The sequence below is a fragment of the Bidens hawaiensis genome, unplaced genomic scaffold (genome assembly GCF_021521415.1).
Source record: "Bidens hawaiensis isolate Kalapana, Puna unplaced genomic scaffold, B.hawaiensis_p1.1 tig00035977_1, whole genome shotgun sequence".
NCBI classification, from domain to species: domain Eukaryota; kingdom Viridiplantae; phylum Streptophyta; class Magnoliopsida; order Asterales; family Asteraceae; genus Bidens; species Bidens hawaiensis.
In genome coordinates this window covers 9,638-81,157 of record NW_027496276.1, presented here as the reverse complement: position 1 = coordinate 81,157, position 71,520 = coordinate 9,638, and the positions used below count along the sequence as shown (strand labels likewise).

At 35.2% G+C, this 71,520-nt stretch overlaps 6 protein-coding genes and 3 pseudogenes across 9 annotated transcripts; 5 read left to right on the top strand and 4 right to left on the bottom strand.

The window, feature by feature from the left end:
- The first annotated feature begins 12,216 nt into the window (after positions 1–12,216).
- On the top strand, positions 12,217–17,354 carry LOC143588085 (transcription factor MYB25-like; annotated as a pseudogene).
- A 3,899-nt stretch (positions 17,355–21,253) lies between these two features.
- Positions 21,254–24,127, top strand: LOC143588076 (uncharacterized). The gene is made up of 2 exons (XM_077069188.1): positions 21,254–21,918; positions 23,810–24,127. Exons 1-2 carry the CDS (start codon positions 21,599–21,601, stop codon positions 24,051–24,053), a joined length of 564 nt encoding a protein of 187 aa, XP_076925303.1. The 5' UTR covers positions 21,254–21,598; the 3' UTR covers positions 24,054–24,127.
- An 8,705-nt stretch (positions 24,128–32,832) lies between these two features.
- LOC143588075 (uncharacterized) lies at positions 32,833–35,078 on the top strand. The gene is made up of 3 exons (XM_077069187.1): positions 32,833–33,220; positions 33,668–34,045; positions 34,258–35,078. The coding sequence occupies exons 1-3, from the start codon at positions 32,903–32,905 to the stop codon at positions 34,879–34,881; spliced, it is 1,320 nt and encodes a 439-aa protein (XP_076925302.1). The 5' UTR covers positions 32,833–32,902; the 3' UTR covers positions 34,882–35,078.
- A 462-nt stretch (positions 35,079–35,540) lies between these two features.
- On the bottom strand, positions 35,541–39,876 carry LOC143588083 (DNA polymerase lambda-like; annotated as a pseudogene). The gene is made up of 13 exons (XR_013145020.1): positions 39,859–39,876; positions 39,564–39,793; positions 39,395–39,475; positions 39,180–39,310; positions 39,029–39,085; positions 38,768–38,951; positions 38,418–38,471; positions 36,886–36,974; positions 36,501–36,591; positions 36,297–36,377; positions 35,988–36,055; positions 35,809–35,893; positions 35,541–35,735 (listed from the first exon to the last, which is right to left on the bottom strand). The product of XR_013145020.1 is annotated as a DNA polymerase lambda-like (transcript).
- A 1,495-nt stretch (positions 39,877–41,371) lies between these two features.
- LOC143588074 (uncharacterized) lies at positions 41,372–43,088 on the bottom strand. Its single transcript, XM_077069186.1, has 2 exons — positions 42,377–43,088; positions 41,372–41,688 (listed from the first exon to the last, which is right to left on the bottom strand). The coding sequence occupies exons 1-2, from the start codon at positions 42,675–42,677 to the stop codon at positions 41,516–41,518; spliced, it is 474 nt and encodes a 157-aa protein (XP_076925301.1). The 5' UTR covers positions 42,678–43,088; the 3' UTR covers positions 41,372–41,515.
- Positions 43,089–51,635: 8,547 nt separating this feature from the next.
- LOC143588072 (guanylyl cyclase 1-like) lies at positions 51,636–54,954 on the bottom strand. Its single transcript, XM_077069185.1, has 9 exons — positions 54,754–54,954; positions 54,551–54,675; positions 53,043–53,154; positions 52,843–52,917; positions 52,658–52,746; positions 52,304–52,365; positions 52,149–52,221; positions 52,005–52,080; positions 51,636–51,926 (listed from the first exon to the last, which is right to left on the bottom strand). The coding sequence occupies exons 1-9, from the start codon at positions 54,922–54,924 to the stop codon at positions 51,900–51,902; spliced, it is 810 nt and encodes a 269-aa protein (XP_076925300.1). The 5' UTR covers positions 54,925–54,954; the 3' UTR covers positions 51,636–51,899.
- Positions 54,955–57,062: 2,108 nt separating this feature from the next.
- On the top strand, positions 57,063–57,604 carry LOC143588082 (uncharacterized; annotated as a pseudogene).
- Positions 57,605–58,440: 836 nt separating this feature from the next.
- On the top strand, positions 58,441–63,865 carry LOC143588071 (uncharacterized). Of its 3 annotated transcripts, none has more exons than XM_077069183.1 (2): positions 58,441–58,904; positions 63,589–63,635. In XM_077069183.1, the coding sequence occupies exons 1-2, from the start codon at positions 58,565–58,567 to the stop codon at positions 63,603–63,605; spliced, it is 357 nt and encodes a 118-aa protein (XP_076925298.1). In that variant the 5' UTR covers positions 58,441–58,564; the 3' UTR covers positions 63,606–63,635. The 3 variants fall into 3 exon arrangements, with proteins under 3 accessions (XP_076925298.1, XP_076925297.1, XP_076925299.1); XM_077069182.1 differs by lacking the exon at positions 63,589–63,635 and adding an exon at positions 58,991–59,130; XM_077069184.1 differs by lacking the exon at positions 58,441–58,904 and adding an exon at positions 63,165–63,507 and having other exon boundaries at positions 63,589–63,865.
- A 412-nt stretch (positions 63,866–64,277) lies between these two features.
- On the bottom strand, positions 64,278–66,163 carry LOC143588081 (uncharacterized). The gene is made up of 4 exons (XM_077069192.1): positions 65,319–66,163; positions 65,164–65,235; positions 64,395–64,453; positions 64,278–64,296 (listed from the first exon to the last, which is right to left on the bottom strand). Exons 1-4 carry the CDS (start codon positions 65,469–65,471, stop codon positions 64,278–64,280), a joined length of 303 nt encoding a protein of 100 aa, XP_076925307.1. The 5' UTR covers positions 65,472–66,163.
- Positions 66,164–71,520: the final 5,357 nt, after the last annotated feature.

Genomic DNA, 71,520 nt, shown 5'->3' with positions numbered 1-71,520 from the left:
ATGATGATATGGAGAAAGGGTTTGGGGATTTAGGATTTGGATTTGGATTTTGATGTTATGATTTGGGAATTTAGAGTTTATATGATATAAGTGTTTAAAAGAAAGGAAAAAAAACAAAGAAAATAACGAAATTACCAAATTATCCTTGACTTAACGGAAAATATAGACGAGATTAGAAAAAAAGTACTAAAAATGCAAGTTTTTTGAAACTGAGGTAGCCATTTGCACAAAATATAGAATGAGTACTAAAGTTGCGTAGTTGGTCAAACCACAGGTATTAAAATGACACTTAACTCTAATAATAATAATAATAATAATATCTTTTTAAGGTGAGAACCCATTACGAGTTAATTAACTGCGCCTTACGTATACCTTGCTAACCAATACCATATAGTAAAACGTAACTTGTGCCGGACATGTGTCCTTCAAGGGGGGTTTAAAGCAAATTGTGAATTGAAAATGGATTCTAACAAGACCTCTCTAATCTCCATAGGGACTAAGCCGCATACCGCTTTACCATCCCTTTAAGACTGCAATGTTTAATTCCACTGGAAAATGCTGTAAAATCATATTTTGTATTTTGTTCTTAAGCATAAGTTTTATGAGAAAATACAACTATTCTTATTTGAACAGGTAGTTTTGAAACGTATGAAAATCACAGGGATATTTATTAGTTAGGTGACAGCCAAAGTAATTTCTTTCAGTAGTGAATAAGCAAAGTTATCATATTAAAAAAGAGTTACTTTTGGTGAAAGAAAGGGACCCAAGTGATAAGGTGTTAAGGTCATTAAAGTTAGAAGACTGAAGTTACAATAACAGAATTGTTGATGGCCATGGGATCATAGTGGTACTGGTGGGGACCTTTAAGACATTTATGCCATTATTATTACAAATAACCACCTTCTTAATTCTCCAAATAAAAATATTCCATTTATTCTTCTCTGATCAAATTATACACAAACATATATACATAATCTACAATACATCAAGTTTTACATAGAGTACACTGAGGACTGCGAAAGCACTTATGCATAGGGTTAACCGGACAGTTGCATAGCGCCATATATGTTACGATTAGGATAATATGTACAAGTGTCTATGCGTGATATCGGTACAATGTGTATGCACACACTTGTGATGACATGTAAATATCAATAAACAATACAAATAACACACTTTGAGTGAAGTGCTTGACTTGCAATCTGAAGCAAGAATCTTTTTTAGACTTTAAGAAATGAAATCAACTTGGTTAGCTTTTTTACATCAAGATTTGTGATAAGAAGGAATATTCCAATGGAAAACAGTATGATCATACCACAATTTGTTCACATTTATAGATCTAACTGTACATAATTAAATTAAAAAAATGTGGCAGCTGCCCTGAAAATTATTCAATTTCAGAACAATTAATGGTTTCAGTGCAAATTACAGTAACATGGTTTTTTTATATATATAAAACATGGGAAAGAGAAACCAAAATAAGAGCCTATGATCAATAATCTTCAAACAGAGCCTGAGTTGGCCATTAACTTTGCCTCTGAACATTCTGATGGTCAGATCTGAGCTGTTAAACTCCTCTCATTTTGCAAAAGCCAAAAGATAAAAAAAAGTAAGATTACAAAATACTAGGTAAAAAGAACATGTTTTTCCATCTTTTTATAAAAAGATAACAATCTTAAAAACTGTTAAAAAGTATTAACTTTGTTTGGGAATGAAGAGATTTTGAGGAATTTTGGACCAAGCACATGGTCACCTAAGAAAATAAGATAGGTAAGAGATCAATGAAGATTATAATGCAATTAATTAATTACTAAATAACCAGTTATATAAGCAATATTAAATACTAGCAGTCTTGTAAATGAACCGCACATTCAGTGAACCGTGTGAGAGGAAGTTCGTTTATATTCGTTTTATTTAATTAGCAAACGAATATGAACGCATGTCACCTTAGTAAATGGTCGTTAACGTTCGCTTATGTTCATAGGTTTACGTTTGATTAAGTTCACTCATTTTCATTGTTAATATGAATTTAAAATTATTTTGGCCCATTACAATTTAGTCTAGTTTTAATAACGTTTTGTTTACACTAACTTTTAATTGGTTAGCTCATTTATGTTCTTTCATCCATGTTAGTTATGTGTGTTCGTTTACGTTCGTGAACCGTTCAGTTATATTGTTAACGAACGAACACAAGCATATCCGACCCATTAGCAAGGACTTCTAATATTCACAATCAATCCATTGCATCATCCAATTTCATTAAACTTTGATAACTAACTGATTTCATAAGAATAACCAACAAAAATATATAAAAAAACTGATTAACAAAGAGTAGGATAGCATCTAGAGAAACAATAATAATAATAATAATAATAATAATAATAATAATAATAATAATAATAATAATCGGAGGCAGTAGATTAGAGTTAGTTGACTTTGTCATTGTGAATGATGCTAGATTTTGTCCACAGCAGTGAAACATCAATGGACGACATAAACTATGCAGGCTTTCTATGGTGCTCTGTAGGCCCATTACTCAAAACAAACACACATATTTTCAAAGATGTGATAAAAATAAATATAAAGATGTATATAAAACATTCAATTTGGGTGGGGCACCAAAATGTGGTCTGGTTCTAGTGTCTAATGTAAAATGAAAGAAGACTTTGTTTTGTAAGGCTGAGGGGTGTGGGGGGCTCTAACGGGGCGCGAGTGGGAGCTCCAGCCAATAATATTGTGACGTGTGGCAGAGAGAGAAACTGGATAAGGTGGGTGTTGGAGCCCCCGCTGGAGCCCCCGCTGGAGCCCCTGGCCCTGGTGTGAAGGGGCTCCAGCAGGGGCTCCAGCGGATTTTTTTTTTATTTTTTTATAAATATATTCAAAAAACGTATTATTAAAAAAACTCATAAATTATTAAAAAAAACACACATTAAAAAAAAACACATTAATATCTAAAAATAAAATAAAATATTAAAGTACTAAAAAAAACATTATTCTTATTCTTCGGCTTGGTCTTCTTCGATCAACCTCTTTCGGATACATTCCTTTTGCTTTTCCATCAGCATTTGATCGACCGGATTTAGGTTACTGAAGTCTCTTGTAAGGAAGTCCAAATCTCTCATTCGACTTTTTTCCTTTTTGTCATTAGAGACCACCTCCATGGTTTTGTTGAATTTATTGAGGGATTCAACAAGATCGACGATGTTTACGGCTTCCCCCTCAGCCGGTTTTTTCCCCTTGGCGTCCCGTCCCAATGGCCGCCTCCTCGGCGGTGAAGACGTTTCCTCCCCCGCAATGTTTAGGTCGAATCCAACGCGGCAATCCGACCCGGCGGAAGTGCTATACGCTCCAGACGAACTAGTTTTAGTCCGTTTCGGCCCTACTTCCGCATCATGGTCCGGCGCCACAAGCTCAACCCACTTGGAACACCTTTTCAACCTCTCCCACAACTTTAAATCGTCCCACGTCTTCACCGTCCCATACCTCCGCAAACACTCCTGCCTCCACTCTTCGACAGTGAAATTGTAAGTTGCCAAATCATCACTGCCACTTGGTCTCATACGACCGGCGTTCCTGTTGAAAAGATTAGTAAACAAGCCGACAAATTTTCTGATTTCGGACCACCGACCCGAAATCATATCGGCGTTTCGCTCTGTACTCCCAACGAGCGTATAGAACGTCTCCCTAACATTTGTCCAAAAAACCTTGCTTTTTTGGTAGTCGGCTGCAAAATGAATAATTAAATTAGATTTCCAGTTAACTTTTTTATTAAAAATCATTTTTAAAAACGTTAAAACAATTACCGCAACGCCGATCCTCAGAAATGACTATCCAAGCCCGACACAAGGCTTCCTTCTCATCCGATGACCACGGAGTGGTTTTCCGTTTCGTCCTCGGAGTCAAAGCCGGTCCCGGCCCGTCCGTTGCAGGTTGTTTTTTCCGGTGGACGCGTCTTCTTGCTCCCGAAGCATCACCGTGTGATTCTTGTGTCTCTGGAACAACAAAGTTAGGAGACGGTTGTATGTTGGATGGTTGAAAGCCGGATGTTTCTTGCGGCCCCGAATAAAACATCGATTGGTCTGGTGACGACCATAAATCGTCGTAACTATAATCTGAATCTAGGTTTGGGTACCAATTTCCAGACATTTTTGGGTATTATATAGGAGTTTGGGATATTATATATGAGTTTGGAGATTGAAGTTGTGTTTTGATATGGTTGAAATGGGTTGATTTTGGGGTATTATATAGGAGTTTTTAAAGGTTTTTTTTAAAGAAAAACGGAGCTCAACGGCTCTTTTGGGCGGGCCACCAGCTTTTCCTCTCTCTTCTCCCGCGACCACACTCACGCCTGCCTGGGGGCTCGCGCTCGCGCCCCGCTCGCGCCCAGGTTCGCGCCCCGGTGGTGTGGGGTTAGCGCCTGGGGGCGCGAGCGGAGGGGCTCACGCGCCCAGGTTAGCGCCCAACACCCCTCAGCCTAATGGTTTTTAGGACCATGCCAAGGTACAATTGTCTTTACTTTATTGTACATGAATATTATTTCCACTCAGGTTCTGTTACCCATCAATTACAGCAATAATACTCTGCAACAAAACTACCCCTTTGGTCCTTCTTTTATTTAAATCACATACGATATACAATCGAGTAGGTTTCGCAAACTGTACGTGTGGACGGGTTCAAGTCACGGGTCAATATGAATTTTGAGCAAAATGAGTTAGGGGTTGTTTTATATAAAAATAACTTCAATTTGATTTCGTGTCAAAATGTGGAGTCAGGTTGAAATGAGTTGTTTTAAAAAAAATTAACAAAATAATTTAAACCCATTATCTTTTTTTGGTGATCGTTGTAGGGACGACTATGAGGTAGAGACGGTGTTGGAGGTGGCGATGGTGGAGTGGGGGAGCAATGACGACTGTGCTAGTAGAACGATGGAGGTTCCAGATATGGTGGCGTAGGTGGAGTGGCGACGATGTTGTCGGCTACAAAGCTGGTGGAGGCAAACAACGGTCATGGTTGATGGTTAACAATTTGGACGCTTTTAAGTTGACAAATTTGTATAATAGGTGCCCGTTTTGACTAGTTGACTAACTTAAGTGGAATGAAATTGACATGTTAGAAGGATTTGAGATGAACTAAATAAACCCATATACAACTTACTTATTCGCATATCAACCCATTCTTTCATACAACTGAGAAGTTATCAACTGGAGTCTAATAAACATATGGTAATAATTTTGTCCCATTTTTAAAATGACATACCATATTATTTTAATGATTTAAACAAAATAGGGGCATATATATAACATACAAAATACTAGATTTGTACAAAGACATTGATACAAAAAAATGGAATGGAACTGTAGCAAGAAACAAAAAGAGCCCACAAGTTGTTTTCTGTAATCTAACAGCTAGGAAATGGACTTTAAATGCCACATGTTTGAATTTAAAGAAATGACGAATCAATTAGTGGGAATGGCATGACACCCCACATTACTACTACTATTTGCAACTTGTTATTGGTATAAAAGTCCGTTCCTTTCAATCTGGCGTTTACAGTAATTGTCTGTCTCATTGAGTCATATCAAATACTTACTTATATTATATATATACAACCACCAACTAAACCTTTTTCATCCTTTTGCATGCTATAAACTTATCATGATTGAGACTCTGGTTGTACCATGAGCTGTAACTGTTGTACTCTTTTTGAACTTAATTAACTAATTGGGTTGATTGTGTTTACTCGTGGATTTCATTTTGCTAAAAGGCTAAACAGGACTCCTATGTGGATCTACATGACAAGTTTAGTTGTCTACACAGTTTAGTTTAGTCATGCAATAACGCTATATGTTATGGTTTAACTAGCAAAGCTAGTTAAAATGGCACATCAACGCCATGTCACTGCCATGTAGGCAGTGAGCTTTAACTAGCCAACATTTTAACAAGTGTAGTGTAATTTTTTAACTAACCTGTTTCAATCCAAACCCGTCCCAACCAGAACCAAAATGACTCTTTTTTCAATTGACCTGTTTTACCTGAACCCGTTCTGACCCGTAAGTCCGTAACCCGAACCCGCCCGAACCGTTTTCTAGGCGTAAATACAGATTACAAGCTTGAAAGTCATTAAATATTCAGATCAAAATTGGAACTCAGGAGTAAGTTAATATTTAGGTTTGTTAATGAACCGAACTAACACGAAAGGAGCGTGTTTGACTGTTTGTGTTCGTTCTTTTAACTTAACTGAACTACGATCGAACACAAACAACTAAACAAACGGGTTTTCTTGTTCGTGTTCATTCGTTAACAACATAAACAAATGGTTCACGAATGTAAGCAACAAACATAACTGAACATAGATGAACAAATATAAGCTAAAACTAGTTAAAAGGTAATGTGATAAACAATGTGTCTGGTCTAAAAAATTATAAAACCAAACTAAACTGGCTAATCTTCTTTATTCCGTCCCGCGCCAATAACTAGAATGGGAACGTCAACGCATCCAGAAAAAAACGATTAATCTCTCTTTCTCTCATTCAAAACCGTGCATGAGACTTTCTTCTCACCCAACTCCTAAGTGATAAAAGAAAGAACGTCTCCGCTTCTTTCCTTTTTGATTACCTTCCTCGTGTATGTCACCCATTTTTAGCGACAAACTGAACGATAGGAAGACAACGATTTTTAAATGAATATATTAACATGCAGAGGTAAAGAAACGGACTTAAAAAAATGTAAATAAACGAACATATACAAATTTAAATGAGCAAACATAAACACGAACCTTAGTGAACGAACGAGACATGTTCATGTTTACCGGGACCACATGCTTTTCCTGTAAGAATGGATTAATGGGAATAAAAGTATGCAGTTGAGAGAGCGAAAAGTGGGGATAAGAGTGATCAATTGAACTTATTGCGCACTTAACTTTGTCTATGTGTGGTCCTAGTATATTAGATTGCAAAAAATTTCAAATAAATGTCATTTCATTGAATTAAACAAGCTAAAAAAGCATGTTTCATCACTGTTTTGCCTTTGGTAGCCATACTCATATTCTTTTGCTTTTATACAAGATACATGCTCCCCATTTTGCAAGTTTATAGTGAGTCTTGAAAGTGAAATAAACCTTTTTTTCTCCATTTTGAACCAGAGATTTTGAGAGTTTTATAGTGGAGTTTCCATTTTTCAGTATCATTTAGAGTACAAACAATCAAATCCCATTTTATAGGCCCCATGATGAATTCATAACTCAATACCTAACAGTCTAACACAATGATGACTTATAAATAGATGAATGGTACTAAAGGGATTATGGTAATGAGACTGTATGTTCAAGGACCAGCTCCTCATTATTAATATATTGATGTTTTCTTTTCATGTTAGTAACTTAGTATTCTACTTCTTGATTCATTTTTGTTTTGTATTCTTATCATTATGATTATGCCCTATGGCCTATGGGCCATTGACAGCGTTATGTTTTATGATCGGGACATATCCGATTGACAGCGTTACAAATAATAGGTCATTAACTTGTGTTGTTTGTAGTGTTTATACACTATTGCTACACACTATTCGATTGCCGGATAAGAATATGCGAAATAATATTTGTAATGTTTATACACTATTGCTACACTCTAATGATCAAGTTTTTAAAACTTTGAAATTGCTCAAAGAAAAAGGAAGATATAAATTCAAAATATATGTGCATATTCATAATCCATCCCCACTTTCCTCTAGAAATTTTGGACTTGATTTAAAAGATAAAAAATGCTAAGAGACAGAAGAGTCACATTCCTGTTTTCTGGTTTCTAACTTTAATTTCATTCTCATATAAAATATCACATCCACCAAACATTAACCTTCCATTTTCAAATCTTCATAATATTTATCCATATATAACCAATCATAAACCTAATGTCATGCCATGTTTATCATGTTATTGTGTGACTGAACAAGGGGAATCACTTGATCAATAATCAACTTAGCATCATTCGATCTATCAATCAATCAATCAGTCACTAATTCATATGTCACTCTTTAGTCATCACATCTCAATTTGATTTTGATACATAACTAATTGGAGGTTTCATTGGAGATCTAAAAGGAATCAATGACTCAGAACAAATCGATAAAAAGCTCGAAAAGAGACGAGCCAAAATCTCAAATAAAAATCGCTTGGTTAGCCTGGGCTCCAACCTTATATGCGAAGATTGCTTATATGCCTAGTGTATAATTAAGTATCAACTACTTCTATGTATTAATTTCACACCACACAATCGAGCCTCAATCCAAGCTTTTGCTCATTAACAATTTTTTCTCAAAAACTATAGAAATAATTTGTAGGTCCCTAGACTGGATCTTGACGAGATCAATTCGTACTATCAAGGGTGCATAATCCCTTTGGTCAACACTAGCAAGCAATAAACGAGTAACAAACCTTCGAGCACATCTTCTATTGATTAAAACGATTACAACCAATTCAATACTTCAAACACGAGCATAGACTCGTTCTCCAACACATAGAAACGGTTGAATTGTTAACTAAAAACCCTAAACGACACTTGTCTTATATAACCAGACAAGTCCGCCCAGGCCTAGTCAAGCGAACTTGTCAAGTTCGCTTGACAGGTCCGTTAGCCAAACAAACCCGTTAGAACACAAACTTAAACAACACAAAGCATAAAAATAAAATGTAACGATTACAAGACACGCTTACAAACCACTATCTGTAAGTTGTTGCCACCCGAGATGTACCAACATAATTAAAAATGTATATAAATTAATTAATAAATAACAAGCGAGCGGAGCCCAAGCTTGAAAAAACTACTCATGAACCAAGCTTTAGCATTGGAAAAAGAGCTCGAAACGAACCAAACTCGAGCTCTCGAAAGTCAAAACGAGCCAAGCTGAAGCCTAGCTAGTCAAACTCGAGTCTGGCTCGTTTACACTCCTAGTAGCTGAACAAGAGGAATCACTTAAGCAATCAGCTTAGCACGTACAGTTGAAGCTATCAGTCAATGATCAATCACTAACTCATACGGCAAATTGATTTTGATACATAACTGAACACAGGTTTCGATGAAGATCTAAAAGGAATCCGTAAACAGAAGAATAAAAAGTACTATTGCATGTATACAAAAATAGCAATTGATTGGAACAGTGAGTTTGATGAATGTTCTAGGGTTTTTGTTCGTAATAATAATAATAATAAACAGGTTTATATGTGTTACATGATGTAGATAGATAGAGAGGTGTGTGTGTGTGTGTAATAAAATAATAAATCATCAATAATGGAAATGGATGATAAGATAGGACGAAGGAAGACTACTACCCGTGTGAGATGCATGCATGGCCCCAAAGGTCCCCTAAACAGCTAGCATGGAGCGTGCACATAGATTTAGAGTTTATCATATCATATCAAATCAAACTTTGAAAGCTCCATTTCAACTACAACACTACAGTCGGTACGTTGTTGTTTCTATACACTGTTTTTTCTTAAAATATTTGTGTTTAGTTTTCCAGTAACAAGACTACAAGTTAGAGTATTGATGTTAAGGATTAAGCCAATGGATCAAAAAGGCTTTGTGTAAAGTTAGTTTAATTATGTCGCGAGGGGTTCTCGTCAAAATATATATAATGGGTACGTTGAAAGAAGTTATATATTTTAAAATACACACTATCAAAATAGGTTCAACCGTTATATTATTACAGAGGCAGAAGTGGTGGTCATGGTTCCGGTGGAGGCGATGATGATGATGATAATGTGGTAGTGAACCAAGGTTTGGCGACAACCAGTGGATGGTGTAGACAAATGGTAATGGGAAGGTTAATTGATTTGGACAACAAGTAATTTTACTATTGTTTTAACTCGTTTTCTAATTTTAGATGACCCAAACAAACTCATATAATATAATCAATTTTTCCTCAAATTAACTCATTCCTTGAAATACGGGTCACGATTGCCATCTATATTTAGGATGCTAATGCGTCTGATATGGCGTTAGTACGTTATAACAGTTATGTTCGATCTACTAGTTGCATAAGGTCTTTGAATAAAGTAGTCAAGACGGTAGGATACAACTTCGACAATTCGATTAAAAAGCCGTCTACCCATTTGAAAACGTTGTCTAAATAATTCTCTAGGTATACCAACTCTAATTAAAGCAACTTAGTCGTTCCATAAACGGTTATTTCCATCGTCAGGACGATTCCCTATATATTTGTGTTTGCACTTTGCTCGTGATGAGCTTGACTCGTCAACTGTATAAAGATTCAACTAGTGCATGATATTATTTTCAAATTATAAAGGGGTATTAGTTTTTGATACTTTCAACTTTCACCCATTGAATGATATCACTCTCAACGGGTATCAAATTGAAAATTTGGAATGATATCATCCAACGGGTAATAGTTGGGGAGTATTAAAAACCAATATCCCAATTATAAGATATCATTTGTTGAAATTGCATTTTGCTAAACAAATGAGTGAAGTTGGCACGATTTCATTATCACCATAGCTCATTTTGAGCAATCATTGAAATAAAAGAAAATAGAGATTTTAGGAAACAAGTATAGATGATTTGAAAGGGCTGGAAAAAGTGATTATTTCAACAACTGTTTTGAGAAAACTAGCCGTTTAAATTTATCCAAAAATTAATATATTATTTAGATATTTTAAACTGACAATGAAAGAAAAAAACTTAAGTTAATGACTTGATTCAAGAGGCTAGCCACAATACACACGAATCAAACCCATGTTGCGGGCATAACCACGTACGCCATGAGCCCTAGCCATGGGCTCTCGATGTGAAAAACTTAACAAATAAAATATTATGAAAAATCATTTGCAACACCGACCATCTGGTTTTGATCTGTATTTAATATAGTTACCATGTGAATTTTTTTATAGGTATGTGATTTAGAAAGTTATTACGTGCTCGTAGGTTGGTGTTTGAAAAATGGATATAAATATGTAGTTCGTTACTTGAACAAGCGGACTCCAACTGATTCTTATAACAAAAAAATGAGGTGGCACATTGGAACACACACATGTACTTGAGATTCCTAGTTCGCTCGTTGAATAAGCAGACTTACTTTTTCTATAGTTCGCTTGTCCATCAAGCGGACCTTTTAGAGTTTGTTAGTTCAAGAAGCAAATCATACAAGTCCGCTTGACACATGAGCGAACTATGGGTGACATTGCTTATTCAAGGAGCAGACTAGCCCGGACTAGAGATCTCAAGTACATGTGTGTTCCATTACGCCCTAATGTGCCACCTCATTTTTTGTTGTTATGAGAATCAATTGAAGTCCGTTTGTTCAACGAACTATCTATTTGTGTCCACTTTTCAAACACCCACCTATGATCACTTAACAACTTTCTAAACCACCTACTTATAAAAAAATAATAATTTTCTACCATGTATCTTGGTACAATTCAATGGATTTACTTGATTTGTTGAATCCCATTATAGGATTGTCTCGCATTTAAGCGTGTAACAATCGCATGTCCCAACCCACCCCACGGAAAATGGGCCAAAACACCATTTACTTTTCTATTTAATAAATTAAATAAAGTAATACATGCCTTATTTTGAATTTCAATATTCGTAAATCAATTTTCCTATTTACATTTCAAGCATTTAAGAAATATTTGAACCGTGGACAAATTGAAATATGTGTACTTTGTAATCTGGTTGTTTGTATTTTGCCTATCCTGCTAACTTCTTGTTAACAGGATGTTGGTTGTTTCAATTAAAGGTTGCAGTTAAAAAAAAATGAAATATTTGAGGCTTTTAGATTATCTACTGTATATGTATATTAATTTTTGTAAGCTTTTAGTAATCATCAACTCAAATTATTATATAATACAAAACTTTCACGAAAAACATATCTTAATGAGACAACATCACCCACCTATCGGTTAGGCTGAGGGTAGTGGGGGGTGAGCGGGGGGCGCGGCCGTCAACGTGGCTCGCGAACACCGCTACACCCCTCAGGTGGTTGGGGGCGCGGTGGTCTGGCGTGGCTGTGACCGCGGGAAGAAAGAGCCGTTGGGTTATTTTGGTTTTCAAAAAAATAGCCATTGGCTATTTTAAATTCTTTTTTTTTTCTTTTTTTTTTACAAATAACACATTATAAATAACTATCCCATTTTATAACAATAACACACCATTTTCATTACATTTCTCTCTAATTATTTAAGAATCTATCAAGTTATAAACCATGTCGGGTTGGGGCAACATCAACGACACTCAATTTCCCGAGGGATGTAACTACATGGACGACGATTCGTTTCAAGAGTTCATTTGGGATGTCACAACCCGATTATTTGGTCCCGGAAACACAACCGGAGCCGGCACCGGAGAAGCCGGCAAAACGATCCCACAAAAGAAGGGGAAGAAGACCGGCGAAGCGGATGGTCCTTCGGCACCGGAGAAGCGGAAGTCTACTCCGTGGTCTAAAGAAGAGAAGCTTGCGTTGGCGAACGCTTGGATTGAAATATCCCAAGATCGGAATGCGGGTAAATTATTTCGTGAATTTTATTGTTTAATATATCTTTTAACTTTTGTGTGTGCTTATTACATTTTTTGTTATTTATTTTGTAGCCGACTTTCAAAAGCTCGAGTTTTTTGCGCCAAGGTTCGAGAATGTTCTTATGATCAAGTGGGGAGTAGGGCTCGTACCGATAATATGATATCGGGTCGGTGGACCGATACTCGTAAATATGTAGGATTGTTTACCAACATACATAACCGCAATGCTAACCGAATGCGGCCGAGTGTGTCCGATGATCTCGCGGTTTACCGATTCACTTGTGATAATTGGAAACAAGAGGTGTTGCGGAGGTACGGGGTGGTGAAGACGTTTGACGAGGGCTACTTGTGGGAGGTGTTAAGAAAGTGCTCGAAATGGATTGAACTATGTGCGGAGGACGTGACCGATGGGGCAAAACATACAAAAACTAGTGCTTCTGGCACATACGTCTCTTCGAGCGGGTCGAAGAATCAAATTGACTTCGACCTATACAGCTAAACTTGTCCGAAGGTCATTTGAAAGACCAAGGTTGTAGCCGCCCTCCTGGTAGGGATCGTGGGAAAAAAACGGTTGTTGATGACGACTATAAAAGAGAAATTAAGGAATTGTCAAGTGGCCTCCTCCCGATTGGTGAAGCTCGACACAAAAGAAACTGTTTTAAGAGTTTGGCTTTTCTAGCCAAAGACTTTAGCCACCTACCTCCAAACGACCAAGCGCTAATGGAGGAAGAAAAAGAACGTATTCTGAAGGAATTGGCAACACAAAAATAAAAGCGCTATTTATATGTATTTTTTTATTTTCCTTTTTATTTATGTTTTAATGAAGTATTTTAATTTATATTTGTGTATATAACAAAAAAAGATAATAAATAAAAAAATCAATCAAGCCCCTGATCACCTAGACCACTACACCCTCTGGGGCTTGGTTGAGGGGCTTGATCCTGTGCCACATCAACGCCTACGTGTCACAAATATATTGGATCATTTGGGGCTCAACCAAGCCCCACTACCCTTAGCCTTATAGCTAACGACCAGGTGCCACAACCCAACCACTTTCGGTCTGTCGCATCCACTCTTAGAGATGATGTTAGTCAACCAAGGACTTTTACCGACAATTTATACTAGAGTGAGATCTCTTTTAGGATTTATATGTGCCTGCATTTGTCGGGCCAAACACGTTTCTTATTGTAGAAAAATAACTAATTTTAACATTAGCATTTTGCATAAACAATGCCTAGGTATCATTGTTTTTGAAAAATAAAATAAATCAAAGGCTAAAAATGTTGTTTTGGTCTTACTCGCATCAGCCTAAAGCCCTATATATTACATACACTCGATTATAGGCCCAGTTCACCTAAATACGATTCAGCAATGGATGAATGTGCACGATTTTTACTTTTAATATATGGCCCATTTGTATTCAGGCCCACATAATACTTTGAATCAAACCACAAAGAATCTCATATTCAATGATAGGAGTGTGCATAATTATGTTCGGACCGAAAATACCCGAAGAACCGGCCCGAAAAAACTCGATCCCGAACCAACCCTAATTTTAGGGTATTAGAATCGGTCTTTAAAATCTAGTCAAATCGGGTTTGGATCCGTCCCTGTTAACCAAATTCGTTTAGGAAACGTTTCCAACTCGTTTCCGTCGTGTTACCGTCCCAAAGCCGTCCCCGGGACGGGTACCGCATCATCAGTGCAGTCCTCGTGCTTCATAGCTAATAATAAGTAGATTTTAAATATAGTATGCCTAGTCAAGGGTTTGAATCAAATAAAAATCAAATGAACGTTATTATAGCTTATGTTTGTTTTGTTATCTTACCGTTATTTAACAAGTCGGGTGTGTGGGTTAATTCCCCTAGATAGTTCGGTTAGTTAGCTGAGTTTATGCAGTAGTGCATGTGCACGTTCTTTATTTGCTTCTCTATTTATGTATATGTTGAATTCCCAGTTTTAATTATCAGAAAACGAGCAAGTTTATGGTTCAAAAATATCTCGTCTTTATTTCCTTTGTTTACTCCTGAAATAACAACACTTTGCATATCAATTTAACACTTTGTTATGTTCGTTTGTTTAACTAATCGTATAAAATTTCTTGCTCGTGTTCGTCCCTTTAATAAACAAACAAATATAAATGAACTTCCCATCACCGAACGGTCCACGACCTGTTCGCTGAACGTTTGGTTACACGTGTCGGGTTGATGGGTTGATGGGTTTCGGGTTGGTGGGTTAGCGTGTTGAGATTCCTCAACCCTAACCTAACCCATATTTTTATTCGTGCTACGTCGTGTCGATCCATTAAAATTCTAGTCGTGTTTCGAGTCAACCCGTTTTACGTTCATATACGAAATATACACTGCATTTAAATTTTTTGGACGAAATGGGTGAATTCAAACTCTGAGCAAAAAAATTGTGTGTGGGTCGTGGTGGTGGGGTGTGTGTGTGGTGGGGTGGGGGGAGTATAAAGCTTTGCCTCTGGGCTTAGCGCCAATATAAGTTTGAGGCTAGACTAGGGTTGTTTATCAAATTATAGGAAACATAGAGACCTAAAGTTTGTACAATCTCCCATCGTTCAGTGATGTGGTGTTTGATATCTGTAAGACTTTAACAGGGTTAGGCACATCAAAATGCAAACTGGCAGTTAGTTTAGGGGACAACAAACGGAGCTGATCATTAGATAGAACCAAGTTGCAGGTACTACCTACCCAACTGGGAAGTGGACACTATTAAGCAAGCTCCGTGTTCTGTTAACATGGAAGCACGCATTTAAAATGTGACGCGATTTTGTTCACGCTTTAGCCATGATGTGTTTTGTTAATCTTCGGTTAATAGAACACGTCAACAACCAATATGAGAATAACATGCCTTCTTTTCATGAGGGAGATAAAACAGATTTCACAATATATATTGTTGCTATAAGTGCAAATATATGGTAGCCACTAAACTTATCATAGATTATAAATTAATAATAATAGAATTGACCTTGTTTAATCTTGGTTTACATGGTAGCTAACAATTTCCCCAGTATACATGATTGCTAGGTTTTAAACATTAGCCAGTCTCTTCAACCTTTACCTTTTGGAAGTATTTTGTCTTAAATGACTCCCTTGCTTGATACCTGTATCCCCCACGCACAAACACACCCACACACATTTGGGGTGATGCTAGATTGATCTTGATATCAGTTTTAAGTCGTTAAGAGTTTGTGTTTGAGTTGAATAGTTAAGTTGTTAGGTTTACAAGCCTTTTAAGTGTATACTAGTTTAAATGAGTTTGAGTTAGAATCGGTTTGGTCTTTCGTTAGGTTTTAATAGGGGTGTCCAGGTCTTGTGTTTTGTGTGGGTCGTGAGTTTCAATTATCAATAAAAGGAAAAGAATCACGACTGTATTTGGTCACAAAATCGGATTGTTTGTGTACTTGATCCAACTGATTTCCAACAAATGTTTTGTTAGGTCAAGTTGGATTAAAGGAAAAAGGAAATAAGATTTTCTTAATCACTAACATGAGACGTTAAGCAAGTATTTAAATGAGTTCGTATGTCACGTTGAATGTTGATAATGTTGTCAGTTGTAGCATTCCTTAATATTACTATATGAGGTCAAAAGGGCTCCATCAATACTTTTCACAAGATTTTGTATGAAGAGTTTGAGATTATAGAATCGGCATTCCCAAATATTACGTTTTTACCCAATAATTATGTGCTTTTTGGCATCTAATACTTATCCCTAATCTAATAATAGCTTAAAACTGTTAGATTCATTACAATTGTAGATATTATCATTTAACGAGTTAATGATAAATTGTTGCTGAATGGGGTCTTGTGAACATGCACGCATACAAATTCACATGTAAACGTGAAATAATCATTGATTTAATTCAATTTGATTTTTTACAATGTGACATGAACCATCTCTTGTGGCATTATCTTACAGATTTGATCCTAAAGAGTTAATTTTCTTTTATTGAGCAGATAACATTATTATTAAAGCCCACGCAGTCCATGGAAACAAATGGGCATTAATTGCAAAATTCTTACAAGGTAGAACAGATAACGCAATCAAGAATCACTGGAATTCTACCCTGAGAAAAAGGTTCACCCATCCTAACATGTTCCCATCCACCACTGAAGCAGACATCAACAGCCTTGACGCCCATAAGGCATCATCTGAAGACACCTTCTCCAATGAAAACAACATTAATCAAACAAAACCTCAAGAAACCGAATATGTCACAACTCACCAGACCCTTTCCCGTCCCACCCCACATTATGGTGCATTTTCCGTTTATACCCCTACAGATAATGCGGCACTGAGGACGGTTGTGCCCACGCAGGGACCATTAATACAGGCGTGTAAACCCACAAGTGTAGGGTGCAAGTTTCTTAAAGGCTATTCTGTTGAGCCTGTGGTTCCGTCAAGATGTGGTCATGGTTGCTGTGCCGGGTCCCACACCTCGTTACTGGGTCCCGAGTTTGTTGAATATGAAGAAGTTCCGCCTTTTTCAAATATGGAATTAGCCAACATTGCTGCTGATCTTAACACCATTGCTTGGATCAAAGCGGGCTTGAAAACCCGGGGGGCACTCAAACTCATGTCTCGGTTCCGGTTGAAGGATTGAGTTGAAATGGTCAGGTTTTAATTTTAAGTTTCTGTTTTTCTTAATGAATATATATAGGCTTACAAAAATGTGATATGCTAGCCAAAAATGATCTATAGCGTATGGTTTTGGTCCGTTGTTTTACGTATATCTGAATATTGAACTAGTCGACTGATGTTATTGACATATCGTGCACTATTAGGTGGTTGTAGCTTTTGTACTGAGTATGTTTTTTTGTTACTTAGCATGGTACTAGTGTGTACTAATAGAAAAACATAAGGCTGTTGGTATGGGTGTAAATGAATTGAGCTGAGGTCAAGCTCGCCTAAGCTCAAAGTGTAGCTTGTCTAACTTAGCAAAGCTTGATCGAGCTCTACACGCTGCAAGCTCTATGTTCAAAGTTGGCTCGTTTTAAGTTTGATACTCAAAGTTTTGGCAGTTTGGCTCGTCAAAAAGTTTCTGGCCACCTTTTATTAATATGAATACATATATAATTCTTTTTGCATGTATTTATAAAGGGGTGTAAACGAGCCGAGCCCAAGCTCGTTTAGCCTCAACCTCAGCTTGTTTTCAGTTAAGAGGGCTTGAGCTCGAGCTTGGCTTGTTTAGTGAGTAATTTGTCAAGCTCGAGCCCAGCTCAAGCTCGACTTGTTTATAATTCATTAATTGTTTAAATTAGTTTATTTATATGCTTTTATAATTATTTACATATATGTTATATTAATAGTTATTATATAAGTATATTAAATAAAAATACATAAATAAAAGCTTGTTTAGGCTCGTGAGCTGGCTTGAGCTCGATATATGAAGCTCAGGCTCAAGATCATTTTTAAAGGAGCCTTAATAAAAGTTGGAGCTCGTTTACACTCAACTCGATTCGAGTTTTTAACGAGATGATCTCGAGTAACTCAAGAGCGGCCCGGCTCGTTTACACCCTGAATAACTATTTAAAATAAACCAACAAACTTGCCCAATATAATCTCATTTATAGCAGAGTTATTAGCGGTGGCCGGTGAGGGTATGACACGGACACAAATAACTATTATAATAATTTTATTTATGTAAGCATAATTTTTTTTTTATATTTGTATAAAAGTAAGCTCGTTTATTAAACACGTTTAAATTTATGCTCGAGCTTGTTTATGCGTGTGACCCGTTTTGAGCTTTTAGCAAGTCAATACTGAGTAGCTCATTATACACCTTTGTTGGATGCTGAATCTAAGGAAAGGTTGCAGATGAAAAGGGACAACCCTCCCTCCATACTCATGATTATTTACTAAAAATGTTACTTTTGAAAGAGAGAGGCCATCTCATATTGTTCATCATAGAAGCAAAAAAGGAAAGACAATATTTTGGTGATCTTGGGTAGAAAGTTGTACTTAGACCTATCATATTTAAAATACAAACAATAATATGGTAAAAGAAGTTTTCAAGGGTTCAAATAGTGTTTGACATTCAATTAGTGTGTACTGTGTGGTGCCATCATCCCCCTATTTACGTGTTCTCGGTAAGAGACTTCATTTCGATTCAGAAAATGGTTTCGCTTTGTAACAAAAAGGTGAAAGCCTTTCAAGGCCTTATCATGACCGTATGTTAGTGTATTTGGAAGGCGAGAAATGAGGCAACCTTCTCCAACAAACCGATAGTGATCTCGAAGTTGGTGGAGGGCGTTAAATCTTTGGCTTTTCTTTGGATTAAAAATAAATTGTCTTTTTAATGAAAGTTGTCGTTTGAAAAATAAAATAAAATTTGTGTCCATGTGTTGTGTTATGTCACTTCTCCAATTTACAATAGTTGAAATATACATATTTTAACTTACACATGGTGACTGAATGATCGATCAACCTCATCGGTCCTTATAAGTTTTGTTTCTTTCATTTTTGAGATAAAATAATTTCATTTAATAAAAACTAAACACGTGTATTAACTGGGAAAAGGAAAAGGAGTTGAGGATCCAAATCCATGTAACATACATACATGGTATAAACTATAAACGTTAAATATCATAACGTTGTATGATATACATTTGTACAAATTGCATAACCACATAGTACTTCAATCAAGTCAAAGATTAGAGGATAAGGTCTGGCCGTTGTCACGTTGACGCAGGTCAACTAACAGACTACGGGTTTGCATAGAAAAATTAGTGTTTGTGGAATCTTGCTCATGTTTCACATACATTTAGATATTTGAAACGAAGAACAATTAATAATGAAGAGCCAATATAATTTCATAAATCAATCTATGGATTCGTATGTGATTATAAATTTTTCGGGTTGATAAACGGTAATTGCGTAGTAAATAAACCGGTATATATTATTTACTTAAGATACTTAGTGATTATTGACTTAATTTTGTATACATAATATATACCGGTTGTATAACTAAATCATCATACCCTAACTTTCACGAATCTAAACATTTTCTTATTTTCGTGCATGTATATACAAATGTAACTTTTCTTTTAGGGTATACTAACTTGAACTATAAACGAAACCACGTATAATTTGTGTGCCCACACATTCCTATGTTTTAAGTTACGACATATATACTGGCCACAACTCAACTTTCTTAATGAAATACATTTTTAGTGCAAAATTTTGTTTTTTTTCTTCGTTTTTTATGTATATGTTACCCCTGAAGAAAAACTTTTTTAACCCACGTAATCTCTTAACTTTTCTTTAAGATGCGACACTTTTAAGGTTAAAACAAAATAAAAATGAAATCTTTATATGTCGACAGTCGACATTGTTGGTGATATCATAACGGAACACATTATTTAGATAACTACTTATAACTAGAAAGCCAAATAACCACAAAATAAATATAAGAGTTTATGGTTTAGCTTAGGGCCAACCTTAAGCCTCTATATATAGCTACGTACTTTGATTTATTGAATAGACAAAGAAATATACACTCATTGATTTAAGAGGTGAAAAAGTTTGATTTCGCCTTTTCATTCTAAATTCTCACACCTCTTAATTTCGGTTGACATTTACAAGCCGACACCCTCCCTCAAAAAACTTTCACTGCCATGTTGTGTACTTGTGTCTCAAATCTACCCACCTACGAGCCGAATTAAACCACACCACCACTATTGTGTTCATGTTAGTGGTCCAAACCACATATCAAAAACTGTCAGCACGACCTATATAAAAAACAAAAGCAAGTAGTGTTTTAAGCATAACAATATTAATTCAAAGTAAAATTTAGATGCTTAATTAGATAAAAGATCAACAATTATAGTTTTCCGTTTAGCCCTAATTTTCCAGCTAATTATGATTCTAAAACATCTTTTTATTTGTGTTTCGAAATTTCATTTTCTACAAAATCTCTCTCCCTCCCCCCCCCCCCCTCTCTCTAACTTTGATTGGTTATGTATTATACAACGGTCATGTGATAGTTGGAGATGACCCACAAACAGGAGACGCACAAAGTCATTGGTGGGCTATCAGCCATGTCCTTATCGTCCTCGCTTAAAACTTACGGCCCATTGTTTGGGGTGTTAAGGGATTGATGTGGCGCATGGTTGGCACCCCATTTAAGTCCACAAATGACCGACTTAAGAAATGCTCATGTCGCTCCTCACACCCTGCCGGTTTGGGTGTTTGGCGCCTTATGAGGCTGACTTGGACAATGGCGTTATCCCAGCATACCATGCCTTATAAATTGTGTTCAATCGCACAATATTATATTTTTATATACAGCCAAATCAATCACAAAACACCAACTCCTCTTAAGTCTCTTGGTTCACTGATCAGGTTGGTTTTAGAAAACCTTTTACACACTTGCTTCTAATTTTAGGTTAAAACAAAAATCTAAATTTTTGGAAAATTATTGGAGTAAATCATACTTTAGAGCATCCACAACAACAAACATTCACAAACCGCTACATAAATGTCACATTATATTCAAAATTTTCTAAAAAACATTCACTTTTTCTACAACAACAAACTTTAACAAATTTCATTAAAAAATATTATAATTATATATATCAATGAGAGAGGGGTGACCCACAAACGTGTCACATTGCAAGTTTGTTGCAGGTTTGCAATTACAAACCCCACATTCACAAACTTGTCCCACAACAAGAAAAGTTTGTCACTCAAAACCCATTCCTTTGCCACATCATTCAGACCTCGGCCTACGTAGCCTATTTTAGATACTTGTGGATGCTAAATTGGGAGGGGAAAAAAAGGAATAACAAAAATACAAAGTAAAAATAGAAGGATGCAAAGTCACAAATTCACAACTCAACAACTCACAAGTAATTAAAACTCTCTCTTCCTCCCTCTCTATTCCCGTGCTATGTATAATAACACTACTACTCCTATTTAATTCCTCCAGTTTTTATTCCAACCAACCATTCATGGCCACCAAATTATTCTAACACAATACAATTATTCATGGTCTCACCTTCACTAACCCATTACATGAACCACACCTTCTCCAATCTTGATCTCCAAAGATGGCAACTTTATACCAAACCCACCTTGACTTAGAGTCTGGCAACGATGGTTCACGGTTATCTGATGCTAGTGAACACAGTACAACAGCCACCTCTGAGATCTCAGTGGTGGATCTTGAAACTGGTGGTGATGAGTACACTAAAGTACATTTGTCAAAGGTTGAGAGAGATTGTAGGATTTGTCATTTGAGTCTTGACTTAACAAATGATAAAGATTGTGAGAATGGAGTTGCATTTGAGTTGGGTTGTAGTTGTAAAGATGATTTAGCTGCTGCTCATAAACATTGTGCTGAAGCTTGGTTCAAGATTAAGGGCAACAAGTAAGTACTTACAAAGATGTTCCAAGATTCTATTTTTATTATTTTGGTTACATAACATAATATTCATGTTGACAAATCAAGATTGATTTTGGTTTTTGTTGTAAGTTAAAATGTAAGTTTTGTTTAGTTGGATCTTCTTCTAATTTTGAGGTAGTTGATTGTTGGGATTTAGTTGACCTTTGTGTTCATAAAATTCACCTCTAACAACCCTCTTTTTTTTTTAATTTCAATTATTGAGGTAACTTTTAGAGGTGGTTGAGGTAACTTACTAGGTGGGGAAACTCAAAATAAAGACAGATAATTTTCAAGAAAAAGTGATGTATTATTCAATATTAAATATCACACAATAAATATGGATATAATTTTCAAGAAAAAGTGATATATTATTCGATACTTTATATATTACAAGAAGGTTCTACATTTTAAATTTGACAAATATTCTAAAATTTTAAATTGCAAACTACCTCATAAATATTGAAATTAATAACAATGCATAAATTAAGGTATATAGATTGGACGAATTGGTGTAAGTTTTCGTTAATGTAATTTTCCTTGTTGGTAACTTCCCTCCGAGTCTGGAGGAAGTGGTTTTCGGTGTTTGTTGTTTATAAAAGTTTACTGTTCGAAGAAAAAAATAATGCATAAAGGCAATACACGATTTAGTTGTTCTTAGACTAAAAGGGAAATAACTGGAAATAGCTAAAATTTATAAAAGGTTTTTAATAATGAAATCGAAGCCCTAGTTGGAGGAATATGGGTGGTCTGATAGTGGTTTGTCATATGATCCAGCTCGTCTAGACCTTTCCTTCTGCCGCTTATGAGCCCCACTACTCTACTTGTAATCCAAGTTTGCTCCTTTTAGAGTATTTCTTACAGGTTTATTATATTATTTTGAGCGTTTTCTTTATATTATACAGAGTAGTTGTAAGTGGGTTATGAGTGGATGATATATATAAACTTTTGATTATGAGTAGATCTGGAGATACAATGTTCACCCTTTATAACTTTTTTAATGTTTTTTGAAAGTAGTTATCAGTGGAAGAGAAATAAAATGTAATGATAAAATCATAAAACTATAAAAAATACTATTATTTAATTATCATTTCTTGCTCATTTTCCTTATCTAGCTGGTCCAAGTAAGAATATGTTAACTTTTAAATATGTTTCTTCTATATATTGGTATTTATAAACATTGTTCTCCTAAAAAGAGAAGTCCATTGTCCAGGTACAATTTAAGAAGCAACAGTGACAAAATCTTAGTTAAAAAAAAGTCCAAATATATCAGATGGGGAATCAACACTTTAGAGAAAGAAAGCAGGGAATAATTGAGAAAATAATAAAGTTGAAAAAAGCAGTTTATTAATATGACATAAAAAGATGCTAGTAGCTAAAAAAGAAGTCGGCAACTAATAATACTATGTGTGTTTTATGTTTGGCAAACATTGAATGTGTTTGTTAGTCTTTAAATCATGTTGGAATTTGCTTTCATCCTTTCCTTTTCACTCTCTCTTTCGGTTCATCAAGTCGCCTTTTGAGTCAAATCGACGTAATAACTTTTAAAAGCTTAAAGTCACATTTTCTTATTTTGCTTGTACGTTTGACACGATGTCAGATTCTCGTATTTAACCTTAAAGACGACATCTTTTATGGTGTCGGGATCCTAGTTTCATGGGTGAAATCACCTAGACCGATCATTTTTAAAGTTGGTATCGTTTGTTATGCTACTTGAAAGCTTTTTACATTATTGTCACTACTTTATCTATGATTCTAAGTTGATTTATTTGTAGTTTACAATTACAAGATTGAATCGACGAAAAACAGGAATTTTTTATATATCCATATGCTTAAATGTTATAGTTAATTATTTGATTTGGTTCAACTTAAACCTTAGAATATGTGAGATATGTGGATCAATTGCAAGTAATGTTGCTGGTGCAAACGAGGCAGAGCTAATGGAACAATGGAACGAAGCTAATGACGCCATGTCATCAGCTATCGAACATGGTGGGACCGCAAATGCCACAGCAGATAATCGTAACTTCTGGCAAGGCCATCGGTTCCTTAACTTCTTGCTAGCTTGTATGGTTTTTGCTTTTGTCATCTCGTGGCTGTTTCATTTTAACGTCCCTTCGTGAATACAAGTTGGTTCGATTAATGGAAAAACATTCAGTGAGCTATTTAAAGAATATTTGTTGTATGCTACCGGTTACCGCTGCATCTGTTATTGTAGCATGACTTAAAGATGCGTATGTAATGTTTGTATAAAGAGAGCAGGTATACTATTATGCTTCCTCAGTTCCCCTATGGGATCTTTTATGTGCCATATGTTTTTTATCGTACTTGTTTGTTTTTTTTCTTTCATTTTTCGGCTTGTCATAGATTGTTGGGCTTATACTCTTTCAAGCAGCAATCAAGCCCATAGAAGGCGTTGTTATAAGATGGTCTTGTTGGGCTTTTTATGGGGTTTGTGGATTTTTAGTGGGCTTGATATCTAACTTTGTGCAACTGATAGGTTTATCACTTTTTTTATGCAGTTTAACTTATGATTTATGTTAATACAAATACATATAATTCATAATATTATCTTCACTGAAAAAACCTTAAAATTTTTCCACATTTATATTTTCAAAGAAATATTTACACGTAACAGAATTTTCACTTATTACCTCTAACATATAACATATTATATTCTTGGGTCGAGATACTGTACAATAATGTCTTAATGTACTATAGGTACGCGAGACGCTCAAAGGTAAAAACAAGGCAAAAAGATACTAAAACGCTCATAAAACGCTCAAAAACGGGTTTCGTGAAAAAAAAGGTAAAAAGTTGATCGATTAACGATCCAAATATGTTTTTTCCGGTGAATCGATGATTAATTGGGTATGTGTTGATGATCCCAAGATGTTGGGATGTGATTTCATGGATCAATTCGTGAAAGAAGGATTCGCGTACCTATTGTACGTTAAGGTATTATTGTATTTGATATTTTGCCTAAGGGGGGGAGGGGTGGTGGATGTGATGGCATCACTCATCACACACCCCACCCAATCAAATGGTGTCACATCACCAACTCCAAATCCATCACATGTGATGGTATTTTACTAGGGGTGGTGGATGTGGTGTGATGGTGTGTGGCTCCTTCCCCCCCAACGGTCATTTTTCTTGGAAAACAACTATCACTTGCGTGATGGCCATCACTCAACCCACCCATCACTCGCATGATAAACCACTGGCGGCGGTGTTGAGTGGTGCCATCACGCGTGATGGTGCTTCTTCACGCGGTGCCCCTCCCCCTAAAGAACTCTTTTCAACAGTTTTTTTTTTAAATTTGACAAGGCCATGCGTATTTGGGATCCTATAAGCATGACTTGTTACAATTAAAATCTTGAAATTCATGCAAGAATATCACATTCTCTCTATGTATTAGACCATCCGTAGTCGAACGTTTTGCGCAGCGTTTTGATGTATAACGCCGGGGGCACATCGGCTCCCCGGCGTTTTGGGATTATTTTTTTTAAGCGTTTTGTTAATAACGCTTGAATGGCATGAGTTTTGAAGAATGTTACCGTTAAACTGTTTGAATGAAGGGTTTTGTGGTGTTGAAAAATGAAGTCTCATGTCGCCGGATTCCGGTGAGTGGTGACCGGTAAGGGTTTTGTGGGGGGGGGGGTGGTGGTGGTGTTGATCAGAGGGATGGATGAGAGTGACCGTCCCGTGTTGTTGATGTTGAAATAATCGCCATGGAATCCCGACATATTTTCCGGCGAGGTTATCCGATGAATGAGAGAAGAAGATGATGATTTATTATTTCACTGCTGGCCTGCTGTGCTATATTATTATTATTATTATTCATTTACAGCTACCCCATAACACTACAATATTTATTATTATTATTATTAGTTATTATTTAAAAAACAAAAAAATAATAGTGACTGGGCGTCACGTGGCGCATAATGCCTAGGGGTGGAGAGTTATGACTACAGTCTGTTTTTGTAAAAAATCATAACTCTGATTGGGCGCCACGTGACGCATAATGCCTAGTAGTAGAGCTTTATGACTACACTTGGTCTTAGTTTGTGTAATACGTAATAACCCATCCCAAAAGATAAGAATTTTAAGGCGTCTTTTTTTATAAACCTAAAGTCTAAAGTTGTGCACTCCCTATATCCTCTTTCGTCGTGATCTAAGATGAGATCCAAAGTGTTTTGAATAGGAGAGTTTCAAGTCTCAGATAGATAAACAAACATGAATAAAAGACTAACTCTTGTTTATATTAATCAGAAAATCTCACTCAAATAACTGATTACAACCCCTCTCAAACCCTAACTCGGTTTGACTCTTGATGAACCTAACTCGGTTACACCAACCTCATGACACCACCACCCTATAATGTCTAACCATGACATGTTTATATAAACTAGCCTAACTTGCTAACCAAGACATTACCAATTATAATTACAATACATTAGAAAACATAACCACTATGACCTTGTCAATATTAGTTTCTCAAGTTCACCGACTTGTAACTTGGAGTCTGAAATTACATCAAACAGAGTTTAATTGCATTAATTTATCTGTCCCACGTAGATAGATGACAAGAAGGGTAACACAAGAGTTAAATTATCAAATTGAGATATGAGATTATAGTTTATTGTGATATTCAGTGGGTGTTTAGGATTACTTATTTTTACCAACTTATCTATGTCTATACTATATATAATATAGGAGTGAGGGACCTCTTAAATTTTAAGAGGTACCATTTTTGTTGCATATTTTACAAGTAACAATGCATAAAATATTAAGAATGTAGGGGTGATATAGTCTTTGCACGTTCAATAATATTTACAATAATGGTCTTTTAACTTTAATCAATTTTAGTTAATTTATTAAATAGTTACACATTTTCCCCTCTTTATAAACCAACTACATCCACGACTTTTTAACCGCCATAACTTTTTCACACGTTAATATTTTTTCTTAAAAAAGTACACCATAAAAAAGAGCATTCTATTCTCTTTAATTTGCGTATGATATTGCTATAGTTTATTAATTAAAAAAAACTAACATGTTACGTGATTACCAGTTATTACCAACAACGGGTTGGACAAGTTCAGCTAATGGTGTCGAAACGGGTTAAGGTTGGGACAAGTTCAATACAAAAAAAAGGTTAAGTTAGTTCTTGTCGGGATGGGTTTAGATTGAAAGGGGTCATGCCAAAACGGGTTTCGGGTTAGAACATTTTTGGGTCGGCACAAGTCCGTCAAAACAGATTGGGTTAAAAAGTAGTTTATTTGAAATTACTATACATTCCATCTTTGTTTCTTGATTGTCGCCACCAGTCACTCTAGCCATAGATGACAATGTTTATACATATCGATTTGATCGCGTCTAGGCATTGTGTGGCGTGCTTACTGGTACCGGTTGGCGGTTACGCGTTCGATGCCAAGTTAAATGCACCGTCGAGTTACACACATATCGTTGCGAGGTTACAAATGTTATAACACCGGTTGCGTTTGCACGTCCGCCGTTGCATCGCGCGGGCACTTGGCTAGTAACTTATAAACTTTTTGAAAAGTAATAAGGTGTTTGGGATTGCTTATATTGTAAGAGGAAAAGTTCCATAAACTTAATGAAAAGTTATAAGGAGGTAAAATAAGGAATCTCAAACACCCCATCAAAATGTCGTATCCAAAGTTTGTAATAATGTTACAGTTTTATAATAGCAAAGACCTGGACACCCTTCCGCCCGAAGAGTAGAATGTAGTGACCCGGCCCACCCACTTAAAACGAAACCCATAACTAAGAACACCCGCTGCTTAAACCAGAACAATTTTTTCCAGACGAGACTTGAACCTACAAACTAAGAATAAGCAAAGTCATGAGGCTACAAATCTAACATTAGACTCGGTTAATAAGCTGAATCCAACTGTAGATCACTAGACGAATCTCATATTCTCATTTATTAATTTAACAATTATAATTTTTTATGATACAAAAGCTTTTGAAAACTTGTAATCAATAAAAACTCGACACATATTAATACTTTGTCAATTACACTGACATCAAAAGTGGGAGTGTGGGACCAAAACCGCGCCGTTGATTGCTGCTTATTTTCGCGGTTGCAAACGGAAACAACAAACAGTTAACATACATTTAAAATACGGTTGTGCTAAATAATAAAAATGGGATAGGGTCACATGACCCCATTGTTTTTCTAAATATCTAAAATGAAAAAAAAAATACTAATTAAACTAATAGCATATACACAAACTAGATAACCCTAGGGCGCGTTCGTTTCTTATAATTCGTGGAAATTCAAAGGAATTGGAATTAAAATCCCATGACATGGCGTGTTCGTTTAATTGGAATTGGAATTGGAATCTTAATTCCATTTTTATGTGTTCGGTTGACAAGGAATTGGAATTGGAATTCAATTCCTTCAAATTTCTTTAAACAAAGGATTCTAAATCCTTCCATCATGTGAAACAATTCAAGTAAATTTGATGGAATCTTCAATTGGGCGACTAACATGGTCGCGTTCGGGTCGACATTTCGGGTGTGTTCACATTCAAGTCGACGCTCCTAGTCTTAGCGCTTTCATCTCAGTGCTCCGGGTCGGGTCGCGTTTAGGTCAACACCCCGGATCAGCTCGCATTCGCTTCGGCGCCCCTTCAGTTTGTGTTCGGTTTGACGCCATGGTCAGTTCGGCTCAACACGACCCGGTCCGCCGACGACCTGACCATTTCTTCCAGCCCGACCAAAGCGAAAACTCTGACTGTTTCGACCCGTCTTGGTTTTGGTTTTTTTGTTTTGGTAAGTTTTATCGGTTTAGTTTTGGTTTCGATTTTTAGTTCGTTTTAGTCGTTTTTTCCAGTTTCGTTACCATTCAGTTTTGATGTTTCGTTTTAGTTCTAAACCCGAAAAAAACGGAACAAATGAAAAATACAAAATCAAAATCGAAACGAACAAAACTAAACTAGAAAACCGAAACCAAAACCAAACTTAAACGAAAGCGAAAAACCCGACCCAGATAACAAAAAAAAACAACCAAAATGAAAAAAAAAAAAAAAAAAGCGAAACCGAACCGAAACCTAAAACATGGTCCAAAACGAAACAAAGAATAGAAACCGAAATGAAACGAAACCGAACTAACCAAAACGAAACAGAAAAAACACATAAACCGAACAAAAAAAAACTAACCAAAATAAAAGTTAAACCGAACCGAGTAAACCGACTAAAATGAAACAAAAAAAGGGAAACGAACAAAACGAAACAAAAAATTAAACCCGAACGGAAACGAAACAAAAAAAAACGACATAAATGAACCAAAAAAACCGAAACGGGCCAAAACCAAAAAAACTAAATAAAATGAGCAAAAAACGAACTTGGACCAAACATAAACTGAAAAAAAACATCATAAACGAACCGAAAAAAACAAAACGGGCCGAAACCCAAGAAAATGAACAAAATAAGCAAAAAAAACAAACTTGAACCAAACAGAAACCGATAAAAACGAACAAAAAAACCCGACACGGGCCGAAACCCAAAAAACTGAACAAAATAAGCAAAAAACTAACTTGAACCAAACATAAACCGAAAAAACAACATAAAGAATCAAAAAAACCAAAACGGGCCGAAACCCAAAAATATGAACAAAATAAGCAAAAAATCGAATTTGAACCAAACAGAAACCGAAAAAAACGAACCAAAAAAACGAAACGGGCCAAAACCCAAAAAACTGAACAAAATAAGCAAAAAAAATGAACTTGAATCAAACAGAAACCGAAAAAAACAACATAAACGAACTAAAAAACCGAAACGAGCCGAAACCCAAGAAACTGAACAAGATAGGCAAAAAAACGAATTTGAACCAAACACAAAACGAAAAAACTGAACAAAATAAGCAAAAAAAAGAACTTGAACCAAACAGAAATAGAAAAAAACGACTTAAACGAACCAAAAAAACCGAAACGGGCCGAAACCCAAAAAACTTAACAAAAAAAAGAAAAAAAAGAACTCGAAGAAAACAGAAAACAAAAAACCAACCTAAACGAACCAAAAAAATCGAAACCGAGCCGGAACAAAACCCAATAAACTAACCAACTGAAGCCAAAAACACGAACCGAAATGAAACTGGAAAAAATAACGAAACAAAAAAAAACGAAAGCGGGCCGGGTCGGGTCGGGTGGAAGAGGTTCGGATCATCAGCGGGCCGGGTCGTCCAAAACCATTGTGGGTCGTCGGTAGAGTGGGTCAAAGTGATTGCCTCCGACTCATTGGCCAACCAAACACGTTAGATGGAATTGGGATTTCAATTCTAGCAAATTCCATTCCTATGGGAATGTTTAAATTCCAATTTCAATTCCTTTAAATTCCAATTCCTATGTAAATTCCAATTCCAATTCCATTTCATTCTACGAAACGAACACGCCCTAAGTAATTAACCGATAAACTATATAATCAAGACTCAAAATCTAACGAACTTCATTTTCTCTGTCTAAGTAATTAACCTTCTTCACATGTGAATCAAATCGGGATTAACGCTTTCTGAAGTACATGTAATGAAGTCATGTAGTCTTAAGCAACTATGTGTAGAGGTATGTACCAGCATTATTATGTTTATATGTAAAAGTTCATGAACTTGTTAACACCTATAAAAAAATATAATTTAAATGACATCTGATGTGTTATACAAGATATAAATGTCTACATCCATACTTTCTTGGACATATCTTCCAATCTACTTCATTAAAATTAAAGACATTTGGTGTTTGAGAATCAAAAACTTTTTCTTTTTTGCTTTGACTTATCGTCACGGGTGAACGTTAGAAACTTAGTCCACCCTTAAATTCGCTAAGTAACTTAACAAAATGTGTAGAATGAGTATTATAACGGCCATGAGTGCTGACCAACTTGAATACCTATTAAATAGGTGGGATCCTCGAAATCAGTTACATTTATTATATTATAAATATAGGCAAGGTTGATCATTGAACACGATTCACACATTCTCTACGATTCTAGCTACGATCAACTTTGTTCTCAAGGTGTACTTCATTTTTTTATTAATAATATTTCCTTAAGTAGATCGACGCTAGGTCGCATTTTGAGGTTTTATGTCGGAGATCCTTTGAGATTAGCGGCTTTTCTCGTAATATACTCGTGTTTAACAGACAAGTATATATAATATCAAAGCACTGGATAATTCATTGTTAGCATGCAAATTGGATTTTAATGATCACATTTTTGTGTAGTTGGTCATTAATAATCCCACTTGAAAATGTTCCTAATGGAAGTCTCACATTTTAAACATTTTTTGTCTCCGTGAAGAAAAACTTAATGCCGTTAAGTTTTATTCGAAGTTTAAACAAATGTATAAGGGCTTTTGATCGGAAGAAGGATATTAGTTGATATTTTGGACATTAATTTCAAATACTTGAGGTTATGATATTTTATTCATTAATGTTGTAACTTGTAAGCTTTTAGTGAGGAATAAACATAAATTTGACGAGACGATTCATCTGGTCATGGTAGCTTGAACCCCCGGCCACAAAATATCATGGAACGTGCGTTACATGATGAATCGGATGGGTTTATTAAAAACCATGCAAACCGCCAAACCAATTGCCGGTTGCTCCAACATCAACCACCATAAACGACAAAACCAGATTATTCCACTGTCTTTCAAGTTTCAACCCATACCTTAACCAAATGCAATCCCTATTTCCATTACAACCAGATCATAATGTTGCTGTAACGCTGTTGTTAATACTTAACAGCCTCCAAACACTTGATAATTTATTTATTTTTTACTTTGTGCTATTTATTAATTGCTAAACAACATTCTTTCTTATTAATATATTAAAAATCACATATTTAAAATTTTGGACGCCTGAAATTTAATATCTTAACATCAACCTAGGCCTGCTCAATTTATGAAGTATAAACCATTTTAAGTAGAGAAGTTTATACATATTGGAGAGAAATATATCCAGTTAAAAATCTTTTTTTTTGAACGGCCAACGAAAAACAATATATTAACAACAAACAACACAAACCAAGTTAGTTTTGTATATGTAATAATGTATATTAACAACAAACAACGAAAAGATATATCCGGTTAAAAACCTAATAGTGTACATGTATAAAAGCTTATTATTTTCTCCGTTATTCCCTGGTCAAAATTAGTTTTGTATTGAATATAATATATATATTTACCAACAAACAATTGTTCGAAGATAGTTGGTTATGATTGATTACGTCTAGAGGTAAAGTTATTTAGTCAATACTTCAACTCTCTCATTGCTAGCTAATGTGTTATAAGTTTGATTCACCAACGACAAGGAAAGTAGTAAGCTACGTACGTAATCATTTCAATACATATATACACACACATAAAATTACTTGTATGTAGTAAATCGTAACAAAAATTTTAAAAAGGTATTTAATATAGAAAAAACCATATAGTTATTATGAAAGTAACCATATAATTTAAAAAATTGAATATATCAAAGGACATTTTGAAGCTTATTCAATATAATAACACTATGTTAAATATGATACATTAATTATTTTTAATGTAGTGAGTCTTTTATTTTATTTATCTTATGTTAGGAAGAAAGAACAACTAGATTGGGCTTTATTTTAGTGAATCATAGCCACAAAGCGGATTTTTTTTCAATAATCAAATCATACGTTGTCTGATAAAAATTTAAGTCAGATAAGCAATATCATTAATTTATTACATTACATGTTAATTATTTACCAACATAATATTATTTTAAACATTGAACTAGCATAAAATAAAAAATAAAGAGAGAGAAAACTAGTGAGCGTGCGGACACGACATAACAAAAGAGTTGGCACGTTACAAAGTAACTCATGGTTGGCTGGTCATTCTCACTGGCCTATATCTTTCCATTTGAATCCATTACACACTTCAAGTCTTCAATACTTCAACTATCTTTCTCTAAACTTAACAATGAAGACCTTATGTCCAAACCTAGACAACGAAGACGGTCTCGAAACCGTGCTCGAGGTTCCGATACCAGAGGAAAGCTTCGAAGACATCAAGATTAATCACAATGCTAATGCTCATTTCCCGAATTCGGTGGCTGGAATGCTGAAATCTTGGATGAAACCTCATTCCACTGATCAAAAACGACAGTTTTCGGACTTCGGTGGACGGAATTGTGAAATTCAGCTTTTGCTTGGAGTTGTTGGAGCTCCTCTTGTCCCTCTTTCGGTGTCCTCTTCGCACCCCGCGGGCATCAATCCGGCTATTCACGATCACCCTATCGTAAGTCCTATTAACTATTCGTTTTTTTTTTCGATACTTGGATGTCTTTTAACTTGAGGTTGGAGTTATCTGGTCATGTCACATGTCACATAAATAATGATAACTTTTTATTCATGTCATTGAAACTAAAAGTTACAATAAGGTTTTTTATGTCACGTACAACACGAATAGTTAAGTTAATGCTCCAAGCAATAATCATACACAAAGAATAACATAATTACTTATTTACTTAGTCAAACTCAAAGCTTTATTATTTTCTTTTGTTTTTCACTTGCCACATGTGTTTTTTAAAGTAAATTTAGAAAACTCGTGTCAGGGTTCAAAAATCACAGGATTGGTAGAGAAACCGTAATATATGTTACATATAAAGTTAAAAAACTGCAGGGTCGATTGACTCGTGCCAGGTTCGTACATGACTAAGTATTAATCATAATTTTATTTATGTAGGAGTCTTCAATGGCGAAATACATCGTGCAACAATACATAGCAGCGGCAGGAGGCGAAAAGGCTTTAAATTCAGTCGACAGTATGTACGCCGTGGGGAAGGTGAAGATGGTGGCGTTGGAATTCAACGCAATTGACGAAATAACCGTGAACTGCGGTGTTGGTAAAGCGTTGAAGGCCAAGAGTGTGAAGAACGATGGTGGTGAGATGGGTGGGTTTGTGTTATGGCAAAAAAGGCCGGACCTTTGGAGTTTGGAGCTCGTTGTTTCCGGTTACAAGATCAGCGCTGGCAGCGACGGGAAGGTGGCGTGGCGTCAGACACCATGGCACCATTCCCATGCTTCTAGAGGCCCTCCTAGACCTCTTCGTCGTTCCTTACAGGTACTAATTTATTTTTATCTACATGTCGATATAATTTTTAAAAAATGAGTGATAAAAGTAGAATTGTATCTCAACATGGGTCCTATTTCAATCAACCTAACAATAATCTGGAGTAGATCACGCACGTATTAAAGTTTCTTAGCTGTCAATTGCTTAAATTCCTTTTAATTAAAGTCAACTAAAGCCTAAAAGTCAAATCTTGACTTTGACAGGGTCTTGATCCAAAGTCAACGGCTAACTTATTCACAAATTCAATCTGTATCGGAGAGAAGACCATCAAGGGAGAAGACTGCTTCGTGTTAAAGCTTGAAGCAGAGCCTTCAAGTCTTAAAATACGAAGCAGTAACAATGTGCAAATTATGAAGCACACAATATGGGGCTATTTTAGTCAAAGAACTGGTCTTTTGCACCAACTTAAAGACTCACATTTAATAAGAATTAAAACGCCTGGAAGTGATAATGTGTTTTGGGAAACAACCATGGAGTCACTAATCCAAGATTATCGCACCATCGATGGTGTTAACATTGCGCACGGTGGTCAAACAACTGTTTCGTTGTTTAGATTCGGGGAGGATCCGGATAGCCATTCGGAGACGAAAATGGAGGAGGTTTGGACCATTGAGGAAGTTGATTTTAACATAAAAGGTCTTTCAATGGACTGCTTTTTGCCACCAAGTGACTTGAAAAAGGAGGATGACCAACCAATAGTTCGTACCAAGAGCGGTGACAAGATTACTGGAAGTGCTAGGTTACTGTTCAAGAGCCGAGGAAATGGCCCGAGGTTTGGTGTTTCGAAGATTGTGGCGATCGATTCCAATAACTTTGGGGAGTTGTGACATAATTGTTTTGTTTTGTTGTCATGTTTTGTACATATAATGTAAAGGTTGTATGACATTTGTAGGTAGGTAAACGTTTGAGCTTGTATGTGCTCTTAGATGATCTAATAGAGATTGTTAGTAGGTTTTATCATATACTTGAATGTTTAGTGACTTAATTATGTTATTTATATTGTTGAATGATGATTATTGAGGTTACAAGAAGTCATTTGTGCCTAAGTGAAATTTTAAGGTTTGTAAGTGCACACTGAGTTGGGCCATAAGTCGTTCAAGAATGTAGAATGAATGAAACTGGGATCACGCCAACCAACAGTTCGGCAGGTGCTCCAAAGAGACTGTTCCAACAGGAGACCGTTGTTTCTCCTCACCTCTTCGGTCCCATAATGTAATCTCTGAAATTACGGAGATGGAAAGAAGATTGCATACATTCCCCGCTTGAAATCGTTTAGACGAGTCTCGTTGCACAACACCAACTTGCACAAAAATGCCCAAGTGTATCAAGGATTTGAAACACAACATAACTGACATAAGACCCCTGAAATGAGACCAAAATAGGTTTTTACTTCCTAACATACATATTCAATTTAGTAAAGATAGTTATGGTAATTAAAACGAAACGATAACAAAAGTTCAAGTTTCATCCAAATCAATCCCATAAAACCAAACGAAACTGTAAAGCTACAAAGTTACTTGACTTCTAAAATAACCGTTATATACAAACACAAACATTCCCCCCTCCTACTTACATAGCATGCCTGTCAAATATTGCGTTCATGCGGTTCAAGCCACGGAAATCCAAGAAAGTCGAACACTTCCTTCTCTGAGTCAAACTTCAAACTTGTGCTACCACTGACCTGCGCAAATTGTAAAATCAGCCAGCCATTAGGAATAAACCGACTTCTCGTTTGCTATTATTACTATTATCACCCTTTTTCCACTAGATCCATGAGCTGCAGGAAAAAGCCCGTTATCGTCCAGTCGGAACCCTTTGGATTCTGCAAGTATTCTCATTCTGCAATAAAGGCGTCAACTTAGAATCATTTACAAGCCGACATTATAAGCTACAATGATTAAAACTGCAAAAAATACATATAAAACCGACATACCTTCTGTTCACCACATCGTTCCCTGTCCAATGTATTAGCCCAAATGGGTATATATCCTTTGGGTACACCTAAAAAATGAAAACCGAGTCATGTACATATAAAACAATATTTCAGATTGTTTTGAAACACATAAAAATCTCATAAAAGCATGTGTAACACAACACATTGCCAAAAAGGGAACCGCCATTGTGAAAGTCTTTTATAAGTAACTAGTTAAGGCTATTAAGTATTAACTGATAGACGCATCAAATTAATATTATGAACCATTAACTATTCATTTTTTAATAGTTGGAAGTATGAGCATTATACCTTCAAATCAATGCGAAGGCAGAGCTCACGACCAGGATATGTGCAAAGACCAAAGTATGTATCAACCCCGGAATCAGTACCCTGCACAGCTGATAAAACTTAGGAAATATAATCTTCCACCATGCCATAAATCATAGATAAAAACAAACAATAAACAAAGATAAATTCATACATACATATATATATTATACATTTCATACTTACCTGCTCGCTGTGAATACTGAAAACCAAATCCTCTCTTAAAAAGTTCATATCTTTCAAATGATTTACATACTTGGATAGAAAACCTATATGGCTGTAAAACAAATCCATTCAGTTCTGAAGACCATGAACAGTAAAGTTAATAAAAGAGAACAAAAAATATATTAATACTTTTTAGTTTAGCTCGAACAAACCCAAAGACAGCATCATTTTTAAAGTAAACCAACTGAAAAAATTATTGTTTATAATAACTTTACATCCAACATACACATTGAATTTGTTATTTATATCAGTTTAACTTAAAGCTTTCAATTTAAAACCGAACAGGAAATGGTTTCTCAATGCAATTTTTATAAAAGCTAAAAAAGTATTAGTTTAGATATATGACCTTTTCCCATCAGGATGTGTAATTATAATGTCCATATCCCCACAAGTAGCCTTTCCACGTCTAAATGAGCCTCCACACACAACACTCACCTGCGGTAAAAGTTGATCACAGCATTATTAGGAAACAAATTCAGAAATAGGATGTGAAAGAAACTACACCATCACTGACAGAGCTTTATGAACAAGAATAACCTTAACCCTAATTATTTGGTTATACCATAAACCAAATAAACGATAACTAACTGAACTCGTTACATGGCCTAACAATGCTTTCAGATAAAGTCAGAACTTAATATAATCTTCTGTGATTATTGGTTGGTTGGTCTTCTATTAAAGGATATTTGTGATTCCTTTGTTAACTTATTTTTGCTTACACATATGAACTTAAAGATATTTTGGTCTGGCCACCCAAGTTTTGCAAACCCAATTAACATGTAATAAGAACAAGATAAATAAAAATAAGAACAAGATAAATAAAAAACTAACTTTTGATTTTCAGATAAAGTCAAATCATGCCACAAAAACTTTGTAATGATAAAAATCACAAAAAACTTGCATTTTCACCCTACATTAGCATCCTTATATCCAAATATTATGAGAAAGGAATATAAAACCCATGCTTGGGGTTCCACTATTCACCCCCTATAACTATAAATTATATTTTTTGACAGCGAAAGAAAGGGAGAGGGTTATACAAGCAGAATTAATAACTATTATTATTTAACTGAATCGGGGTATATATGGGGAATGAGATGCGGGAGGTTATTAAAAGATGTTTAAATTTTAGGAATAAATGTGTTTTTTTGGTTAAATTATAGGGATGGGGATGGAGAAGCTACTGTGAATGCTCTAATACAAGAGGTAAAACAGGTATAAATTTAGCATGAAATTCGCCAAAATGAGAATTTGCAACTGTTTATGTTTATAATTTGAAACAAGATAAGAGAAGCTTCACAATGACGAGCTTTACAAGAGTTGAAGTGCCATACATAATTTAGTTTTCAGAGTTAAAGTAGACTAGATCCATATCTAATATAGATATATATGATTTATTGATGTAGGATTATAATTTGAAAGCTATCCTTTAAAAATTACATATCTAATATCAATGCTTGCTACCAGATAATGATAAAAATAATTTACTTTTCAGAGTTAAAGTAGACTAGATCCCAAAGAACATCAAAATTTTCATGGGGTTATAGATATATATGATTTATTGATGTAGGATTACTCATCCAAAAAATGGAACCTTACAGACCTTAAAACAAGTTAAAACAACAATAAGACTAATGACAAAGTGTCTAATGCCAAACACTTTATTTCTTTATGAACTTTAACACGCTAATTCCAATCATGGTTTATTCATTTTAAGTTGTTCTCGGTTCTCTCTTGGCTATCTCAGTAAGCCAAGATATTCCTTCAATTAACATATTAACTTGAAAAAATAATCACTAATATTCAGTGACAAATTAAAGCATAAGACACATTTTAAGCATAATGATCATAGATATAATTTAAAGAAAGAATACTTACTCCAAGTAAAACATCTTCTGCAGCTCTCTGCAACAAGTGCTCCATCTCTTGTACCTATTATACAATATCAATTAAAGTTCATATTATTAACCTTTTCTAGGAGTGCCACTTTTCAACTGTTTAAACAAGAAATCATCTTAAAAAACGAAAGGTCAAACTCACCAAAAATGCAGTTTTAATTCATAAAACCTCCTAAATCATCTTTATCAAAATATCATATCATTATTAAAATTATATACTGCACACATTAATTAGTTTCAAAATTCAACAAATTTGAAGATAATATTTCATTTTGCCACATCTATGTTCTTTGAATATGCTGGAAAAAATAAAAACCTTAGAACCCAGACCTCCTGGCGTGGTATCCTTGTTCTGATGTCTTCAAAATATTTCAATCCTAACCGTTGTGAATTTGTGTGTAACGTCATCTAGACTCCTGTGTCCTTTTTCATAAAGTTTCAGCGCAGTAGCGGGACCCACCCCCATACTTCCCCAAACAAGCTAATTGTCTGTACACATACAACCAATCAGTTACTTTATTTTCGTAATCTAAATTTAACGATTCATGATTGCAATATTATACAAATCTTGATTTTTGTAATGTAAAACACACCTTTTCATCACTCTCAAAGTGTTCCAACTTGGACAATCGTCACGATCTCATGTATCTATAATAGTAAACCTAATTTCATGTTAACTATGCATACTGAAGATAAAATGTCCAAAAGAAAATGCAATGTTTTATGAAAAATGTCTACTCACATGATCCTGCATTGACTTTCCAATAGCGGGTAAGTCTCTGACTTGGTCAACGCTTTCAATTTTAAACGGTAATCTTTCAATAACAGGAATTGCCTTGTAATAGCTGAAGGACCGCCGATCATCACCCAAAGCTGAAACATTTAGTAAAATACGAAAGTGAATCTAAAACAACTCATTATGAATGTGTAGAATGGTATGGTTAATAATAAGTTTACCTCTATATATATTAATAAGCTTGCCAAATATTTCAGTAATATTTCGATTTAAATCAGGAGGATGATAAGGCAATGAACTATCTGAGTATAAAAAAAAAAGAAATATATATCAGACACACCATTGAGATATATAAATCAGTAACAAGAGGTCTTACAGAACTATGTTGACCATCAGTGTTGAGTTGACTAATGCTTGAAGGGCTTTCGGGTGATGAGTTGTCCTTAGAAGTGTCTGACTTGTTGGGTGAGGCTTTCAGCTTTTTATAACTGAGATTTTGAAGGTTCAACAGGGTTCTCATTAGGCGTGTTTTGGCCTGCAATTAACTTGTAGGAGGAGTCTTGGTTGAGTCTCTCGCCTAGTCTCAAACTGTCCTCTAACCATTGATTAAGAAGAATGGCCTGAATAATATAATATAATATAATATAATACTATTACAGAGATTAAATCATCAATCACCACATACTGGAAAATGCAACACCATCAATTACCTACCCCTTTGAATTGGAACTTAACTAAAATAAGAATGCGTATCATGATTGATATTAGGATATTATAATTTCATGGTTATTTTAGCAAAAAAAAAAAAAAAAACTTTTTTAAGTACTAAATATGAGATATTGAGATGTATCATTACACGTGATCCAAAAGTTTTTCTTTGACAAAATAAATGACCGTCTAGCCGTCGTTATCTTCTACTATTCTACAATTCGACACGAGGTCATCGCCATGGGACACGTCTCACACTATGTTCGACTAACAATTATATTTTAGCATTTGATATGTCACGGCATTTTCTGTGCAATAAGTGTGCGTTTGTCTTTGAAGTTTATTGTCTTTTATTCATAGAACAAATCAATTTCTAGAAGTGGAGAACGAAAATTTAGCTAGGTGATAGTGTTGTTACTGGTGATAGCAAATAGATTAATAGAAGTGATAGAAGGGGGGGGGGGGGGGTGTGTAAAAAATATAAACATAAATAAAAAGCATGAGAAATAACATAAGTGAAAGTCATCCCATATGGGTTAAGACTTGAGACAGTCAAGGTTTAACATTATATGTTCAAAGTTGTGGCTGTCAAAATCTTTTGCAATGAATTTATATTTAGATCATGATTTTGGGCCTTTTGGCATTTGGTGTCACATATTGTACAAGTGCCATAGCCCCAACCCCATCAGGTGTGGTGAATTTGGCTCATGTCATGTCATGGATGGGCATGGATTGGGTATGAGGTGTTTAAGTGGGAATGTTTGCAACAAGTTATCCCACTTCTTTTATCTTTTATAAAAAAGCAAAGTGAAGTGTACAAACCGGATTTTCCAAACCAGCTTGGTTCCGGTTTGGGTCAACAAAAGTTAAACAAGATTTCATTTTCCACACCAGCTACAGTTTTTCACAGGTTCGACAACGGTTTTTACCAGTTTCAACAGAGGGTTTCCCAACCCGACAACAAATTGGTGGTTCAGTTTCTAACCAATTCTTGCCAAACCAGTTTCCAAACCGAGTTTTGTCCACCTTTAAAGTTACTCTCCCATCATTGTTTTCTATTTAATTTTATGGAATCATAATATATGTTGATGGCTGATAGCAAAAACATGATAGCCGAATATTTGAATAAATCCCAAACGGCACGTAAAATAAATATCTTGTTACCAACCAAAGTATGGGAGGGAACGCACTTCAAACAATTAATCATATGACCCTTTTTTGAACCCAACTTTTTCAAACAATAAAATAACACCCCAAACCATACATCTATCATTTATTATACTTACCAACTTAAATTTTCCAAGAATTTACTTTACAAACTACAAAAATCAATATTAATAATAATATAAAAAGATACAAAAGGCTAGTGTAGAAAGCATGCTGACAATATCTGAAAACACACCAAATACATTCAAAATTTGGGCCTCTTTTATTAATTTTGAATTAAAGAGACGAGACATCCATTACATATCCCAAAAAACAAACCCACGCATCAAATATTACTATTTACCCCCTTACACTTCTTTCTCCCAACTAAAACATACCCCCAACAATACTTCTTTTTCCAAATTCCTACCTTAGCTTATTAAAATTCTTCAATACCCTATACTATTGAAATCCCTACAAACTTCTACCTATTTTTTAACCTTCAATGTCCATTCTTGAGGGAGGACAATTTCTTGTGTTTCACGGCCAGTGCTGCGCCGTGGTGGTGGCTGTGGTGGAGCAAATCCGGCAAGGATAATGTTTGGTTGTGGTGGTCCAATAATGGGGTCCATGTTTTTGTTGAATGGCTGAGCTATTCCAGCTGTTTAAATTTAATTCCAAAAAATATAATTAGATTAATAATAATGAACAGAACATCAATCAAGTCACACTAAAATAATACAGTACGAAATAAAATATGTTCCGTTTAAAGGTTTTCACAAAGAAAATTAATTAAAAATATATATATAAATTGGTTGATATTTTGATAATAATAACAACGATAAACAAGTTGAGCTCAAACCATCCCGAGAATGAGAAAATGACTCGCGAGACGCTTGAACTTTCCAAAAAGAGCTCGAAATGAGCCGATTTAAGATTCAAGCGTTAGAAAAAAAAAAGCTTGAAACAAGCGAGTCTCAAACCAAGCCTGAGCATGAAAAAACCAACTAGCTAGCCGAGCTCAAGCTTTAGAAAAAAAAAACTCGAAATGAGCCTAGCTCGAACCAAGCCCGAGCATGAGAAAACCAACTAGCTAACCGACCTCGAGCTTTAAAAAAAAGCCCAAAACGGGCCGATCTTGAACAAAGCCCGAGCTTGAAAAAAACCAACTAGCTAGCAAAGCTTGAGCTTTAGAAAAAAAGGGTTCAAACGAGCCAAACTCAAGCTTGAGCTTCTGAAAAAGAGCTCGAAACGAGCCGAGTACAAGCTCGAGCTCTCGTAAGTTAAAAGTAGCATAGCTCGAGCCTAGTCTAGCTTAAAGCAACTGGGTTTACACCCAAGTTACATACCTGGTTTTTTATTAAAATCCGGTGGAATATTCGGGTAATTACGTGGCAAAAACACGCCGGTACCCGCACGTTCTTTCTTGACAACGTTATTTAAACCAACGGTTTGTTGACGGCGTTGGGTTTCAACCGGAAGTGGAGGCCACGCAGACTGACGGAACCCTAACGGACCAGCACTAACTCTCTGAGTGTGGGATAAATAATGAGTCACCGGAGCTCCGACTGGACGTTGGGCTCCGAGTAAACCCCTGTTAGCAAAAACGACGTCGTTGATGTGGTTCATTTTCATTTTGAATTTCATCATGGCCACTTGCTCTGCAGCTGCGTAAATCAGATCCCAAGAGTCTTCATTCCGGTGACCAAACGGCGTCGTTGGTGTGGACCAAGCCTGAGTGGGCCCGGAAACATTCCAGTTAAATGTCGATTCCGGCGAGCCAGCTAAACCCCTTTTCGTCAAAACAATATGATAAAAAAAAAAATAAGTTAGAAAATTTAAAAATAAATAAAATTAATAATACTTTTGTTTGAAAATGAAAATGAACCTTGAGAGGAGGATAAGGGGTTTTGAAGCGGTGTTGTAAGGAAACAGAGCGAGTGAAGCGGCGAGTTAACCCAGTGACGTCATCATCGTCACTGTCGGACTCGGTGGAAGATGAGTAGGCGAGGTCGCCGGTGAGGAAGTCCGGCGGGAGGCAGGTGGCGAGGTCCGGGAGGGTGTGAGTGTGAGACATTTGGGGGGAAGAGAAGAGAAGTGAGTTTGGTGGATGGATGGGTAATGTTGGTTTCCTTTTTATTAAGGTTTCTAGGTTTTTTTTTATTTTGTTTTTTCTTTATTGACTATTGAATAAAGTGTGGCTATTTTGTGTTTTTAATAGCAAAAGGCGTTCACTATCATAAATAATGTTGTGCATTCTCATCCAATCCCTATTTTATATTATGGATGTTACTGAATATTTAAAAATATATTTTTCAATTTTTATAATTTTTTAATATATTTTAAAAGTGTCTGTGAATGAAAAAAAGATAAATGATAATGATAAAGATATAAAAAAATATTATTTAATTGAAAACGATAGACGAAATACAGTGTGTTTTAGTGTAATCTTGGATTTATGGATAGAGAATAGAATGAGAATGCTCTAAGTCCATAATTTGTTTTTTATTAAGGTTTCTAGGCTTTTTTTTAACGACAAACGAATAAAGTCGTATTCAGAGTAACCCAATAGCAAAAGACGATCATACGCCCATCATCGCAAACAATGTTTGGTAGCCGAGGCCCGCCATCTCCTAGTCTGGAGAAACCTGTTGCCCATTGCCTACTGCGATAAACCTTGGTTGGCACTGGTTAGGATTCGAGTTTATGACCTTTAGTTAATTTTTTTTCCCCCTGAACACTAATATTTGAGTTAAAAGTTTATTAACGCTATATTTTATTATTATTATTATTATTTCTTTTGTAATTTATATTAATTTTGAGGTATAGTTTGTGATCAAATCCTAGATTAGGATCTAAAAATCATTTTGTTCGAAGATTCCGAAAACAAGGCCTATGGATATCAACTTTTACCATCTTTTGATGATTAAAATAATAAGATTTTGACTCTAGTGTTGTAGATAAAGTTTTCATGGGAAAAAATCAAAAATATTAAATCAGGGTTGAAATTTGAAACTGTAACGGGACAGAGTGGCCTTTTCTTCAAACAAATAACATTGTAAATTCAGTGGATAGTACTTGTTGCTTGCAATTAAAATTAGAGAGGAGCTGTTTTGTACCAAGTATATGTTGATTAAAATTAGAGAGGAGCTGTTTTGTACCAAGTATATGTTGATATCGGTTGGTTTCGATATTTTTAGTGACACCAGTATTAAATTAATAAGGTATTCGGTTTATACTTTCACTTCTTTTTTAGTAACAATATTTTTCAGTACCGATTTTATTCCTAAATAAAAATAGATGCCGTAATATTGCTTTACAAGATGTATTGTATTTTTTTTTTAAATAAAATAGGTTACCATAACACATTAAACTTAAAACAATTACAAAAAAAAATGCATTCAAACGGGCAACATAGTGTGACATGAAATGCAAGTATAGCATGCATCTTTAATTAGACCTTACTTTATTAGATCATATTATTTATTGTGAATTTTATAATAATGATTGAATGTTTGCAGCTACATGTCAAACATCATAATCCAAAAAAACATTCGGCTAATGATATTGTTGTAAGGAAACCGACAAGAAAAAGTGAAATAAAGAAACAAATAATGTAATATTTTGGTTAAGTTTTAGTCCTTTTTCACTTTGGACATTATCTAAATATCTTGACTTTTGGAACAAATTTTAGAACGTGATTGAAGGTCTCATTATAAGCAATTGATGTTTCATGATTATGCTAGTGACTGCTTATCTATTAGGCCTGGATATCATTTTTCTAAGTCGAAGGTAAGCTGATTTCGTAAGAGAATAGAAGACATATACGAATACGGTTATATAGAGGTTGGTTAGGTGATAGTAGAGACATGGACGAATCTTCATAGAAACCCAACGGGTCCCTAAGCTTCGCCACTGAGTAGAGCATATTAGTGCATCTTCCCTTTGGTTGCATTATTTATTTATCTAAATTGGATATGACAAATCCGTCAAGGTTACACCGAGTATTTATAACAAATAAAGTATATGTCCGTTAACTGTCCTCACAAGTTACACATTTGTGGAGATATCAATGGTTATTATATTCATAATGTGATTTCTCGAAAATGAGGATGAGATGGCGTACTTGACCAATTCAGACATGTCAAGATGAATTTGTGCCAGGGATAACCCACAATTGGTCGGCATGGCGTTCCATCAACCTCCTTTCATCTTGGCTAGAAGGGAAAGCCTCGATTATGTCGGTCAAGTTCAAGCTAAATCCCACGAGTTCCTTTGTTTGGACTTGTTAATCCTTTTAATATGTTTGAATTGGATTGTTGTTTCATGATCATCTTATTAGTATTACTACTGGTATTATATATGTAGATGCACCATGCATGTACAATCACGCATACATGTGTTTCGTTGGTAATTTCGGACTCTAACCACATGTTGGTAAGTTTAAGGGATTAATATTGACAAATAGGTAATAGTTGATTATGTTTGTTAATTACAATATGTTTGACTATGATTTACTTGAACTAGTGAGCATGTATAAATGGATGTCTATGTACTTGGCCTAGCACACACGAAATTACATATAGGATAACGGTCGTGTAAGCATTAGGCTATGTGTAAGGGTTACTCTTCATCATTATGAATTACTCATCATATCCTTCTCAACCTGTGTTATATATCATTCTTCAACTATTTATTTATAGTATTAAAATACATGCACGTGTGTGTATATGTGAGTAAGAGGCTCAATGAGTCACATAACGTTCTAGTTTCAGCCTCGGCACACTACCATTAGCATGCTGCGGTGTCGGTGAGCTCACGGCAGGCTCCATAAACTATACCGGCCTTATAATAAAAGAGTATTGCTTCTGCCCAATGAGCCTTATAGCATCTCCATTGGTAAAAGGTGTTTGAAAATACAAACTTGTCTCGTATGAGTTTCAAACTCTTTACAAAATATCATATAATTTGTAATGTAAAACGTTCGGGTGTCTGTCCACCGTACTCAATGCCTGGACTTCAAACATGATATTTCAATTGGATTTATTACTGTTCCCGCCAAAAGTAAGCACGAAAAAGACACCTTTGACCGGTTTTAGAAATGCATGTTGGAAGATGTTTGGTTAAGGACGTACATACGACTAAACTCAGAATGAACGGTTTGTCCAAAAATAGTAACTATGATGGCTTTTTACAAACAAACGGTGACTTATCATAGTATCATCCCACCTGGTACGTGTCACACTCACTCATATTTACTTTTATTTCATTTCATTGTTATCTTTATTTATAAGTGTTTCAAAAATATCACATACTACTAGAAAAAAATGTTAATTTTCAACATATAGTTTTGTTTGAGATAAGTTAAAGTGACAATTATTATTAGTATTATATAAACGAATTAGCACCTTTCACGAACATTGTTTGTCACCATCACACATCTGTTAACGTGGTCGCCTCGATCACTTTCGTTGCTGACACTATTACCATGGGCGGATCCACCATTCAAATGGGTGGTTACCAGGAACCATCCGTGTTTCAAAATAATGGTGTATTGGAATATAAAAAATAATAGAGTGAACCACCTTATAAATGATAAATATACCACACCGATTCATAAACCAAAACTTTTAAACAAAGATACAATTACAAACTCGACTCTCTGCCTTTCTCCCCTCTCCACCATGATTACACTGGCGCCACGCCTCCTTCCTCCGGTAGTCCGGGCATCCGGTCGACCATAGACCACCGTCGTCTGTCGCAGGCTCGTGTCTTTCTTCGACCGCCTTTCTCCAACCTTGCTAGTTGCTACTCTTCCTTGAATCCTTCGACCGTGACAATGAGTTTAGATTCATTTGTTAATTGTTCTTGATATTATGAAATTGTTTAGATGCATTTGTCAATTTTAAGTTATTTGTTAAATTTTAGATTACAATTAGCAAATTAAACCACTGGTAAAGCATTATTATGTGATGAACCAACCCGAATTGTCGAACTGACTCAAATTGTCTAACTGACCCAAAATTTTTATATCTGATTCCATTAAATTGAAGCATTTAAAACTAGTGTGTCACATGGAAAAAAATTCTGAATCCACCACTAACTATTGCCACCTAAGATCAACTCCACATCCACAATTATTGCCCCTCACCATCATCATTCGCCACTAGGGCGCCGCATCCACCATCAATCCCATTTATAGATAGATAAATATTTGTTATATTTCTTTTATTATATATTTCGCCTCCAAAAAGAATTAGGCTGAGGGGTGTGGGGGGCGCGAGAGGGGGCGTGAGTGGGGGCGCCATCCAATAATATTGTGACGTGTGGCAGAGAGAGAAACTTGATAAGATGGGTATTGGTAGTGGTGATAGCGCCCCGGGGCATGGTGTGGAGGGGCGCGAGAGGGGGCGCGAGCGGTTTATTTTTTTATTTTTTTATAAATGTATTAAAAAACGTATTATTAAAAAAACAAGTAATTATTTAAACAAACACACATTAATTAAAAAAACACATTAATATATAAAAAAAAATTAATGGTTTGGTTTCACGCATTGAGTTTCAATAATAAGTTTACAGTCCGGTCCGGTTTTATATGGCCTATTTTTGATATAAACCATAAACCGAACTGTTTTCTATGGTTTGAACATTCATAAACCAGCTAATCAAAAGTGGCGATTGGTTTAAACGTTTTCAAGATTTCAAACGAACTTTGAACATCAATAATTGTTACATGATAACCAGGATTTTAATAATAATATTTTCAAAGCAGCCTCCGAACCTAACCTTTTATATCTTAATAATAATCTGGTGGTGGGGTTTGTTTCTTCACCGGAATCATCTCTCCCTTAACTGCCATGGCGACCAATAATTCAGGTTTTCTTTTCTCTCTTTACCAAGTTGTTTATTAATCCATCAGAAAGTTGGTTAGGGTTTTAATCCTTTCGAAAGTTGTTTATTAATCCATCAGAAATTTTTTTATTCATTATTAAAGCCTCCAACGGCTCTTTCCCATTTCCCACAGTCCATTCACGCGCGCGAGCCTCCTGGCGCCTGCCTCGTTTTCCGCTCTCGCGCCCCTCTCGCGCCCCTCTCGCGCCCCGGTGGTGTGGCTCTCGCGCCCCGGGGCGCGAGCGAACGTCCTCTCGCGCCCTGACTAGCGCTCCGCACCCCTCAGCCTTAGGATGGGTTAAATGTTTCCCGCCATAGTCAACAGTCATTATCATGTAGACAAATAAGATATATTGGTTCTGGTTTGGTGCAGCTCTTCTCTTGGTTCCATATGTGAAAAAGTAGGGCCTTGCTTTTGACCCTTTCGTTTTCAGTTTTCACATGTTTCTGTAAAACAAACAAACAAAAAAAACATTATTTAATACGTTTGCTTTATTCAACATATCAATTTGTTTTCAAAAGTCAAACAACATGTTTACATATTCAAACTAAACCGTATGCTTCCGTTTGGAACAACTTTTTATATTTAGACAATATAAAACTTCATCAGATTAGGAAATTAACAAATGACACAATACATGAACGTGTGCTCTTATAAGTGCTTTAAATGGATTTCATATCAGATTAGTAATTACCATAAACAAGTAAATTACTTCAGTGAGTTTAATAATCATGTTACACGTAATGGTTTTTTCCGTTTGACATCACAGGTTCAAATCCCACTCATATGCCATATCCTGAGTTTAAGCATGATGGGTGAACTGGTTAAGCATTACTAGTTGTTTAGACATCGTGACATTTTAAATTCCCGAGAGCTTTCTAGACTCCAGGGTTTAGCCACGTGTTCGTCATTCAAAAAAAAAACAAACATAAAAAAATATATATTAACGCAGCAATAATGTTTGCATAATTTCATGTACGAAAATAATTATTTTATTTGTGAAATAAGGGTGGCCATGCCCACAGCAGATGCACATGCATTCAACTCTCATCTACCCGTAATCTCCACTACTTGGGTTTGGTTTCTGCATTTATTTTTGTTTTAACATCATGGGAAAAACATATTATTATGTTTTCATATTTGTAAATAATTGTTATATGGTTTAATACTTTATCTTATAATGTTTATGATCAAAACAAATATAGTTATTTTATGTAAAAGAAAAAAAAGCTTTTGGGTTGTCTTATGTTTGTTTGAATCAGTTATGGCCCAAAAATGAGATGAGTTGAGAGTTGAGAATCAAGTAAGCTAGTAAAGACTAATGAAGTACTTGACAAAATAGAAAATAATTTATTTAAACTACAAACACACTAGTAGGAGCGGACCCAAGTATTGAGTAATTGGGGTCACACATTTTTTTAACGACAATTTAGATCACTGACGGACCACCAGCCCATCAGATCATGCCCATTCCCTGAGTATGAAAGCATCGGGTGCTAGGTTGGCATGCCCCTAAATGAAAGCTTGTACATCAGTCCGCCCCATTAGTATTTAGTATTGACCCGAAAACCATCCCCAGAAGAAAATCCACAATATGTGAGAAAATTCACTAACCAACCTAAAATACCTATTTTATGACAAGTGAGATTTCAACCCAAGAGCCCCTTTTAAATGAAGTCTTTGGGGTCACTCATAATTTTCTTTTATTGTTATATAGTATACAATTCACGTTTTTTAATAATATAGGAAAATTGATACCGATTAACCACATATATAGAAAAAAATTATTGAGAAAAAAATACCAAGTTTATTATTGTATTAAGAAAGTAATTAAGTCTTTAATGATTCTATGTTTCACGGTAAGTACACATAGGTACAAAACCGGTACGTTGTTAAACATAAATGCTTGAATTTAAGATGGATCCGGTAATAGGGAGTTACCCCAAATTCTTAGATGTGTACATAACTTGCTTGGTTACAATTGCATCCCACCAAAGGTTAATGTGTGTATGTTTGGAACATACTTGTCAATAGTGGTCAATAGCGACGACCATCTATACGTTATGATAACGATGAAATAGTTGTTTAATCGATTTCAATGCCTAAAAAAACCTAATTAACGCTATATCACACTATCAAGGCACTAAACATCAAATAACCTCTTTTTTATATTTCAAAAAAAGAAAGTTTTCTCAAGGAACTATCAAGAAAAAAAACTATTTTTTTAAAAATAATGTTTTGGAGTTCTCTTTTCTTGGTATAGTAGTAGAAACCGAAAATGTATAAAAGGGGTGTTTGGGATTCCTATCATTCACTACTGTACATGTAATCTCTTGAGTTTGGTCTACCTATCTCGTTTTTTTAACAACGTTTGAAACTACCCCCAATACCCGAGTGAGTCTTCCTTAGACAAGATGCCACATATTGATAATGATTTTAACGCTTTAGGCCTGACTCATCAAAGAACACCCCATCTATGAGGAAACTCACAATTGTAGGAAACACCGATAAGTCATGTTTCAAACAAAAGACTATAAAGACCATAAGTCAAAACCATCACCTCCAAGTTATTGGAAAAAATACTTATGTTAGGTGTGAATAGTAAGCCGTTGTACACTTTTTTTTTTAATAACCTATACTAAAAGGAAGACATTGAAGAATGGAGATACGTGTGGCATAAAAAGCTGTCGGATACATCTGAAATCTCTCGTCCACGCCACCACCTTGACGACATTGTTTCTTCCTTTGTGTCGTTCCATGTTTTAAGGGTTTTTTTAAAATTTATTTAACATATTGATGAGATGATAATGTTACCATTATTGATAAGTTAAATAAGTATAAAGGCAGAAAAGAGAAAAGGCAATTGCATATTTGATTTTTCTTTAAATTTAAATTAAAGTTTTTGAGATTTTCAGAACTTTTTATATTATTAATACGCTTTATTTTATAAACGTGTGATTTTCTTTAATTTAACACGCGTTTTCTTTTAAATTTTCCAGCTTCACAATCTACATATATGATTTACTTCTATAACAATACATTTTCCATATGATAACAGTGTATCTAATGCATTACCTGATTCATCCAATTTTGTGTTCTTTATTAGTCATCATTGTTAGTATACACTTTCAACTATTAGTCATCATTGTTTCGTTAATGGTGTTAGAAAAACAGGGTCATCTTCGAGAATAATGAAAAAAATTTGAGCTGAAAACAAAAAAAAATGACTTTAAATTAGTTGAGTAGACGAGTTTAAACATTAAGAAAAAAAATATATAATTTTTTATAAAAAAATCCAGGCCTATTAGTGTGTCGGGCTAGAGTTGATCGACCACTAGGCCCTGTCTCATAGCCAGCCTTGCAGAAGAATATTGATTTTAGACCATACAAAGCCATCCAAATTCGGAGAAAATTGAAACTGGGTTGAGGTGCAAGCTAGAAGGTGATGCCGTGAAAGCGAAATGGGGAAAATGGAGGTGGAAAGTTGAAACTAGATAATTTTCACCGGAATGGAAAGAAATGCAAGAAGAAAACAATACACTCGAGGAAAGAAATTGGGGATTTGGATCCAACAAAAACGGGAACACCGTGACCCCAAAATCGGGGGAAAATTTGGATCAGGGAATCAGCGAAATCCGAACCACTCCGAATGATCTGCATCATCATCTTTCTCAACATGAACCTCAAATGCGTACATAGATTATCAAACATAAAGATAACCCAAATCACTGGGCAATCATGTAAAACAATATTTTAAATACATATTAACCAACATTATACAACACCATAACATATTCACACAATGCACTAGATCATTCTATGAACGGTCACAAATTAACCATTGCACTTATTTTACAATGCGCAAACGGGATCAAACAATTAAATATTAAAAAAGAAATTGTAATCTGTCAAGTAGGAGACAAGTATGGCGTATGGCCAGGCTAATGATCCGCAAATAAACATTAATCAAGATGCCTGACTTAATTATCGGTATTCACCAGTGATATCTGCAAATTGGACTTCACACTGTAAAGTTGAATTTTTTTATACCAAATCACGTTTGCAAAAGATAAAAAATTCATTACCAGAAGAATATCTTCATCAGTGCCATAGGACTTCCGAGCTTCTTCCAAGCATTTTGATGAGATCCTATCACTTTTCCTATTTACATATTTATAAAGTAAAATAAGCGACAACTAATATGTTATTCAGAAAAATAATATGTTTACCTAGAGCTGGCTGGATCTCGGATCTCAAACTCATCGGTAAGACCATCATAGCCACATATAATTACATAATGACCTGTAACAATTAAATCACCCAACCAGTTAGCTATTTATATGTCTTCCTTTTAACTGACAGAGTAAAAAGGTTCACTTCATACCAGTATATGCTGCAGTGCCAGCATAAAAACGTGGCATCCGAACATCCTCCTTCCAAGGTTGACTACAAAATTTAAAACTCATCTATAACATGTAATTTTCTACTAAAGGGGTGTTTGGGATTCCTTATTTTTATCTCCTTATAACTTATTGACTTTTGTAAGTTAAAAGAGCGTTTGGATAATGTGACTTTTTTAAGTTTTTAAAGAAGGAAAAAGGAGTTTTGATAAGTTAGGATATTGTAACTTATCAAAAACTCCTTAAATAAGTCAAAAAGGAAGTGTAAATAAGGAATCCCAAACATGGTATAAAAATGCATCTTTGTAAAAGTACGAGTCAAGTATGTAACTATGTACCTCAAAATGCACTGGTCAACTAAAGCGATCACAATATATTTCCCTGATAAGATAAAAAGGATGATTTCTTCTCCCTTAACTGACCTGTGCTGTTAACAAGGAGAATCGTGTTTACTTATAACAAGAATCTAAACAATTGTAAATGTTTAATAAGCAAAAATAAAAATCAAATAGTTAATGTTTACCTCAATATTAATTCCCTCTTCTACTGATCTTTGAAATAGCATATCTACTCTGCTAATATCATTCGCTAATTGCTCCTGCAAAAACCAAAACTGTTTTAAGGATCTTGTATTGTTGAAATTGAATATTGCAAAATGACTTATAGAATATAAAATGTAACTAAAATCTCCAAGATAATATGTTTGCTAGAAGGGAAATTTACTTTGTAAAAATTCTCCATTGAAAAATCTGGATTCGCACCTAATGTTACGGTGTAGAATGAGAATCTAATAGAAAGCTTTTGCAATAAATATGCAAGATCAACGGTCCAAATGCTACAAAACACACAAACAATGAAAACTTCATCAAAATTTATCTGCACAAATCTACACATCACTATAAGAAAAAAAAATCCACTTTTTGACAATTTTGTAAATTGCCGATCCGTTATACAACTACTGACCCCTTTCGGTGCACATGATTCCCTTTGTTCATCACTATTGGAGAACTATTAATACACTTGACCAAGGGAACACTTGCCAAAGATGTAGTTGTGCTGTTGTAGTCTAGACTCTAGAGCTATGAGCTTTAGTTGTCAGTTAATGTTTGAAATAGAAGTACTTAGCAAAAGTGCACACGTGTATAACTATATCCACATACTTGGTTTTGAAAGGCACGAGGTCAGAGGTTCTAAGGGGGCAACATTCATAAAATACTTGAAAACTAATTCTAGACAACACTTTCTATCTTGTTACACCCAAAAAATAAGATAATAAAAGAGATGGAAAAATTCACCAGATAGTAACCAAGTTTTCCAAGAGTCACTATAGTCACTCAATTTTTTTGTTTCATCAGAAGTCACTCAACTTTCATTAGGTGTTCCAATCTTGTAAATTTTTTTAAGTTTTAAAAATTAAGAACCTAAATGGAAGTATTATGGAACATATATGAAACTTGGTTACTATTTAGTGATTATTTCTTCTCAGTTTAACTTAAATTAGACAATCATGAAACTTGGTATTAATTGGTGAATATTTTTTCTTCACTATTATCTCCTACTTCAAGTCAATTTGAAAAAAACAACCACTAAATAGTAACTAGGATTAATATATGTGTTCCCTTCAGATCACTTAGTTTGAAAGAAATTTAACACATAAAAAACTTTACAACAATAAAACACATATTGAAAGTTTTGAGAGACCTTAGTGGAGCATTTGGAAACTTGGTTACTATTGTTTGAAACTTTTTCATAAATGAAATACACACAATTTAATAATAAAAAACCATAAACTACCCTTCCAGGCTACCAGTAAGTTACGAGGCCACGTTTCAAGCCATAGGAGTTAGACTTAAAAAAAAAAACAATAATCAAGAATAAGCATATTTTAATACTCCTTTTGGTCCTTCAGTATTGGTCAATTGATTATTAGAGATTGAAGTAAGAATATGTTCTATGCATCAAAAGTACAGGCAAACAAGCCCTTTCAAAATCATATTTTACAATATCAGTGTAAGAATTTGTTCTATGCATCAGTGTTGGAAGCTTGAACAGGGTTAAAAAAACCATCTTCTATATAGGAAAATGATCTTTATTTAAAAGAAATAAAAAAATTAAACGAATAATGTAATACTTTAATCCTATACTGGATGGTTACGCTAATCATAAACAACAATAAAGAACAGTCTAAAAAACAATAATATATTATACGAAAATAACTACTACAAATATACCTGGTTGTACGACAAATCTCTTCCAAATTGTGGAGATCATACTGGTCGAGACCAAGCGTTCTCAAAACCATAAGAACACAAGCAAGACCACAATCCCAAGACCGCAACTGTTTTATATGCTGGACCTACACCAAGACAGAACTCCATCAACTTGCAAAACCAAACCTTAAACAACATAAACTGTAACCATCAAACGGGCTTACTTCAACAAAGTGTGATCGGCCCAAAATCGCCTTGGTCACATTCCCACTTTTTAGTGACAGTTTAGAATTGAATGATTCAGCCAAACTTAAATCATCTTCTTCATCTTCATTAACATTATGCCCTTCAGCTTTTAGCAGCTTGTTTAAAAGGCTATGTATGGGCCACATCATATACAACTAGTATTTGTTTGTGTATATAAATAATAAACTAGATCCAATGAAGCACTATTTTCTGCATATCAATTTTGTGCATATAAATTAATAAGTAGGCCAAATTAAGACTTGTTAAACCTACAATTCCAATGAATTTAGTAGCGGAATTCACCGCAAGTAAGTTAGGCGTAGCACATACAATTGCAGTCTTACAGAATTATAAACTAAGTCTGTAAAAGAAAACCTAATAGAATGAGAAAATTGAAATCAAAATGAATCTAAATTCAATTTGTAATACACAGAATCGAACACACATTTAAAACTTAATAGGGGAGAGAGGCGGAAGCAGAAAGTCAACACGTGACATCCAATATTTAATGTGAAAGTTAAATCAAAATCTAGACTTCACCGGAAATTGACACGTAACAAACAATAATAAATAAATAACTTTCAGGTGTCTTACAAAGCTGACACGTTAGGTCAAATTAAGAAGCGTTTCCTCCATATCAATTAGGTCAAATTGCAACTTTTAAATAATACGATTTCAATGAATATAGTGTCAGTAAGTTAGGTGTACAATTGCAGAATCATAAACTAAGGTTGTAACCCTAAGTAATTGGTGGTTTCATCTACATAATCTGATTTAATAAAAAAAACTAACTGAATGTGAAATTGAAATTAAAATTAAGCTAAATTTAAATTGCAATACACAGAATCGAATAGAATAGATACCTTGAATTCGTTAATTCTACTTTTCTTCCGTCTGCTTTCCTCAATTTTCGCGGTTGGTATGATAAATAAATAATGTGAAATTCATTGGTATAGTTAACGGACGTGACGTTAACGTCAGTCAACCGGATCTACGGCCGGGTTGTTCTCGGGTCGGGTCGGGTCAGATCATTTGTTGGGTGTGCGTTTTACGTGGGCCCAAAAGACAAAATCTCCAATTATTTGAAATTCAAAAGAAAAACCGTCTAAATTTTTATTCCAACATTTTTTTTTATTATAAGCCTTTAATACCGCCCTAATGGTGGTCCAAATTATCAATATGTAGTGGTGTTCCTCTATATTTCGAAACTAAAAACAAATTTCACTTTCAAATTCAATCGTTTTAAATTCTAGGTTTTTATGCTAATTAGAATAATATTATGTGATCAGGTCACATCACATAGCAGAATTTGATAAAAGTTTTTACCGAGTTTAACTAACATTAAAAGTAGTAAACTTATAGTGTAAAACTGTAATGCTTTGTTTTATAATTTGGTAATTCTGCTCTGATAGTTGCATTCAAAACTTGTATTGTGATGAGTATTATTTACGTTATACTTATTAATCATATATTTTTCTTATGTCTATGTCCGTTGTCAATGACAATTGTCCATAATAAGTCACTTCTTGCTTGTCTAGCTATCTACATTTTACGCTATATAAAAATAGGGTTGTTCATACAACTCAATGTTCGTTTGAAAAATGCTCGGAACATGCTTGATCAATGCCATAGTTCCGTAAACAGGTCAACGGCTCGGCTCAACTCGGTTTTGTAAACAAGCCAAGACGAGCAAAGGTATGTACTCTCGGTTTAGTTTAATTTGATTGGCTTGAATTAACTTTTTTATATGTATAATTAAACACACACACACAATTCTTTATAAGAGACGTCCCTCGCTATATCTATTTCATAGTTTTATTTTTTGCTCGCTTCAAGTTTTCATGTACATTATATCCAACTTCGGCCGTATTGTTTATAAAACTCGGATGTTACTCCAAGTTTTTCTAAAAGCTATTAATTTCTTTTCGGTAACGTTATATCAAATATATTTGTTTTTTTTTCCAGAGTTTTATAAAGTGAAAAAAGAAATAAGCAATGCTCGAAACTCGCTCAAAAATGTGCTTTCAATTTTGTCTCGATTTGTAAATGAACTCATCGGCTCAATTCAGTCTGTAAACACGCCGATCACAAGCAAGACCTCCCTCGATTCGAACCGACCCGTAAAACCACCCTTACATTAAAACACAACCTGGGGTTAAATTGGGCCTACTTACTAAACTCACTTTCATATCTCACTACTCCAGTACCCCACCAACACCAACATTAAAAAAACACATCTACATCTGATTCGACACAACACTATCTTTCCCTAAATCCACATCAAAAAATGAACGTCATCGAGGGCCACACAGCCACCAGATTCGGCACCACAATCCACATAACCGCCTTAGACGGAATCATCAACGTCAACTCCTTATTCACTGTCGCCGTTTCATCGGCCTCGCCTGGCAACCCACCGACCCAAACAACACCCTCGTCGACAACCCTAACTGCACCCCGGGCCCACACATCGCAGAGAATCTCATCTGCTTCCACGTCTACTCCTTCAGCAGCTTCCTCTTCTCCAGCCTCGTCGCCTTGAGCCTCAAGCAAGCCATCCGAATCGCCAAAACGTCGTGTGAGACTCGTAGGCTAATGGTGTTTAGTTTTGATATGTGTCATATTAATAAGAATGTGCTTCGGGTCGGGTACTTGGTTTCGGCTGTGGGTTCGGTTTGTGGGTGTGGGTTTTTGATGATGGCGCTTGTGAATGTGGTTCAGATTAAGCTTGGGGTGTTGGGGTGTGGGAGTCAGCATACTTATGGTGCTGTTGTTCCTTGGGGGCTGTTGACTTATGTGTTCTTAGTCTTGTTTGCTTTTACTAGGTAAATGTTTGTAATAAGTTGATGTTCTATAATGATTATAATTATGTCTAGAGTTTGGATCTTTTAAGGTGATATTGTTTTGTATAGGACTATTGGTGTATTTTATCTCCATTATAACATCTGACATTGATAATATTATTATTGTTTTTGTGACACTAGTGGTATAATATACAAGTATTTAGGGGTAATGGGGTTGGTGAGATGAGGTTTTGTAGAGAGAAAATGTCCACTATCTTGGCTTAGATGACATTTGTAGTGACAAAAGTATAAGTATAAATTCAGTGTTGTAGGACATGACAAACGCGGGTTGGGTGGTGAGATAGGAACCAACGATTAACCAGAATTAATAGGGATTAGTTGGATTGGAGTTTATATGTAATTTGTCAAATATACATATATAAAATTTTCAATTTTGACCGGGTTGACCAAATAACGATTAATCGACGACTAGGAGATGAGGTGCTGACTAGCAGGCACATTTTTTACAACCATGTGTATGGTGCGTGGTTTTAAAATGCGTGTGTTATCCAGTTAACTAGTATGTGAACAAATTAGACTATTGAATGCTATAGGTATGAGTTTTTCAAATCTGACCATCCAATTGATCTATGGATTTGAGTATGTAAAACAACTTAGACTATGGATGAACAAATATGACAAGAAATGATCAGGTATATTTTATATTTTAGTGTTAAAAAGTTACAACTTTAGATATTATCTGCAATAATGTTTTTAGAAATTTTTTTAATTAATCAAGGTATAATGTTTATTCTAGCAACATGATTATAAGTTCAGTTTTTATAGTGTTAGTGGTGCAAGTTCTTGATGGTTCTTCCACCATTTAAGATAGTGTAAAGCAATGTGTAAGCAACTTTGATACTACCAAAACTAGTATAAAACCCTGTGAACCCTCAAGTGATTCTTGCATCCTGCTAAGTACAAATTACAAAACAACTTACACAACATGGAAGGTTCAATGAGAAACATGTGCCTGTTGGGCCTTCTTTTGGCTCTTATGATTGCTGGATTGGGTGAGGTGAATGGGGCCCACGAGTGCGGAAGAGCCGACCCTAATATAGAAGCTTTCAAACTCGCACCGTGTGCATCGGCCGCACAAGATGAGAACGCCTCAGTTTCTAGCAGCTGCTGTGCTGCGGTGAAGAAGTTGGGACAGAATCCTAGCTGCCTTTGTGCAGTTATGCGGTCTAACACTGCCAAGAGTTCTGGGGTGAAGCCGGAGATCGCAATGACAATTCCAAAACGGTGCAATATTGCTGATCGTCCCATTGGTTATAAGTGTGGAGGTTTGTTTATTTACGTTTCATTTACACGTATATCTAATATATATTTTTATATTGACATAGTTGTGTATATATGTTTTGGTTTGCAGATTATACATTGCCTTGAGAACTTGAAGTCTACTAGTTTTCATGGAAGTTGTGCTTGTACCAGTGAGTGTTTGAAGTGTGTAATCTGTTCATGTGTTTAGTAAATAAGTTACTGGTGGTTTAATTGTGTCTTGAATAACTTTTGTTGTGTTGACTTTTATATGGTCAACACTAGCTTGTGTAACTTAAAAAGGGAAATGCAATTCGATATTTGCATTAGACATGTTTTTGTGACTTTAAGATGGTGGAATCTGGTTCTTGATAGCAATTTGGTAGAAGAAAGTTGATACAATATATACACATCCGGTTTAGTTTGGCACGAGAGAGAAAGATGATATAAACATATTACATCATTATCTCATCAAATAGGCGACTTTCAGAATATAAGTAGGGCTGTTCAAAAAGCTTGAGGCTCGAAGCTCGGGCTCGTGGCTCGCTCGATAAAAGCTCGAATAAAACTAGCTAAAAAAACTTGATTTGAAACATTCCGAGTTAAGTTGGCTCATTTTTGTAATAAAGCTCGGCTCGACCTAGGCTCGGCTCGTTGGCTCGATTTAAATCTTGTTTAGCTTCAAAATCAAGCTAGAGCCTTAGCTGAGATGCCTCGTTTAATTTCAAGCCCAAGCTCGAAACCACCCTGGCTCGACTCGGGCTCGACTCGTGAACAGCCCTAAATATAAGTGGCCTCACCTCTCAGCCATAGATGATTGCTGAGATTAAATCTTAGCTGTATAATATACTTCAAATGGAAGTTTTTGCAGGCAGTTACTGTTACTGGAGGTTTCACCCCCCTGTTTTTTCGTCCATGTCGTCGTGGGTAACCTCCCAACCTAAATTTATGTCTGCACCCAAATTAGCCCTCACTTCCTCTGACATCGTTCTTCTCAATTCTGATGGAAGAAAATTAACAATTATAGTTAGTAATTGTCAATTCTCCGCCGTCCAAAGGTAAATAGATGCATTTAAATTGTTCATATTATTATGTGAGTTGTAATTTGATTGAATCATTGAATGTTTATAGGGAAGACCAAATCACTAAATCTGAAGCGACATTTGCGATTGAGGATTTGTTCTGCTGGTAAATCAAAAGCTTCATGTAAGTGTAAAATAATGTTGTTGGTTATAACTATCCTCATCGAGGTTATACAGTTTGTTGGTTTCTTATTATAATTGGTCATATTGTGTTTATTTTATTTGTCTCAGTCAGTTCAGTCAGTCAATCATTGCCTTGGAGGACTTTGGTAACTTACTCCTTCAATTTCACTTATTGTGTAGGTTTTAATTAATGTTCTATAGTTAGGGTTTCAATATATGATGTTTCCTTTATTTGTTTCAGTAACTGACTGATCTCAGCAGGTCATCTCGCATCTACTGATTTATGGGAGGTTGGTAGTGCTTTCTCTTCTCGCCTTATTCTTTATGTTTAATTTGTCTCTTATTTTTCTCCTTTTATACCATTTTAGATCTTAGGTCTTCCTTATCAACGATTGAGCATGTTTACAACAGCTATTAAGGTACTTTCTATGCTATCTTGGACTTAACTTTTGAAAGATTAGATGGTTTAAATTTGGACAATCCATGAAACAATGAATAACCATTTCATGTTTGTTTGATTTACTTATACAACATATTATATTTGTTGAAATATGGTATCTAATCTTTAAAAATGAATTATAAATGTGCTGACTTAAAGTTGGTTTATTCTTATTCAGTGGTCAAATGGTTGAGCTATTGAGTTGGACGAATGTTTCATTTGTTTAGAGTGGACATGTCAACATGATGCTTGGTTCTCATCGAAAGGTAACATTTGGCCATACTTTCCAACTACTAAATCAAGTCTCAATACAACAAGGATACGTGGATAACAAAGTAGTTTGGTATAAATATTTTAGTAAATGGGCTGGTCGGGTCGGGTAACGGGTCAAAACAGGTTCGAGTCACACCTGGTTTGGTCAAGCGAGTTCAAGTGAAAATGAGCTCAAGTCAAAACGGGCCACTTTTATAAAAATCAATTTAGTTCATGTCAAGACGAAGCATTAAACATTATTTTTTGGTTCTGGTCAAAATAGGCACGTTGGATTGGGTGTCGGGTCAAAACAGGTTTGAGTGAAAATGTGAAATGAGTTCGTATGAAAACGGGCCACATCAAAAATAATCAACTTGGTTCGGGTCAAGACGTGCTACTAAAAAAAGCCAAAATGGTTCGGGTCAAATTGGGTCACTTAAAAAAAACATTTGGTTTGGGTCAAAATGGGCCACTTAAAAAAAACAATTCCTCCAATTTTGTAGAGATTGTGATGAGTTCACATCACTTGTGTTCATCCCCTGTGTTAAAAGTGAACTGAAGGCCAAAAAATTTCTATTTATTTTTATAAAATGGATCAAATTAGCTTTTTTTTTTTTTGGGATGTGGATAAGATTAGCATATTTAGTAAATCGATCAAGGCTACCATTGTGAGTAACCATTTTCGTGAAAACAGGTCATAATCATTTTTAGTAAACGAGTCAAAAATACCATTTTTAGTGGGAGGTTAATGTTACAATTTCAGTAAATGGGTCAAAGTTGATGTTTTTAGTAACGGTCGGTTGTTTGTAACGTGTACGGTGGATGCATATTGTGCTGTTCTTGAGCGTGATTTAGATTGGTATAAAAGAAATCAGGACACAATTTGCTCTGAATTGTATCATGGGGTACAGGATCGTATTGCGTGTGGAGAAACAAGTGGCGAATCAACTGGTCTTCGAGTTATTTTACCAGCATCGTTTACCGGCGGTCCTAGATATATGATCCAACAATATCAAGACGCAATGGCTGTCTGTCGTTGGGCTGGGCCTCCTGACCTTTTTATCACTATGACTTGCAACTCCAAATGGCCAGAGACTGAAAGACACATTCAGGCAACAACTCCTGGCCTGACTCCATCAGATCGCCTTGACATTGTGGCACGCGTGTTTAAGATCAAGCTTACTGAACTTATAGATGACATAAGGAAAAAGAAACTATTTGGTCCAACTAAAGCAGGTATGTTACTACCAAGTGTGCTATGCAAACATTACCTTACCTTGCTTGCCTTAACAAAACATATGATCATGTCTTTCGATTATTAATTACTTTTTTTCTTTTTCTGTTTTTTTTTCTTTCTTTTTTTTTGTAGTTATTTACACGATTAAATTTCAAAAACGAGGCCTACCGCATTGTCACATTTTGGTCTTTTTACATCATGAAGCAAAGCTTAGAACAATCGAAGATATTGATAAGTACGTATCTGCTGAGCTTCCTTTTTCTTTATGTTTACTTATATTAGTCTCTTATTTTTCTCCTTTTATACCATTTTAGATCTTAGGTCTTCCTTATCAACGATTAAGCATATTTTCAACAGCTATTAAGGTACTTTCTATAATATTGAAATTTGACGATAATATATGTACCCCCTCCCTAAAAGACAACTTAGTATTACAAGGGCATTATTGTCACGTGTAAATAATAGTTTACAAGGGTACTTAGCACTGTAAGGCTATTATAGTAAACTATAAGGGCATTTTTGTCAAATGTAAATAATGGTATAACAAAATGGATTCATTATTCACAATCTGTTTGAGATTCTGTATATAAATCTTGAAAAATTTGACTGTATTTATTTGTGAACTTAAATATGGTTATAAATTTTGTGATGCATGCTATAAAAAGTTTCCTTCTTAGATGTTTCATAGATATAATAAAGAAGCGTGAGCTGTGTCGATTAACCACTTGAGCAATTAACACTTCATTATCATGTATGTTGGTGCGATGATGCTTCAAAATATATGCATTTATGACGTTCACGTGCTTCCTATTTTTTTAATAACTTGAGTTCATATATTTACACTTGAGTAAAGTGTGATCATACACATGTTATTACAGATTCAAAGGATGCATACATGTTTATTTTAAGTAAATTTGGAAGGGCATATTAGGGATTTAAAATCTGAAAATCATGGCTGCTGCAAATTGTAATGGAATGTTGCAAAATCAGTTTTGTTTGGGAACTAAGTGATGTGCAGGTGTGGTAAATGCACAAACTGTAGGTTTTAAGTCATTTACTGCAAGTGTAATCTAAATTAGTGAGTAAATAAAGTCAACAATTAGTATAAAATTCTGTGAACCCTCAAGTGATTCTTGCATCCTGCTAACTACAAATAATGGAAGGTTCAATGAGAAACATGTGCCTGTTGGGCCTTCTTCTGGCTCTTATGATTGCTGGATTGGGTGAAGTGAATGGGGCCCATGAGTGCGGTAGAGCCGACCCTAATATGGAGGCTTTCAAGCTCGCACCGTGTGCATCGGCTGCACAAGATGAGAACGCCTCAGTTTCTAGCAGCTGCTGTGCTGCGGTGAAGAAGTTGGACCAGAATCCTAGCTGCCTTTCTGCAGTTATGCGGTCTAACACTGCCAAGAGTTCTGGGGTGAAGCAAGAGATTGCGGTGACCATTCCAAAACGGTGCAATATTGCTGATCGTCCCATTGGTTATAAGTGTGGAGGTTTGTTTATTTTCGTTTCGTTTACAAGTATAATGTATACATTTTTTTTATATTGACATAGTTGTATGTTTTGGTTTGCAGATTATACATTGCCTTGAAAACTGGAAGACTACTAGTATTCATGGAAGCTATGCTTGTACCAGTGATCAGTTTGAAGTGTGTAATCCGTTCTGTTCATGTGTTTAGTAAATAAGTTACTGGTGGTTTAATCGTGTCTTGAATAACTTCTGTTGTGTTGACTTTTATATGGTCAACACTTGTTGTGTAACTTAAGAAGGGAAATGCAATTTGATATTTGCATTAGACATGTTTTTGCGACTTAGATGGTGGAATCTGGTTCTTGATAGCAATTTGGTGGATTGAAGTTGATATAATATAAACACATCCGGTTTAGTTTGGCACGAGAGAGAAAGATGATATAAACATATTACATCATTATCTCATCAAATAGGCGACTTTCAGAATATAAGAATAAGAGAAAACACATATTATCTTCAACAAAATGATGTGACATACCAAATCTGATTTGACACATTCAAAAGAGGGTATATTACTAGTAGAAAACCAACCAAGTTAGGTACTGAAGGAAAGTTTATATATTCCATAGAATCATAGATAGAGACCATTAATAGAGTTGAAGCTAACAAACAAAAAAAAAGCCTTGAACAAACAGATATCATGAGACATGACCCTGCTTGATCTTTAGGATTATGAACTGTCTTGCCACTCTCTAAATTTCATCTTCATCCATGCATAGAAAGACATGACATTTAATAGTAGAGAGATCCTGTATGATCACAGGAACAAGATCTTTAGTTATTGGATTGAAAACTCATTAAAGTAAACAGGACTTTAGCAGCACCAAAAGTCCCATAAATTTGTTACATTGCCACCAGTTTCCCCTTGAAGCGCTGCCCGAATTAATATCACATCCATCTTTCTTCAACTAATAAACCAAGACATGTATAAACACGTTAGTTCTAACATTTTTATTTTTATAATCGATAATTTAATATGCAATGAAAACGAGGAGATGCAGATGCTCCCAGTATGCTGAGGACGAGTGGTTTGGGTGTTTGGAGGATAAACTTCTTGTCCACCACAATAGATGGATGAACTAAGATAGCTTGGTTCTGTCGTCGTTTCATTTTGGTAAACCAGATTCTCCTGATCCCTTACACCCATGTTTCTTTGTATCCTGTAATCTGTTGTCAAAAGATGATATAATTAGTAACTAAACTCACATTGGTTAACATTCTTGGTTTAACATTTTATAAAAAAAGTGATGGTGTTAATCTTGATTGTAAAAGGAGCTATATGGGTGAACCAAGAAGTTGAGGGCTGAATCGGTTCACATGTGAGAAGAAAAGAGATCGAGATACATTGTGAAAGTCATTAAGTCAATATAAGTTTTGATTAATTGTTTTAAGTGTTACGACATAATTGTTATATATTCTTTACGTTGAGTATTATTAGGAATTAGAGTTGGAGTAGTATATATGCAAGTTATCGTAGTATATATAGGGTTTTTGTAATGTTTAAGGTGTGGTTTTCATTTTTTAAATAAATTCAAACGAGTCGTGGGAGTTTTCACAAAAATATCTGTCTACTTTCATATGTGATATACGATTCTTCGCCAACAAGAAGTTAATCAACCTGGTGTTGAAGGTTTGCTATTTCCATATGGACCTCCAAATTCGTGCTTCTTGGAGTGTGATGGGTGTCTTCCTAGACCCTAAAGACAAAAAAATAACAACACGTAAAATTTTGTGACGAGTTAACGTATATGTGATTTTGGTTGGATAACAAACATTAAAAGATTGAGTGATATCGAAGGAGGAGGATACCGTGGATGAGGGACCGAAGACAGAACTAAAAAGGCTGGATGAGGAGGTGGAGGACACATCCTTTGGGCCAAACAGATTCTCGGTAAATGAAGATGAGCCTCGGGTTTGCTTATCCATTATTCGTAGGTTATTAGTTGGTCTGTTACAAAATCAAATCTAATCGCTTGCTTAATCACAAAACAATTTTGCTTGATTGGATGATGAAGAAAATGAAGGGGATTGTTGTTATTTATAGGTGCCAAAACATATTATTATTATTGAATATGACACTTAACCATAAAGTATATGACCCGGCCCCAACCTCATATCTTCCAAGGCTCCTATCGTTGTTAGTTATCGAATATATTTTGATGTCAGGTGGGCGTCCAGTTAGTGTTGATCACGTGTAGGGTGTAAGGTGAAGGAGTCCCATAATAGAAAATCTTAAAGTTGTTACAACTTGGGGGTTTGATTCTGACAATGCATGACGGCCACCACCTTAATTTATCTTATGATTCTATTCCTATTAAACTTTCCAACATTCTACGAGTTAAACATTGAACACACCTATCTAATGACGAATTAACTAAACTGAAATTGATACTCGACCAAACTAATATTATGCAAGACAAAAATCTGGTCTGCCAAAAGGTTTAACATCGATGGGTTGGGTCGGTATTAAATTCCTCGTGGTTCATCTTTGACACGGATCTTTTTTTAACATTGTTTTATACTATCGTCTATAACCAAGCGAGTCTGTCTGAGATGAGATATCAACCGTCCATAATGATTTTAACGCATCAGGGCTAACTCACCTAGGAACATTATCATGGATGAAAAACCCTCTTGGCTCTTGAGTCAGATTTTGAACCCGAGACCATAAAGATCAAAAGTCTTAACCTTCACTCCATGCTATTAAACCAGAATGCCAATTGCTCTTTGACACTCTAATCTTGGTTGAAAGTGATTGTGAAATTAAAGTGATTGTGAAATTATTTGAAAATATAGTCTTGTATGGTTAAGGATAGACCATTTGTCTATTCATATGGCACTATCAAGGTTATTGTTACTAGGAAAACATAGAAACATGTTACAATATTTACCGGAAATATGCCCAATAACTAACTATTCGAATATGCCTTTTGTCAAGGACCATTGTTTTTGTATGTAGGGGAAGTTCATTGTATCAAATGTGTGGATTATAAATATGTGGTCTGACGTTATATATCGTACATATTACTATCATCTTATATATCATCCACTCATTATTTTTTAACTTCATAGAAAAGCCTTAGGACTCGATTGGATCTTGCTTCACATCTTAATTATAACAATGTTCGAAGTGTTGATTAATCGATAATACATATATATAAAATTTTGGGTAAAGTTGGCATCATAGTGTTGTACTTTTTGCTATATGAGTTGTAACACTTTTCCTCGAGGCTGTTGCTGCTATGCAATCAGAGACCACTTCATAGATCCGAGAGACCAGCGATGTACAGGGGCGGACCCACATAGTGTGGATCGGGGTCCCAGGACACCAATGTTTTTTAAAAATTTATTAGAAGCGGTATATTAAATTTTTTGAGGACCCCATAAGATTTAATACTTGGAACCCATACTATTAATGTTGATGTGGTCTGGTGGAAAGTCCCTTGTTTTATCTTTGAAAGGTCATGGGTTCAAGTCTTATAAGGCTCAGTTTTTGGTTTTTTGTGTTAATTTTTAGTGTTAATCAATCATTTGATTGCTAATGTTGCAATGATAACTTTGGAAACATTCAAACACCTCTAAAATATATATCATTGTTTTCAACTTTATGCATGGTTTTCTTTAGAAACATTCAAACACTTTAAAATATCAGTTATATTTTTCACTAGTTTAAGTTAATGGTTTTCAACACATACTTATGAAATGGTGGATCTAGGTTCTATCTCAAAAATGTTTAAGAAAGGGAAAACAAAGTGTTTATGTGTCAACCCGACCCATTTTGACCCGTTCAGGTAGTGATGATTGAAAAGAAAGTTTTATTATGATATTGTTTTTTATTATGTTCTTCGCCTCGACCCGACCTGAACAACGACCGACCCGAAAAATTTGAACACCGAAAATTTGGGACCCCATTGGCAAAAAATCCTGGGTCCGCCACTGGCGATGTAGTACCCACTTCGGGAGCCCCGTCCGGATCCACTTACATTGGATTCATTATATGATAGGATGGAAACAAGTTTTGATAAGATGTGGGGGTACATGACAGAGCAGTGCGATGACTTGAGGCTGATTATGCGCGAGGGTCATAGGAGACAGGAGGACGGGATGAGGTACATGATGACTGGCTTAAACGTAGGTATTCCATCCTTTCTTCGGCAACCAGGTGCGGTGCGGACTAGTGGTTTTGAGAATGTGGAGCCATATTATATGCCGGGTAATGAGGAAGAAGACGAGAAGAGTGATGAAGAGTAGTGTGGGGATGCAACAGAGAAAGAGTGTATCTTTTACGTTTTAATTTCTTCTATTGATGTTTATATTTTCCAATGGTCTGTTATATTCTGAACTTGTTGTTTGGGTAGATCGAGCATGTTTTAGAGACTTGAAAACGCTTAAATGGCTTTATTATCTAGATATTTTGTCTGTTTATGATGTTGCTTAGGTATGATGTGAGGAGTGGCCGTGTCCGTTTGTACGAGAGAATGAGGTATTATCGCTAAGAGCGTTCGCTTAGGAGGGCATTCATGGAAACATATTGGCACATTGGTAGTCTCGCATATTACCAGCTAAATCTTTTCCATTGTATTTTGTATTTTTATTTCTCTTTTTTGGTTTTTAGTATTCAGGTTTTATTTTTAAGTCGTGTTTCCATTCATGCGTTGGGGATAATGCAAATTTTAAGTGTGAAGATGAGACACACGAGTTTTACTTATATATATATAAAAATAACAATAATTATAAATATTTTGAAAAATGTCCCTTGAATATAAAAATTTTGCAACAAAACAGAAGACGATGAAAAATATCAAAACTTGGTTTTTCAAACGACTAATAATAAAAGATAATATAAAAAATAAGCCAACCCTCAAACAACCTTCTCCCATGATGATTTTGAATAACTTGCACACACTTTTCGTATCCATATATACATAAAACCTCCACTATGTTAGCCAATTCTGGTGCATCATGTTCCAAGCTCATGTCTGTGCAACAATTATATTACCAGAAAAAGTTTGGCGTCATGTTCCATGTATCGTTGGATGCAAACATGTTAAAAGGTGTGGCTGTCATCAGCTATTTCGCTACTTGGGACCGACAAGGATCAAAAGACGATAGTTGAGATTATTTAAAACCAATATACCTTTTATTAACAAGCACCCGGTTGTTCAATATTATGGCACGAGAAAGATATTATCCGAGAACATTACCATATTGTCTTAAAGAATATGCAACTTTAGCATATATATGAAATATAAAAGATCAAAACGCATATTATCTTTGACAGAATGATGTTACATACCATATCTAATCTGGCAAATCCAAAAGAGGGTATATTACTAGTCAAAAACCAACAAAATTACATACATAAAGTAGCTAGGTTTAGAGCATTCAGGTCCTCTAAAATATTTGTGAGAGAAAATCTCTAAAAAATTTTAGAGAATGTTAAGTGGTTGTGAGTAGAGAAGAGAGAAAATTTAAAGAGATAGGTAAATTTTAAATAAATTTGGAGAACCACTGTTCATCCTCTATTTATTTTTTAATATATTTGAAAGTGGTTGTGAGTGGAGGAGAGAGAAAAGATAATGATAAAAATGTAAAAAAATTATTATTTAATTGTATATGAGAGAGAAAATGTAGTGTTTTTAATGTAATTATAGAGATAGAGATGAAGGATTTGATGTGAATGCTCTTATATATTCCATTAAGGGACTTGAAGATAGACACATTCAACTCCAAGATAACAAAAACAAAGCCTTGATCGAAACGAACATATATCATGACCCTATCTTCATCCATGCATATAAAGTCATGAAAAGTAGTAGAGAGATCCTGCATGATCACAGAAACAAGATTTTTATATGACTTGAGAAATTACACAACATTTTATATCAGTAGATACCAAAAAGTCTCATAAAGTTACCTTGCCACCGGTCTCTCATTGAATTAGCAGTGCCACCATGTGGATCAGTGTCACCTCCGTCTTTCTTCAACTAATTAATCAACCCAAACACGTAGTTAGTTCTAACATTTTTAACGTTAACACGTAAGAAAACGGCGGAGATGCTGATTCTCGCTGTGTGAGGGCGAGTGGTTTGGGTGTTTGGAGAATAAACTTTTTGGCCACCATAATAGATTATGGAAGAGCTGAGGTAGCTTGGTTATGCTGTTTCATTTCCGTAAACAGGATTCCGCTCCTTTACACCCATGTGTCTTTGTGTTTTGTAATCTACCGCCAAAAGATGATCTAATTAGTAACTAACTTCACTTGGGTTAAAATGTTATAAATAGTTATCAACCTTGTGTAGTTGGTTATTTGCCTATTGGACTGATGGTAGCAAATACTAGTGCTTAATTCGATGGAGAAAATGAAAGGGCCGGGTGATTGTGTTATAATTTGTAGGGGTCAAAACATATCATTATGAGTGAACCGCGTTTTCATTCATGTGGTTCGTCCAAATCTACGGTTTTAGTTTTATAGTTTCAAATTTACGATTTTCTTCCCTGTGATTTCATTTCACTTGCAATTTAACCCAAATTTAATAACTCCGTTAAGTATGGTTGTTAAACTCATCAGTGTGTCATTGACGTGAGGGGCAGTTATGTTCTCTTTTTTTTTTCTAAATACACCCAACCCTTCACATGAGGGGGCTTGCAAATTAGGACTGCGATTTATTTGAGGAGAAAAAAGACAAAACTGCCCCTCGTGAGGGGCACACTAATGGGTTTAATGACCAGTATTAACGGGGTTAATAAATTTGGTTTTAATTGCAAGTGAAATGAAACCACTAGGATGAAAATAGCAAATTTAAAGCTAATGGACTAAAATCGCATATTTAGACGAAAATCGAAGTTTACTCTATCATTATTGAACGTGACACTTAGACCCATAAAGTGTCTGTGACCCCCAACCTAGCTAATATCTTGTTCCAAAGTGTCCCCAGCCGTAGATATAAGTATTCATTCCTCTAGTTTTTAGTTATCGAATGTTTTAAGCAATGTTGATCACGTGTAGGCAGTAGGGTGAGGTGGGTCCTATAATAGAAAATAGAACAGTTGAGACAACTTGGGTTAAGATTCGGATAATGCATGGCAGCCATCCAATAAACAGTCGAGTGTTGACCCCCACCACCTTATTAAGTTTCGAACATTCGTTGGATACGGATGAGTTAACCATCGAACACATCAAACTAACAGAAAGATTGAATAAACTGAAACTTAACACATAACTGAGATACGCATATCACTTAATTATGGCATCTTTATAAGATAAAAGATTTCAAAGGATAAAACGGAATATAAACACATGATGACATTGAATGATTTTGTGTTAATTCGTTATAATTCGGAAGGTATCTCTTTATAGAATATAGATTTTGTAAAAGTTAAATGCTAATAACATGTTTTGATTAATAATTTCACTCACAACTATATTATTAATATGCGTAATATCTTTTTAGTTGTAGTAGCAAAACATATTATATAAATTATATCATATAAATAGGTCAAGTTATTCTATAAAGGGTAACAAAAATGAGAAGTGTGAGAAGTCATAAATAATTGACATGTGTCAAGTGTGGACCAAAAGAAGAAGGGTATAGAGGTAATTGTACACATTTTCTCTCTTCACATGCAAGACACATGTTAATACCCCCATCATTTTAGAACGTTTATAACTTTTTCGTATGATATTTTTTTTTAAAAAAAATTCATCATAATAACATGCATTTTTTTTATCTTTAATATGAGTATGATTTTTGTTATATAAAATTTAAAACAAAAATCACGTCATTGTGTCTTTTCGCATACCATTGTGTCTTTTCGCTTATAATTGTGTATTTTTTCGTCATTGTGTCTTTTCGCTTATTATTGTGTCTTTTTTCGTCATTGTGTCTTTTCGCTTATTATTGTGTCTTTTTTCGTCATTGTGTATTTTTCGTTATTGTGTCTTTTCGCTTATCATTGTGTCTTTTTTCGTTAT

What these genes read in the sequence shown, in the direction of transcription:
- LOC143588076 (XM_077069188.1), top strand. Translation starts at nt 21,599, where the DNA reads ATGGCAACTTTATACCAAACCCACCTTGACTTAGAGTCTGGCAACGAT. An exon ending in TTCAAGATTAAGGGCAACAA is followed by an intron (nt 21,919 to 23,809) that starts GTAAGTACTTAC and finishes CTTAAACCTTAG; the next exon opens with AATATGTGAGATATGTGGAT.
- LOC143588075 (XM_077069187.1), top strand. Translation starts at nt 32,903, where the DNA reads ATGAAGACCTTATGTCCAAACCTAGACAACGAAGACGGTCTCGAAACC. An exon ending in CTATTCACGATCACCCTATC is followed by an intron (nt 33,221 to 33,667) that starts GTAAGTCCTATT and finishes TTATTTATGTAG; the next exon opens with GAGTCTTCAATGGCGAAATA. An exon ending in CTCTTCGTCGTTCCTTACAG is followed by an intron (nt 34,046 to 34,257) that starts GTACTAATTTAT and finishes TGACTTTGACAG; the next exon opens with GGTCTTGATCCAAAGTCAAC.
- LOC143588074 (XM_077069186.1), bottom strand. Translation starts at nt 42,677, where the DNA reads ATGATGAAATTCAAAATGAAAATGAACCACATCAACGACGTCGTTTTT. An exon ending in GGATTTTAATAAAAAACCAG is followed by an intron (nt 41,689 to 42,376) that starts GTATGTAACTTG and finishes AAATTTAAACAG; the next exon opens with CTGGAATAGCTCAGCCATTC.
- LOC143588072 (XM_077069185.1), bottom strand. Translation starts at nt 54,924, where the DNA reads ATGATGTGGCCCATACATAGCCTTTTAAACAAGCTGCTAAAAGCTGAA. An exon ending in AAGAGGGAATTAATATTGAG is followed by an intron (nt 52,747 to 52,842) that starts GTAAACATTAAC and finishes CCTTGTTAACAG; the next exon opens with CACAGGTCAGTTAAGGGAGA. An exon ending in CGAGATCCAGCCAGCTCTAG is followed by an intron (nt 52,081 to 52,148) that starts GTAAACATATTA and finishes ATATGTAAATAG; the next exon opens with GAAAAGTGATAGGATCTCAT.
- LOC143588071 (XM_077069184.1), top strand. Translation starts at nt 63,168, where the DNA reads ATGGAAGGTTCAATGAGAAACATGTGCCTGTTGGGCCTTCTTCTGGCT.
- LOC143588081 (XM_077069192.1), bottom strand. Translation starts at nt 65,471, where the DNA reads ATGGATAAGCAAACCCGAGGCTCATCTTCATTTACCGAGAATCTGTTT. An exon ending in ATATCACTCAATCTTTTAAT is followed by an intron (nt 65,236 to 65,318) that starts GTTTGTTATCCA and finishes TTTAGGGTCTAG; the next exon opens with GAAGACACCCATCACACTCC. An exon ending in TAGCAAACCTTCAACACCAG is followed by an intron (nt 64,454 to 65,163) that starts GTTGATTAACTT and finishes TTGGTTTATTAG; the next exon opens with TTGAAGAAAGATGGATGTGA.